This window comes from Lactuca serriola, chromosome 6 (assembly GCF_051521515.1).
Source record: "Lactuca serriola cultivar US96UC23 chromosome 6, Lser_US96UC23_V15, whole genome shotgun sequence".
NCBI classification, from domain to species: domain Eukaryota; kingdom Viridiplantae; phylum Streptophyta; class Magnoliopsida; order Asterales; family Asteraceae; genus Lactuca; species Lactuca serriola.
Window position 1 is genome coordinate 51,045,691 of NC_136413.1, and position 72,089 is coordinate 51,117,779.

Sequence of the window (72,089 nt, forward strand, 5' to 3'; positions counted from 1 at the left end):
ATATATATATATATATATATATATATATATATATATATATATACATACATACAGAGAGAGAGATATATATGTTCAAATGTTTCCAACACATATTGTGTCCCTAAATGCACCAATAAGAATTCAAGAAATAATTAATAATTAAATAAATCATTAAAGGGTATTTTGGACATTTTGTACTTTTAATTAAGGAAATCATTTAATTGAAATCATACAATTATGGAAATAAAGTAAATATATTTGACCTAGTCCTTCTCATTCATTTCCTGCCATCATTTTCGTCTGCTGTCATCGTTCTAAACCATTTCAATCAGCCTTCATCTTCCAGATTTTCGTTTCAGTTTGAACACCGATGGATGTTTGATTAGGGATAGCTTCAACATGAATCTTGAAGAGGAAGGGGTTCGATTTGAAGACATGGGTATAACCGAATAATGTAAAACCAATTAAACACCAATCAAGGTGAGGTTTTATTCTTATCTCCTTCGTAGGCGACATTCTATTCACTACATTAGTTGAACAATTTGATTTTCAATTGCTTTTCAAGTTTCGATTAATTCTCAGGTTCAATTTTTCTTGCATTTTTAGCTTGTACTCAATAATTAACTTGAACATGTTAGGCTTGATGTAATTTCCCTAATAAAGTTAACCCGATTCCAAATCTTTTATAATAAAATTTCTTGTCAACTTATTTATGTTGCTGATCTTGTATATTGTAGGTGTACCTTCAGAATTTGGTCTTCAAAATTCTGCCTTTAAAGTGTTTGTGAAAAGTCCTCAACGAATGAGAGTGATAATGCACACTTTTATACCTTTTGTGAAAGGAGCAGAGAAAACTTGAAGTAAACCCACGATTGCATCCGACAGTGGGAAGATGTTGACATATCTTTTTCTGATACACATGTAAGTCTTTGTTATTATTTAATTATTCTTTTTCTATATAGAATGTTGTGAATGGAGTAGCATATGATTGATTTGTATGATATTTGTGAATAGCCTGTTAATAAAAAAGCCATGTAGGGGTGTTTTTCTTTCTCCATTGGAGAATAAGGCTGTAATATGTTTTTGAAGTCTGTAAATATAGCTTGCTGAAGGCTTGTTTTCATGTTAGTATGAATGTCATTCAGTTTGGATTTAGAATGTAAAAAACAATAAACAGGTGTAAAATAGCGATTCAGATAGAATATTCAAAACCATTCTGCAAGAATAGTTTATTCTGTAAGAATATTTATTGTTGTATTCTGATAGAATTGTAGTTAATTGTTTATATGTTTAATGTGCAGTTGTTACAAGTGTATCGCTACAAAATATTTTGCAATAAAATTGTGATAGAAATGGCTTGAAGAATGGCTTCAAGACTTGATGGAAAAGGCTTGAAGAATGAATTAAAGAATGATCACACTCATACAATGTAATTATGAATGTTGTTATTTTTTAGGAATTACACTTGTTATTTTTTCAGAATGTTGTTATTATTCAATGAATCAAAATCATAGAATGTAATTATTTGGTATATTATTAGTTCAAGAATTGATTTTGTGTATTCTTTCAGAATGTATTTAGTAGTTTATGATTGACATTCTGTCATTCTAACAGAATAAATTCGAAAATATATTTACTAGTTCATGGTTGGCATTCTATCAATCTGACAGAATAAAATCAAAAAATATATTTACTAGTTTATGGTTGACATTCTATCATTCTAACAGAATAAAATCGGATTTTTAAATTTGAATTAATTTAAAATATTCAAATTTTTTAAAATAAAAGATTTAATTATCCCTAAAATCCGAAAATTTCCTTTTTTAATATAGGTTAATTGACTAAAATGACCTTATGCTGAAATTAGTGTGATTATATGGTATATATTATCTTATTCTAATATCATATACCCTCAGATCATGACCTTTGATTCTATTCCATACAGTGGTCCAGATCTGTGCATTCTGGCACACAATAGTTAGTAGAAACAATATAACCTAACCTTATATATATATATATATATATATATATATATATATATATATATATATATATATAGAGAGAGAGAGAGAGAGAGAGAGAGTTTGAATATACGCCCTTAAGAAAATATTTTATGATGCTTAGCTTGGATTTTTAAAATTTATTCAATTATATATTTGTAGATAAAGAGAATGTTTAATAGACAAGCATTTGGGTGCATCTAATTTTAGATTTTAACAAGAAACTCGATTTAAATAATAAAAAAAAGTTTAATTTGTTGTACGAGCAATAAATTTTTAGTTTAAACACAAACCACCAAATTTTAAAACTATTTCATGTATTTTCTAAGAAAATGTTATTGAGTTATTTTAATTAATTTTCAAAATTAGTCTTTAAAAATATATTTGTATATTTATCTTTTTTAAACAATTATCATATAATTTTATATATTTCTAAGGGTTCAATTAATTTTTATTCAATATTCATGTGTTTTTAACCATATAAGTGGTTTTGAAAAAAATATTTACCCAATTGATATACTTTAAAACATATTTACTATAATGAGTTTTTTTGATAATTCAGTAAAAAAAGAAAAAACCATCATGCCCTAACTCATTCTTTCAGAACATCGTTTTTACCCGCAGGAAGAGACGCCCACTTCGTTCAGACCTTCTTCTCCGGCCAGACCTTCTTCTCCGGCGACTCCGACGACTCCACTGCAGCCGACGACTCGAAGGAAGTCGGAGGTTGCGACTTCACAGGTAAGAAGCACTCTTCAATTAGTTCAATTTTTTGAACTTTAATCTTCCTTCACAGGTTCGATAATCAGTTAAAGAAACGATTCTATTGCACCTTAATGTTCAATTTCTATACTTTTTTCGATTTCCATCACATGTTCGATTATTTGAACCTTAATCTTCAATAGCCGATTGTTTCTCTGTTTTGTTGTTGTTACTGAAACTTTTGATTCCAAATGTAATAGCTTCCACCATAGTTACGATTTATTGTCTACATTTGTGAGTATTTGAGATTTTTTGTGAATGCAATTAGATTCCATTCCATCATAGTGAACAAAATTTCAGTGAATGAAATTAGATTTGCTTGAATTAAATTAGATTTGCTTGAAAATTTGAGTTTTTGTTTATGTTCTGATTGTTTGTTATGTAATATTTTTTGGTAGATGGATGTTAATGTCATATCAGACATTGTTCAAAATGAGAATTTCTATACAATCTCTCAGGTTGTCGTGGCGAGCAATGCAATAACAAATTATAATGAAGCTGATGCAAATGAAGCGTTTGAAGAAGATGGCATAGGAGAAGAAGATGATGAAGACGCTTTTGACAACAACTTTCATGCTCCTTCAACTTTTACTATTATAGAAGAAACGAATATAACCACCGACAACAATTGGATTATGTACAATTAGCGAGCAAAAATGATTTTACACAAGAGTTAGGGAAAGATTCTTTCAAGGACAAAGAAGAACTTATTAGAGCTATCTAGCTTTATAGTATTAGGACACATAAACAGTTTGAGGTTGTTGAGACACGTCCTACTCTATGGACCATAAGATGCAAGTTACATTTACAATCCGGTTGCAAATGGCAAGTTCGTGCAATCAAACGAAAGCAAAGTGGATATTTTGAAATTACAAAGTACACGGGTCCACATACTTGTTTACACAAAAATATTTCGCAAGACCATCCAAATCTAGGTGGAAGCTTAATAGCCCACGAAACCAAACATCTTATTAAAGAACAACCTTCAATTAGTATTCCTGCTTTAAGAGCCAAAATAGTCGATAAATTAGGTTATATTCCTTCATAGAAAAAGGTTTGGACCGGAAAACAGAAAGCAATTGAACAAGTGTATGGCAATTGGGAAGAATCTTATTCTGCTTTACCCAAATTTCTATGCGCAGTTCAAAAGTTCAATCTGGGGACTATAGTCGAGTGGTTAGTTTCGAGCTCAAACAATAAAGAACCCATGGAATTTAGACGTGTTTTTTGGGCTTTTGCCCCTTCTATTAAGGGGTTTGTACATTGTCGGCCGGTGATTAGCATTGATGGCACACATTTGTATGGTAAGTACAAGGGAACGATGATAATTACAATGGGAGTTGATGGTAATAATCAGATTTTGCCACTAGCATTTGCAATTGTAGAAAATGAATCATATGATAGTTGGAATTGGTTTCTTTCTTATATCAAGATTCATGTGGTAAAAAATGTGAAGGTATTTGTTTAATTTCTGATCGTCATCTTGGAATCCTAAAGGCAGTCAATCAACATGGATCACCATGGTTAGAGCCACATGGTTTTCATAGGTATTGCTTATAACCCACATTATGTTTATTTTATTTAACCTTTATAACTCACATTATTGTTGTTTATTTCATAGGTATTGTTTACGTCATTTTATCAACAACTTTTATGAGAAGTTTCGTAATTCAGAATTGAAAGGTCTAGCTTATCGTGCCGGGAGTCAATATCAAGTTCGAAAATTCAACTTGACCATGGAAGAAATTGGGAAGCTAAATCCACAAGCTAGACAATGGCTAGAGAGTCATCCACTTGATAGATGGACATTTGCACATGATGGTGGGAGGAGATATGGGTTGCTCACAACAAATTTGTCGGAAATTTTTAATAGTGTACTTAAAGGTGCCCGTTTTTTACCAATCGCGGCTTGTGTCCAACTTACTTTTTATAAATTGGTGCATTACTTTGAGGTGAGACGCCCTTTAGGAAATAGTTCACGGGCTAATGGAGATGCATATACCCCTCATGTTCTTCTTAAACAAGTAGCTTTGATGTCAAAAGCAAGTGCATATTCCTTGAGATCTTTTAATCGAGAGAAAGGTATATTTGAGTTGATAACTCAAAGAGGAAGAAATGTGCAAGTAGTTAATTTGGAGCAAAAAACTTGCACATGCTGTAAGTGGGAAGTGTTTAAATATCTTTGTTCTCATGTCTTGAGTGCATGTGCCACACTTTCCTTGAATAGTTGGCAATATGTTGATAAATGTTACTCAATTGAAAAATATTGTGATACTTGGGCTTCTGAATTTTCCCAACTTCCTCATGAAGCGTATTGGCCACAATCTTTGTTTAAAGAATTGCTTCCAAATTTTGAGCTCTTACGGAATAAAAAAGGTCGTCCCGGCTCAACAAGACTTCGAATTGGAATGGACATGAAAGAAGGAAGAACAACGAACCTTTGTGGAATTTGTAAGCAAAGTGGTCACAATCGAAAAAAATGTCCATCTAAGTCAAGGTAAATTAAGACATTCAATATTTTTTCATTCGTATAACTTTATATCTTATTTTTTTTATATCTTATTATTATTATTATTATTATTATTATTATTATTATTATTTTTCAGATAGTGGTTATCGAATCACAGGTATTTGGAATGCTTCTTATTTTCTTTTGTCTTTTGTAACAAACGATTGTTGGGTTTGTATTTAAAATATTTTAGTGTTAGATGATGTTTGTGGGTTTAAATTCAAAAAGTTGTTGGTTGATCTAAATTTTAAAAGTTGTTTCTTGATTTTTAATTTTATATAAGAAGATTTGTTAGTTATAGTGATTTGTAAAAAACAATTAATAAACATTAAAAGTAAAGAAAAGTAAAAAGAATAAAAATAAAATTGTATTAAATAAATAAATAATTAGCTACAGTGAAGTATAAAATACATATAAAGTGGCTTTAATTTGTGGTGCATGCCCTCGTAGGAAAGAAGGAAAAGAAAAGGATCACATGTTTTAAAAAATAAAATAAAATAATAAATAATCCTATGGTAAATATGTTTAAAGTATACCTATTAGATAAAAACTCCAATATTCATATAACAAATATAGTGGTGGCAAAAATTGATACCACACGACACGAAAATTAAATGGATAAGGTTAGGGTTGAGAATTTCAACTGGAATATGACTCGAAAATGACCCGTTTATTTATATGCACGTTTTTTGAATTATTTAAATAATCTAAACAGATAAAAAACCAAAACCATAAGCAAAAGAAAACTTGCGAATTGAATTGTTTTGTAATGTTGAAATGACTTAGTCGTTTAGATCAAGACTTCATTTCAGTTTTTCCATTTCTCCCAAACTACCTAGTCTCTTTCACCACTCTTACATCCTTATGACCTTGTCATCCGCCTCCCAAACTCCCACTCTTTTAGTTTTGTCATCTGAACTTGCTATGACTTCATCTATTATACCTCCAAACTATTAGTTTTTTCTTTACGTCTACCCAACTCTTACTCTTTAAGCATGCTCAATTTTTTAACTTCACATTACACGACATATTTCAAGGTATAGCCCTAACTCGAAAACCGATACGAACTCGACACGAAAATAAACGGGTTGACGCAACACGCCACGTTAATTAAATGGGTCGGGTTAGGATCATGCACTTTCAACCCGTTTAGTGTTTCGACACAACACGAACCCGACACGATTTTCACCTATAAACAAATTGTCACCTCTAAACAAATAGCCTCTATATGCCAACTTTCCACTTTTAACTAGAAGCCATCAGACTTCAGCCATCAACTACATCACTATTTACCAAACGCACAAAAAAACAATTGCTACTACACGCAAAAAATTGAAATATTTTTTTTGGATACAGATACAATTTACTCCATAAAAACATAAAATTGAAGAATTAAATAGATGATTTTAACATCATAGATTTTAAGCCGTTAAAAACATTTTTAAATTGAACTCCAGAATACAATCTATAAAAGATAAGATTAAAGCGATTATGTTTTTTTGCCCAAGGCTTCAAACGTTTGTTTAATTATCTTAGTGTAAGTCGGATTGGTAGTGCTGTAAGCTCCATCCACCACAAGATTAATCCCACTGACAAACTTCGAAGCATCGCTCCCCAAATAAACCGCCGCCTCCGCTATATCCTCAGCGGTCGGTACCACCTCTTTCAAGACTGACGCAGCACACAAAATATCATCCACCGCCGCCTTCTCCAACCCCATTGCATTCGTTAGCAGCGGCGTCGACACAGACCCAGGTGAAATGCAGTTCACTCGAATCCCGTATTGTCCCAATTCCACACACAAATTCTTCATCAATCCCACCACCGCGTGTTTCGACACAGTATAAGAATGTGGTGACTCGCCGGAAACAACTGAAGCTGAACTCGAAGTAAACAGAATCACTCCACGTTTTGCCGGGATCATAACCCTAGCAGCATGTTTAGCTCCCAAGAATGATCCAAACGTGTTGACCTCAAAAACCCGTTTGAAGTTTTCGCTATCAGATTCTAAGATCTTGAAATCCAAGTTCCCTGGTATTCCGGCATTGTTAAACATGATGTCAAGCTTCCCGAACTTAGAAACCGCAGTGTCCACGGCATTCTTTACGTCAGATTCTTGTGTGACGTCACAATGAACGTAGATAACATTGTCGCCTGATTCAGACACTAGATCGTTACAAAGAGCAACTCCCAGGTCATCTTGGAGGTCGGCGATCACAACTTTTGCGCCGTACTTAGTGAATAGCCTCACCGTGCTTTCACCGATGCCGCTAGCACCTCCGGTAACTATGGCTACTTTGCCTTCTAATCTGTATCATAACAAGTGTAATGTTAGAATTCAAGTTGATAATAGGTTAAACGTAGAAGAGACACGAATAAAATGCTATTCTAGCTCATAATTTAGACGCGCAGGAGAGCGTCGCGATACCTGTTGGGCAAAGAGTCCATTGTGGCGTTTGTGTGTTACAAATGAATGGGAGAAGGTAAAACTTATAGACCACAAGATTCAACTTGCACAGACAATTAATTGTCTTTACTTTTATTTTACTTTTTTTTTTTTTTTTTTTTTCCCTTACAACACATTTAGGGATTTTTATACAATAAAGCCCAATCATGTATATCTCGGTCCTTAGCTTATATATCTTGGCCACTCAACAATTGTATCTTTACTATATATATTTCGATAATGAGAAAGGGTTGGATTACATGAAAATATTGACTATTTATGATATGAAAGCAATATATTATTTCCTTATAGATAATTATAATTTTTTTTTTCTCACCTTTGAAACCTTAGCGGACGCCGTCGACCTCCACATTCTTTTCGGGATATCTTCCTCTTCTTTGATCCTATTCTTCTGAATCTTGATATTAAACATTTAAATTTTGATGCATGACGTGAACTATTTGAAACATGTATAATGGTTTTCGATGTCTCAAAACATCTTGAAGAACCAAACAAAAAACTCTTGTTTTTTTGTTGGTAATTTAAGTGTTATCAATATATTTTAGTGTAGTTGTTATTAATATTGAGATATGTTGAACTCTATTTACTCACCGAGACAGAAGGTGCAGGATGCACACTTAGATTAATAAATGTGAACTCGGGAATACGGAGGTACGGGTCCGTGCCTCAGCGGGGTCTAGCGACAACGTTCCTATAGGTGCAAGTGGTAACATCATTATGATGTAATAATCTATAGTATGAAAGAGTCTGAACATACATTTTCCTGAAACAAATAAGTGGTGACATCATTGTGATGTAATAATCGGTTATGTCTTAAAACTTTATTTCCAACCACCATTTTAGCGCCAAAATGCATATAACCACCATTAACTAGTTTCTTCCCTTTATAAGAACATTATGAATCTTCCAGGAAAAGGGTTGGTTTTTCTCATAATCAAATTTGATCATCAGATTAATCTCTATCTCTCAAAAAACGCAAAACATCAAGGTATTTCTGTGTTTCGGATTTGAAGTGGCATGACTTCTAAATTGTGTCTCTTGGATTATCGTAAGCCAGATTTCCTGATACCCTAGACATAAGGTCGAAATCATAAATTTTAGAAAGTGATTGCAATCATGATCCTAAAAGTTATCCAATTATGAATTTCAAAATTGAATTTAGGTGTTATATTCTTAAACTAAAAAAATCTAACATTTAAATTTTGTAATTCTGTGAAGAATATCGATGGCAGAATCTGTTAGGGACATGAGTTACAAATTCCAGAAACTAGAGAAATTTGAGGTCAATGATTTTCGTTGTTTGCAAAAGAAGCATTTCATTCTCACCACTCTGAAGACTGTTCACATTTTAAGCACTCCTACACCATAACTAATGGAGGTTGAAACCCTTGAACATACTAGAAGAAGACGCAAGAGGGAAGGTGATGATTATATATGTTGTAGGAATATTCTGAATGATATGTCTGACTCTCTCTTTGATCTCAATCAAAATCATGAGTTTACAAAGGATCTGAATCCAAATACATGGTAGATTCAAATAAATGATAGATTATGATTCTAGTAAGAAGTTCCTTGTGATTATTTTCAATAATAACAAAATCGTGGATTCAAGGCCTTTAATCAAAAATAGAATCGACTCATGAGGATTTTGGGCTAATTTGAATAACACAAGATGCAAATGGATGAATCCATTTATGCCACAAGTGTCATTGGTAAATTGCCCCCATCCTGGAAAGATTTTAAGCACACTTTGTAACACAAAAAGGAAGATGTTTCTCTAGAACAACTTGGTAGTCAGTTGAGAATTAAAGAGTGTCTTTGGGCTTAAGAAAGTGATAAAGGAAAGAAAAAGAGGTTCTTAGATCTTCTGTGAACATGAAGGAAGATGACGAACATGATAAAAATAACCAATGAAAAGGAAGAAAAAGGATGACCATCACAAAGGTTCAAGCAAGAAAGCAAAAGTTGTATGTTGGAAGAAGAACAAGAATGGTACAAGCACATCTAGACAAGGATCTTAGGATTAAGGTCCAAAACCTCAAGGTTAGAATTTTATTTCTGAAAATACTACTACTATTATATATCATGTAATACTTATTCATAAATAATTCTATGTATAGGATGACGATCATGCATGGTGGATAGACTCAGGGGCGATGACTCATGTATGTAAAGATCGCTCTTGGTTTAACGATTATGAAGTCGTAAATGATGAATCAGTGACATACATGGGAGACCATAATAAATCACATGCTATTGGTCGTGGTTATGTGTCTTTATGTTTTAGTTCTCGAAAAAGTCTTCTTCTTAAGAATATTATACATGTTCCTAAGATTAAGAAGAACTTGGTTTATGATGGTGTAATTAATAAGTGTAGTTATAAACTATCTGTGAACCTGATAAGTATATCTTACCAAAATGTGGTACATTTGTTGCGTTTCGATATTATTGGATATATATATATATATATATATATATATATATATATATATATATATATATATATATATATATATATATATATAGCTTGTTCTTGTTTTGATGATTCTTGTTTATGACATGCTTGTTTAGGACATGTACATTATAAAAGAATGATTAAATGTCTAAAAATAGATTAAGACCACCTTTTGACATCCACATAAAGAAAAGTAAAATTTATATGCTAACTAAGATTACTAGACAACCTTTTCGTAATGTTAAAAAGAATTTTGTTACGCTTGAATTAATTCATAGTGATCAATGTGATTTCCATTTAACTCCATCATTAGGAAATATGAAATACATAGTTACTTTTATAAATGATTATTTGATATGGCAAAACAAGTGATCCCTTGGCAATCCGAAAGTTCAATCCGATCTATCAACCAATTTCGATGTGATGCAGAAGTGAACGTTTCCGAGATTGATAAGATGTCCGAAGTTGTTTTACATCTGATGTAATAGAATGGTACGTGTCAATGGACAAGTACTATTTTGTTTGTATGTTAGTTGTTTGTTAGCAAAGTACAACCGACAAGATCAACAGCAACAGTTGTGTCAGGCTATTGATCTCCAATCCATGCGCCTTTTTGTATTTGTATTTAGTTCCTCCTTTTGCTATATAAGGAGTATCAACCTTGAACCAATGTTTCAGTTAGCACTTCACTCTTATCAATCAAGAAATGTTCATTCAATCATTTTTTCTAATTTTCTTTTTGTTCTTGTTCATTGTTCATACTTTATTTTACTTGTCTTGAGCACTTTGTAGAGTTATCTTCTTCAAGGCTTGACTAGTTTTTCTAGACTTTACTAGAACCGTTATTAACAACCATTGTCGTTATTTAATTTAAGGTTTGGGTTTTCAAAGCTTGTCCATGTGATCCTTGTTCTATCAATTCATATCAGAGCCTAAGTGGTTGTCATTTGAATCTATAAGAACAGATTTATAGTTGGTTGAAGATTGCATTGGTATCTCAATCATTTATGTGTTCAAGATAAAAGTTCTTCTATATACCACTTCAGCTCTTATATCTAACAACAATGGCAACTTATAATCCATCTCAATAAATGTATTCGATGTAAATTGCAAATAACATGGGTTTCCCTTCGAGAGCCCCTTGTCGAAGAGTTTAATCATTGAAAAGTTAGAATGAAGAGAATTTTGGTTGGCAAAGAAAACATAAAAGAAATATAGAGACCTATGAAAGAAGGTCCTCAAGTCCTGGTTAGGAAAATGGTTAGAGATGCTATTGCTACTGTCATGATTCAAGAAGAGCTCAGAACTGAACCTCTAACATCTAATAACATCAAGAAACTCAATTTTGATCAAATCACGTTTTTTGAAATGGTGTTCGATCTTCCACAATCTTTCTTTGAGTACATTAAGTTGTGCAAATCTGCAAAGGAGATATGGAACACACTTCAACATTCGTTTGAAGGCTCGAAAACATGAAGGACAAACGTTTAACTTCTGTGGTGAACGACTTTGATACTTTCACTACCACTCCTGGTGAATCTTTTGCCTCTGAATCAAATCGGTATCGAATCATGGTGAAAAGCATGACCGCACATGGTGTTGTCTGAACTCTTCTTGAGTACAATCTTAAGTTCATCAACAGTCTCGGACAAGGATGGGGTAATGTAAACTCTTATCTTTAGAGTAATGGATATTTGAAAAAACTAAAGCTAGATCAATTGTTCGACGAAATTCAAGGTCATGAGTCCAATGTTGCTCAAACCTTGAGAGAACTCTATAGAGGTCCTCTTGCTCTCCTCAGTTCGGTCAACCAACTTCTTCTGCACCCTTCTATCTCAGATCCATTCAGAGTTGTCCCACCTGTCTTAATTTCCCATTTGAAGAAAACTTTGATCCAAAAGCTATAGATGTCGAACTTCGATTCCAATAAGAGTTTGCTCTACTATCAATGAAGTATACGAGACCATGGAACAACAATCAAAAACCTCATCCGAATAGATTTCAATCTCCTTGCAAAACAATCCTCATCCTTATCCCAAACCTACTGAAAACCCACCATCTTATCGACCAAAACTTCCGAAGAAAACTTGAGAATCTCAAGAAATTCCTACCTCATTCAAACCAAGCATAGTTTTTCACAAGTGTTGTCTTGGAAACCAATATGAAATAGACTGCTTGGCTGAAATTCCTCAGAAACCTAAGGTGAAGGACTCTACTTACTATGCTCTTCGTACATAAGAGCTGACAAATAGGCAAAATGCGTTTGTTAATATAGTTTCTCGGAATGTAGATAGGTATTAGTCATCGAGTCATGAGAATGATGGAAACTATGGGAGAATATGTGTCTTATGGCAACACAATTTGTTAAATGTGATGAAGGGTACTGTTTATTTAGTTTTGAAAATGAAGATGAGGATGCTGAGCCCGACTATTGCTACATGGCAACAAACGACCCACCGGGAAGAAGCATCATCCAATAGGTAAAACCTATTATTACTAAAAATAATTTTGATTTGTCTGTTTATGAACCTTATCTAACTCAAATTGCGTTAGATATGACAGTTATTCTCAATGCCTATGAGTCTGCCATAGATGTGAGTGAGAAGCTGGATAGTGAATTAACCGGACTTAGAATACATTTTGAAGATCACAAGCTTAATATATAGTCCTTCAAAATGTGAACTTGTAATAGTTAACTATGAATTTATTATCTTAAATGACAAATGTTTCATTTAAGTTAGTGAAAGAAATCTTTTGGTTAATGATAATATGTGTCTTAATGATAAGATTGATAGTTTGCAAAATTCGATTGATATGATTGAATTGAATGGAAGAACGACTCATAATTTATGGAATCCTTGTAACAAAGAATCTGGTCTCGGAAGTGAGTTTCTAAAGCCTATTTCTAGTCCCCTGAAGGAACATCAAAATCTGAATTTTATGGGAGACATTTCGAACCACAAGTATTCAGATTCTCCTATCCTACCATTATCTTCCCTTCAAGAGACTTCGGAAGGATATTAATTCTTGATTCCTAAGTTCAAACCAATAATTGTGACATGTCCTTATTCCATACAACTTCTGCTTCTAATATCCTTGGACCTGAATCAATCTTTGAAAATTCCACGTGGCGTAGGGGGGCACTATGTTTATCTTCCGAATACTAGTCCTCCAAACAATTGTTTTAATGAGGAAATTATTCCCGAGACATCAGTACAAGACTCGGACAGACCTAATGAAAATGCTAACTCATTTTTGGTGTCCCTTGATAGTGATGTTGATGAAGAAATTTGACGACTCTTCATCCGATTCCTCTGTTGCGAATTCAAGAGTTGTTTCAAAGTCTACCATAGTCCCAATTAAGCTTTGTTTGAGCAATCTATTTGTCTAACAGTCTTCTAAGTTATCATCTAACACTAAGAAGAAGCTATGGTTGAATAAAAAGGATATTGTTCATGCGAAGATAGTGGTGAGAAAAGCTCTTGAAAAAGAAACTAGGTCTAGAAAATGCTCTAAGTTCCTTGAAAAATCCAATCAGAAAGTGTCTTAAAAGGTTGTCAGTCCAGCTACTAGGAAACACAATATGTTTTTGCATGTTAGAATTCTTAAGAGACCATCTATTTCTATTATCTCAGATACTCATGATACTTTAGTGAAAAGTTGAGTAAAATCTATTAATGTTGAGACTTCACCTAAGAAAAGTATTTATCCTTAGAAAGTATCTTCTCTAGTGTTTATTGCTACCTCGGGTGGCAAAAATTTAAGAAAAAGCAATTTCCAAAATCGAATGTGCCTACAAGAACATTGAATAAGGGAAATGATACTCGAAATGCTTTTGTAAGGAATCCTTCAAAAGGTTCAATTCCGAAGTTTGAATGGAATGTTAAAGGGAAAGCCATATTCAATGAATTTCGGAAAACATTTCTTCCAGAACCATCTCACAAAACTATCCTTCCGAAGAATGATGTGTCTAAGCAACCAAAAGTGGAGTATGACTTCTGTATTAACGAAAATATTTTGATTTTCTGCATATTCATAAAAGAATCTTGGAAATAGCATTCTGAGATCCTAGTTGTTTAGAGATCAAAAGCCAAGTCTAAAGCCTATGCTAAAGTCGCTCACTCTAACTTGGAGCCTAAAAACCCCAAAACTCAATGATTTTGCTGGCTTTTTTGATCTTTAGAATAAGATACAATATGGTATATTGATAGTGCTTGAACCATGCACATGACTAGGAAGAAAGACTTTTTGTATGATTTGTGTAACATCCTAATGTCAAGAATATATCAATTTCAACACTATGTTTGAATAATATCGTATTTTAGCCCTTCGGATTGAAGAAGGATTGTAAAAGGGCCCATAGTAACAATACAATAATTTTACCCATGTCTGGTAGGCTGAGCGAATGTTTTGTACGTTAGGAATACTTGGGCGCGCCCTAGTACGCTGGGTGTACACCTCGTACGTGGGGCGTACGTGAAGAAATGGCAAACCCTAACTTTTAAGGTTTTCTCCATATTTAAACCTCATTATAGCCTTATATCTCATTTCTTATTCAGATTCCCTCTATGAGAAACGACCCCATGCAAACCCTAAGAGAAAGAGGGCATTTTGGAGCCCTTTGGAGTGTTTAGAAGTGTTCTTGAAGAAGAAGAGAGTGGTGAGAAGAGCTTGGAGTTTAGGAAGCATCTTGATTTATTCCTTATTGATAGCAACCTCCAGAAGGTAAAAGGTTCACATCTTGATAACTCCATCTTGTAGATCTAGACATTTGTTCCTTTAATACACTTTTTGTCCCAAAAATGGTGATTCTTGAGCATGATATGTTCTTGACCCCTTAAGCCGTCCTATCAGACCTTAGGAGGGGTCTTAAGTCATAAAAATGTGGTCTTGATGGTTAGTTTTGCTTTGTGCATGCTATAGAAGGTCTTAATGTACTAAGATGTTGAGTTATTGTGTTTTAAGCACTTAATGGATGTTGGGATTATAGTGTTGCATCATTGGGCTTTAGTTTAAGTCTTTATGTAAACGGTTGGGCCTGTCCACCATATTTAATAGGGTTAGAGTATTTAAGATTCTCACATGCATCGTATTTTAGTTAACTCTTATCTTTTACTTTGTAACCCTAATCACGCCTCTACAGTAGCAATTCTTCATAGAGTTCTTCTGAGGCGTGACTGTTAATCATTTAACACCTTTGAATCATCGTTGTGTTTTTACTTTACTTGTTATGAATCTCATCGATATTTAAGGAATTTATTACTAACAAGTGGTATCAGAGCAGGAGACTGTGTAATCTATAGGCATCCCTTATGTTTGTTGAGTTATTAGGGTTTCTGTTAACATATGATCTTGTTTATTTGTCTTCATTGTGTTTGATGGCTTATAGTGATCTTTATATTACTCTATAATCTATTTTAGATTACACATCTGATTCATAACAGGCATTAAAGAAAATATCATCATGCGACACGACGATTCTCACATCAACTCCTTGAATATCTTAAGCAACATTGCATCAACTACAAGGATCACAATTCTTTTCCCTCATGAACATGAAGTTTGGGCGCTTCAATTTGAAGATTATGTCCTCGGTTGAGGCGATAATGGTTATCTAATATGGGAAGCCATTACTCTTAGTCCAATCGTTCATCTGATACTGCGAAACCTATTTGGGAAAGGATCAAGGAACTTTACTCCACTAACACAGATCTTGAGCATTCTAGACAAACACTTCTGCTTTCGGAGTTTGGTGCCTTCGCGTAGAAGCCAGAAGAAAATCTGAGCCAGACATTCAATCGCTACAATCATCTTCTTAGCATGATGATGAAACATGGTATTGGATGAGAGTTGATCCATCAAAAGGTTACTTTTATGAATGGGCTTAGATCTGAGTGGACGACGGTTGTCTCTACAGTCAAAGCGCACGAGCAGTTTAAAAGTTACTTTTTAGCCAAGCTAGTTGGAATTCTTAAGGAACATGAAAGTGAGGTGTCGAAAGAAGCGAAAGTTGTTTCTGGTATGGGGTCTCTAGCTCTTGTCGTGAAAGGCAAGAGTGTTGCAGAGGAAGAGTCTGAGTCTGATCATTCTAAGTGTGATCTTACGAACAAGGAGTTTGCTTTAATGGTCTCAAATCCCAATAGGTTTGCTAGGAAGAAATTCTCATCAAACAAAACCGAAACTGGCAGGGTAGAAACATCTCTGAAAGGTTGAAAGAGGAGAACAAAAGCGCTTCTCAAAAGGAGGAAGAAAAGAAGGAGAATAAGCTTGTGGGTGATTCTGGCTATGACTGCAACTATTGTCATGGAAAAAATCATTTGGCCAAGGAATGCATGCTAAGAAGGTTAAATGAGAAGAAGAAACAAGAAGATGATGAGGCCTACTACATGAAAAAGTTAGAGGAAATCAAAAGGAAGAAAACTACTGATAACTCTATGCCTGCTTTAATTATTCAGGAAAATGTGGCAGATAATGAATTTGGAGGAGTTGAAATCTGGTCAACTGACTCAGAGGAAAATGAGGTTCGCAATCCCACACATGGAAGGGCATTCATTGCAAAAGAGGAGAGTTCGCGGTTTGCAGGAAGGTGTTTGATGGTGACTAATGATGGGTCACAGACGCAGGAGAATGCTGCTGGGAGTGGAAGAAGGAATGATAGTTGTTTCACTGCAAGACCAGTTCCTAAACAAATCAATGAGTGTGAACAGTTGATCAACAAGGTAAACCTAATTCTTGTATCACTCAACATACCTATGTCTAGATACAAAACTGAATTAAACGACTTAAAATTCACTTTTTCAAACATTAGCGACATTTTAAAAAGAAATCGTTTGACAAATTCTAATCTAATTGATCAAATCAGAAGGATTTCGTCGAAAAGAGATGAGCAGAGAATGTGGATTGAGAAGATAGATTCAAAGTTGTCTAAGTTTAGGGATCAATTAATTTATTTCCAATGAGATAATTTAATGCTTTTGAAACAACATAACATTTTTTGTTTAATTTCTAAAAGGATTTATTTTAACATTACTTAGTTTCACCTTGATTGTGGAATCGGTGAGAAAATTCACAAGATGATCTTACCATTTCTTGAATGAAAGGAAGATGAGATAGACGCTGACTGTTACAAATGCGAATCCATAGTTTCGTCAGAAGAAACTTTTGATGCATACAGAGTTTCACTAGAACGAATTGAATCATACATTAAGTCCAAAGACCACTAAACATGTTAAAACAACTTTTAGATAAAAACAATAAAAAGTAAATCAAATCTGAAACTATACAAAAATTCGACTCATTGAGTGCCAAATTGAGTTAAAGAAAATAAGATAAATACTAAAGGCACATCTGAATTCGATGAGGACAGTGACATGAGCGAAATTTCTGTAGAGGATGAGGTTGATTACTCAGAGTTTGTTAAAAACGAACCTGAACCTGGAAAATATTTGAGTTCCGAAAATTCGGTTGAATTTGCACGTATTTCTAAAAATAAACCAAAAACATTGAAAGCAAAAGCAACCGTTTTTCCCAAAGTACAAACTACCCCTAATCAAGTGTTCTCCACTAAAGGACTGGGCAAAAGTCAAACTGTAGAACTAACGTCCATCGTCAACGAAGACAACAAAGAGGGTTGCGATGATTATTTTTGGTCCGCTCTAATAGATAATGCAGACGAAATGAAGGGTCTGTCTAAAAGAACCTCATGGAGAGTGAAGGGAAGATATGTGGCAGAACCACTGAACAATCGTTCCAGCTATGAGGAAGGAAGTCCAAGTGGAACAAAGGAAGATTCAAGCGAACCCCAAAAGGACGAATCTCATGCAAGAAAAGCGAAACCCGACGTAAATATTCACAAGTCCTCTAAACAACTTGCATAGAAAAAACGTCTAAGAAATCAGAGATATCAGAGTAATCTCAATAAAAGGAAGCAATTTTTGCAATCCCAAAATTCCAACTATGTTTGCAGAGAAAAATCTTCCAATGCGAAAGCTCGTTCACATGCGAATCCTAACTAATGTTCGAACTACCATTCCTGCAATCAACATAAACCAAAAAGGAACTCTATTGAAAAATCTTTTCTCTCAATGAAGCCCATTGAGAAATCAAAATCTCATCATTTTCAACCCACGAAAGCTTCACCCAAAGATGTCAAGGGAAAGGGAAAGTTGGTCTCGAATTCTAAAGCTCAAACCAATAAATCAACTACTCACCCTAAGAAAGTTAGGAAAGAATTCATTAAGAATCAAATAAAAAACAAAGAAAAACAATCCGATTCAAAAGAAGCGCAAATGAAAGATAATAAAGTAAAATTTTTCACCATAACTAAGAAAGATGAAACCACTTTAATAAACGAAATTATATGGTTGATCTTTCTATCACTTATCCATTTTCTGTAAAAGGCTCACAAGGACCCAATAAGCTTTTGGTTCCTAAATCTGCTTGACTTTTATAGGTAATTCATGACGAGCAGTTCGACTCTAAGTGATATATCGACAGTGGCTGCTCACGTCACATGAGTGGGAGGAAGGAGGTACTGTGACAGTTTCGAGCTCTCAAAGATGGTGGAAATGTAAACTTTGGAAACAATTCCTTTGGAACGATCAAAGGCTACGAGATGATAATGAACGGAGATTTTTTGATTTGTAAGGTGGCATATGTGGAAGGATTACAACACAACCTAATTAGCATTTTCACAATTGGTTAGGGACGAGATTGAAAGTATCCTTTGACGATGGAGGATTTGAGATAATAGAAAAGAAAACGAAAACGGCTCTCTTAAAGTCGCAGCGAAAAGGAGAAATGTATCCTTTGAATTTGAACCCGATACGAGGGAAGCCTGCCATATGCTTGCTTAGGAAAGCTCACTCTGATGAAAGCTGGCTATGGCATAGAAGACTTTCACATCTCAATTTCAAAGACATCAACAAGCTTGTACTTGGTGATCATGTGCGAGGGCTTCCTCTCTTGAAATATGATAAGGATCATTTGTGTCCAGCCACCGAAACGGGGATGAAAATCAGGGAAAGTCATCCAACCATAGTGAACATGAAAATCATTGAACCATTGCAACTTCTACATATCGAACTTTATGGACCTTCTGCAATTGAAAGTGTTGGTGGTAGTAAGTACATTCTCATCATAGTTGATGATTTTCACGTTTCACTTGAGTGTATTTTCTTAAATAGAAATTTGAAGCTACTCCGAAACTCAAGGAATTCATAAAGCAAATTGAGCTTCAACTGTGAAAGCTGGTTCGCAATGTTTGCAACGACAATGGCTTGGAATTCAAAAACCAAGCATTTGAAGAATTTCTAGCTGAAAAGGGAGTTTCGCATAATTTCTATTCTCCCTATACTCAACAACAGAATGGTGTAGTTGAAAGGCAAAACCATTCTTTGTGTGAAGCTGCGAGAACCATGCTATCCTTCACATGTCTGCCTCTCTATTTCTTGGCAGATGCAATTGCGACTGCTTGCATCACCCAAAATAGATCCATTTTGAATAAGCGATTCTCTATTACTCCCTATGAAATCATAAATAATCGTAAACCTAATGTCAAGTTTTTCCATGTATTTGGTTCAAGTTGTTTCATTTTCCACTCCAAGGAACAACGAAACAAATTCGATGCGAAAGCTGATGAGGGTATATTTTTGGGATATTTGCTGACCTCTAAGGCATATATGGTTCTTAACAAACGTTCAAAGAAGATAGAAGAAACCTAACATGTTACATTCAATGACAACTACTTGAAGAGGATTTAGTCGAAAGAGAATCAATTGGACGAAATCTTTCCTAAGCGAAGTCTAGCCGTTGTTTCGATCTCAAATCTGTATGACGAATTCATGCTAATATTTGATGATCCAGAGAAGACCATCACATCTAAATCAAAAGAAATTCACAATAAAGTAGAGGAATTGAAGAAGATAATCGATGACGCTGCGAAAGACATGCACAAACAGTCATCAACTGTGAAAGTACCTCAAGACACGAGTGCTACAGTGCCGAGGGAGAATTCAGGTTCCAACTCATCTTTTCAGGGGGAGCCTTTTACACCTCAAGAAACAAACATTCCATCGTAGGGGGTGCGTTTTGCTTCTTCTTTTTCTTCTGAACCTCTCACTAATGCAAACGACTGACCTCCGACAATGACTCACGAACCTTCATTCACAGGGGATTCTTTACTTCCTGAAGAAGAGGTGTTCTCGCCATTCGAGGGGGAGAATAAAAATTCGAATGACGATGCAGACGTTCAATCAGAATTCGAAGAAGTAAATGATGAATTGGACCCCTCTTTTGATCCAAACTATCCTCCACTTGCTAAATGGACCAGAGATCACCCAAAAAATCAAGTCATTGGTGAATATTCTGCAGGCGTTTTTATGAGATCTCAGATAAAAGCGAAATGAACTGCATTACTCTCAAAAGTGGAATTATGTATGTTCAATTCATTTGTTTCCAAGATTGAACCCAAAACCGTCAACGTTGCTCTGGATCACTCTGATTGGGTGCAAGCGATGCAAGACGAGCTCAATGAGTTCGAACGAAACAAATTTTGGAGGTTAATTCCAACTCCACTTGAAGCATTAGTTGTTGGTTTGAAATGGGTTTTTCGCAATATGCTAGATAAAGAAGGGAATGTGATCAGAAATAAAGCGAGACTTGTTGTCAATGGGTATTGCTATGAAGAAGGAATTGACTACGAAGAAACCTTCGCACCTGTTGCAAGGTGGGAATCTATTTGCATCTTCTTGGCATATGCAGCATATAAGAACTTAGAAGTATTTCAAATGGATGTCAAATGTGCATTGTTGCACGACGTACTTGAAGAGACTGTATATGTGGAGCAACCACTTGGGTTTGTTAATGAGAAGTATCTCAATCAGTGCTACATCTTGGACAAGGCAGTTTATGGACTGAAGCAAGCTCCACAAGCCTGGTATGAAACTCTTACTCGCTTCTTAAAAATGTACAAATTTAATCAATGTTCGTTTGACCCAACCTTCTTTCATAAGAAAGATGGTGACCACTTAATGATTGTCCAAATTTATGTTGATGATATCATCTTCGGATTGACTAATCCTAGCCTAACAGCTGAATTCCGAACGTTGATGGAAACTAAATTTGAGATGAGCTTCATCGGTCCAATTAACTTTTTCCATGGGCTTAACACTAGACAGAGTCAGGAAGGTATTTTCATTAATTAGGAAGCTTACACGGAGAATCTACTTGCCAAGTTTGGGATGATGGGAGACTCAAGAATGAAGGTTCTAATGGCATTCACAACGAAACTTACTCCTTATTTGGATAAACTGGCTGCAGACATGACCCTTTATCATCAAATGATAGGCTTCCTAATGTATCTAACTACGAGTCGTCCATATATTATGTTCTCTGTTTGCTATTGTGCTAGGTTCCAAGCTAATCCTCGAGAGCCTCATATGACGGCAGTCAAGAACATTTTCATATATCTAAAGCGAACATCCTCTCTTGTAATATGGTACCCATCGCAGTCGTGGTTCTTCATACAAGCTTTCTCGGATGATGATCTTAGAGGATGTGGGCTAGATAGGAAAAGTACAACTAGAGGATGCTAATTTCTCAATGGCAAACTTATCAGTTGGCAATCTAAGAAGCAAACATGTGTATCCCTATCAACAGCTGAAGCAGATTACATAGCTGCTGCTTCGTGCACATCCCAAGTCATTTGGATTCAAAGCCAGCTTCGTGATTATGGCTTAAGTTTGAAAAGAATCCCTTTATATTGTGACTCTGAAAATGCTATTTTCATTTGTTATAACCCAGTGCAACACTCAAAGACAAAAGATATAGCACTGAGGTATCACTTCATTAAAGATCATGTAGAAAGCTTGGGAGCTGTCCGGATAGGCTGTAAGCCCTATGAGGTGGTCCAGTCACGCCGAAAGCTTGGGAGCGGTCCCGATAAGCTGTAGGACCTGTGAGGCAGTCCAGTCAGGTTGAAGTCTCAGTTATGTATGTTTTTGTTTGTTATGTTTATGTGGTGGTACTTTGGGGGAAACTCACTAAGCGTTGGCTTACAGTTTTAGTTTTGTTTCAGGTACATCTGACGACCATGGCAAGGCGAACACATCCTTGGTTTTTATGTTGATGGATCTTGGGAGACTACGAATAAAATAATATTTTGAAAACAATGATTTTGTAAACACTTTTTAAGTAATGGGTTGTCTTGAAAAGTTTAAAATTCGTTATGATTTTTGAGATGCTACAAGTTGGTATCAAAGCCTTCATTTGAGTGAATTAGAGGAACATCCGTGTGAATCCAGTCTCAAACTAAGGAACTGCTAAAGTTTTAAAAATGATTTTCAAAACTGTTTTAAAAAATAATCAAGAAAGGATGCGATCTGTACAAGCAGCCTGAGCCAGTAAGCATGCCCCAAGTTACCCGTACCGTTATCTGATATTGTGTTTATGTTAGAACAACATGCTAGTCGTAGGATAAGGATCTTCAGGAATTAATTTAAAGATTTGCCTGGTTTATGATGCCTTATTTCATATAGAGTTTTCTTGCTGATTGTCCTATGACTCCTTTGGGTGTGAACTAACTATTAATTGAGTACATTAAGTCATATGTCGGATGGGTTAAATAGTGTTAGGTTAAAGGATTTGGTCCTACTGCGGAGCTCTAGTCTAACTCGAAACATTTTATGGTTGAATCTTTTAATCTAAGATTATTTAAGTTATGTTGCATGTGATTGTATTCATGCAGTAATTAACTATCACCAATGGGGGTCATTTAAGCAGTTGATGGTAGGCTCAAATGTGGATCCTAGGATAGCCTAGGGAGCATGTAGTACTCATCGCACACCTTTAGCAATTGTTAGGAGTATCATTATGGAAAAGTAGGTCTGTGAGCAGTTGGCCATATGAGGTGTGTTTAGCCTCTCTATAGGGTGTGAGGATAGATTGTCCGCGTATCCTGGTTGTTATAGGTTTTGGGTGGTTGTGATGATCCTTAAGACAAATACAGGTAGGTGTGGAAGGTAGTATAGGCCCGTACTACTTAAAGCACAAGACCCATGTGCATTGCAAGGAAGTCACAAACCCCAAGGGATAGTACCATCATGTAGTTATAGCAATATCAGTTGTGGTAATTCTAATGTTCTTGATTCTTTTTATTATGCAGTTCACGAAGGGATCAGGTTCGGGATCTGGAGCTGATGGTCAGGATAGCCCAGGATTGACTATTGATCAGATTCAGGAAATGGTTACCATTGAGGTTTCACAGATATAGCAAGAATAATTGTATGGTATCATGGATCAAATCACGAGCAGGTTAATTGCCATGTTGGAGGAACAAACTGCAGCCTTGCAGGCTGCGAGAGGTACTGTTAAGATGACTATTGGGGAGATATTGATAAAGGGAGATAACTAGAAAAGAGGATGAGGACTCTTTCAGCAAGGGACGAGGAGACTAAGGATGCTAACTTGGGTACTGGAAGCCAAAGGAGCTATTATATATGTGGGAAGTGTGCGGGAACCCACAGGTTTGCTTGTCACAAGTTTAAATGCTATAAGTGTGGAAAGAGGGCATGTTTTTCGTGACTGCAAGTAGGATCAGATGTGTTTCCACTGTCACAAGATAGGTCATCTAAAACTTGACTATCCTTTATGGGTAGCAGAGGGAATGCAAGCCTAGATGTCCGCCGTCCTGTGTCAGGTTGATACTACCATATTTATGCATGTTTTTAGGCAATATTTATTGATATTTTTATACATATTTTGGTTATTTGCATTGAATAATGATACTTATAAGCTTTAATTGTACTGTGCAGCCAAATAGAAGCATTTTTGGAGAAAAGGACTAAAATCGACAAAGATTGGAACTTTGGAGGCTTCGAGAGTAAGAGAGAAGAAAACCCACGTAATCATCTACATTCACGTCATGATACATATCTATTCACGTCGTGAGTACGAATATTCCAGAAGATGGGATACGCGTAGAGGAGTCCTTGCCCAACACGGATAATTACTATATTCACATCGTGAGACATATCTGTTCACGACGTGAGCGCGGAAAATCAGAAAACTATATATTGGCTTATTCCATATGACTTAAAGGACTTTTGGCTTACATGGAGGGTTTCTGGAGTCGAAGATCAGAAGAAGAAAAGGTCTGGAATTAGGTTGCATACCAAAGAAAAAGGAAGAGTTCATACTCAACTTATTAGTTTGGTACATTTAAACATGATTAAGACTATGGTTTGTTTGTGTTTGTTTGCTAGGATGTCCAGCTAAATCTAGCTGCTTCTGTTAGCTAGATGAAGCTGGAACTCATGGTTTTAATACTTTAGCTTTGATTTACTTGTTGGTTATGACTTGTGTTTGATTGATTGAACCTAGCATGCTTGATTTAATATTTGATTGCTTTAAATTCTTGTTCTGTGTAGTTAGTGAATATGAATCTACATGAATTTGAATACCTAGTAATTTAGTGAACATTAGATTATTAGAGGTAAGATAGAACCAATCTTAGATAAGTAATTGAACTATTGAATTAGGTTGTGCTAGAGAACTCATATTATGACCATAAGTGTGTTTTTCAAATCAATATTACATGGCTCCAATTCTATTTAATAATTGATTATGTGTTAACAATTGTGTGACCATACATAGATCTACATGAATTAATTAATGTTAGTAAATTTAGAACTGAATTGTTAATACTATCTTAATTGGTAACCAACAGTAATTGTCATAACTAATTTATAAACCATTGAGGGAAAGTGGATTTGAACTAACAGAAGTGTTTTGTTTATTGATTGAATTTGTTTTAAAGAATTAAGTTCCTCGAAACTTGCAAAATTAGATAAAACCCTTTCCTTTATTAGAAATCAGGTAAATTTAATAGTAGGTAGATTAATTAGTTAAAACCGTTCCCTGTGATCGACACCCGACTTACCCAAACTATTATATAATTTGACTAGGTACACAGCCTAGGTGCATTTTAGTTAGTTAAGTAGTTAGGTTACAAATTGAGAATTAGGTGTAGCTATTTGCACACATCAAGTTTTTGGCGTAGTTGTTGGGGAACGACTTATTTTATTGTTGATTTATTTGCTATCGGTTAATCGATCGTTTTTGTGGGATAAAACCTCCAAAAAGTTAATTTTTCAGCTTAAACTTTTGTTTCAGTATTAGACTCACGACGTGAGCCTTAAGCTCACGACATGAGTTTAATAGTTTTTCGTTTTTTTGTTAAATTTTCTATGACAACACAAGGTGGTACTCTTTACCACGTTGTGGTGACCAGTCAGTAGGCAATTTTTTGTTCAATTTTACGTTTTTATTTTTTTTATTGCAGTAGTTCATGACCAGAGGTTCCAACACACCTTTGGTGCCACCACTTGAAGATCCATAGTCATCCCTCCACAAGAAGACGAATAAGAACACATGAGTGAACCAAACACCAAAGAAATTGCCTTTTAAAGATCTAAAGTATGTTTTTCGAAAGAAGTTAGGAAAGAAAGTGGGAGAATCTAGCACATCATCAATGGTTGAAAGCTTTCATCAAAAATCTAACCCACAAGAATCCGAGTACGAATCTGACCCAAAATTCGAAATACATAGAAGTGAATCCGAAGAAGCGAATTAGAGATGATGTGGATATGTCTATGGGAGCTTATAAGAAGCGAATTAGAGATGATGCTGGTCCTGGCCTAGTACAACCTGTAATTCCTGCAACTGTCACATTTTAGCTGAAGGGACACATCCTTACTGCACTTAAGGAGGTACCATTTTCTGGAAAGGATGATAAGGATGCTTACAAGCATTTGGATGAAGTTAATGACATAGCAGAATATTTCAATGTCCCAAATGTTCCAAGGGAGACAGTCTTGCTAAGGATGCTACCAGTCACTTTTAAAGGAGCTGCAAAAGACTGGCCGAAGGCACTTCCACTTGGTGCAATCACTACTTGGGACCAAATGTGTGAGCAGTTTCTAGAACAATTTTTCCCACCATCGAAGACATCTAAACTCAAAAAGGCAATAGCCACTTTAAACAACAATCGGGTGAGTCACTTTATGAGTCATGGGAGCGCTACAAAAGATTATTAAGAAATTGTCCTCAAAACGACCTCAACATACAGCAAGAAGTCTTAATATTTTATGATGGTGTTAATTTCATGACAAGGCAGCTCCTTGATTCTCAAGGACCCCTAAGTAAGAAAAATATGGGGGAAGTCAAAGAGTTGGTTGAAGAATTTTCAAAGCATTCTCGTGAGTACCACTATCCAAGGCTGGATGGAGTTAAAGGAAGCGGGGGTAGACAATCTGCAAACATGGCTGCTGTAATAGCCATGCTTGATACTCTAGACAAGAGAATGACAAAGATCGACCAGACAATACATACTATAAGGGTTGGATGGGAAAGGTGTAATGGTCCACACTTGACCAAAGACTGCCACTTAGATGATAACGGGAACAGAAGAGCTCAAGTTTGCTAGTCAAGTGGGGATAAATATGATGAAGACTGGAGGAAACCAAAGAGGGAGTGGCTGCCATATGATGAATACAAGAAGCAAAAGGAAGAAAAATATAGGCAGACAGGTCGAGGCTTCTACCAAAAAGAGCAACCACCAGCTGAGAAGAAATTTGACTTGGAAAACATGCTAGTTCGTTTTATGGAAGCTTCTGAGAAAAAGCATGATGATATTGAAGCAGTATTGAAGGATAAAATAAAGATGATGAAAGATCCACAAACTATGATGATTTACCAGCAAGCCCTATTAAGAAATCATCAAGCATCAATCAACAATCTCGAAGCTTAACTTGGTCAACTAACAACTTTGGTGAACGAAAAATTATCTTCACAATTCCCCGATAAGAAGACAATCCCATGTTATGATGATTGAGACTGAAGAAGAGGCCATTTCTGAGTTCTTAGAAGCATTAGAGGAGGAGCCAAAACTAGCTAAACCAAAACCAAAGAAGTCAAAAATCGAAAATAATTATTGTTGAAACACCGAACTCACGACGCGAGCCCGCTATGCTCACGACGTGGGACCGGTCTGAACATAAAACTTCTGAAAGTGTTTCGGCTTACCGTCCGCCTTTATCGTTTCCGTCTTGAGCTAATATTAGTCCACTAGAAAGGGAACATTTGGAGTTTATAAAGCAAGTAAAGGGTATTCCAATAAATACTCCTTTTATTGAGTCATTATCAAAAATTCCCGAGTATGCGAAGTTCCTACAAGATTTGATAGACGCTCGTCAACAATTGAAGGAAAATTCCAAGGTTAATTTATGTGAGCAAAGTTCAAAAGTATTGTTGGGAAAGTTTCCTAAGAAGATGGGAGATCCTGGACGCCTCACACTTCCATGTGAGTTTGGAAATAATATGAAGACTTATGCTTTAGCCGATTCTGGGGCTAGCATAAATTTGATGCCTTATTCATTTCCTCAGAAGCTGAATATTCAGAAGTTGAAGGCTACAAAAATGACTATTCACATGACAAACCGTTCAATGACACAACCCCGGGGCATTGTGGAAGATATTCTAGTGAAAATTGGGAAATTCGTTTTTCCAATTCATTTTGTGGTTTTAGATATGAAAGAAGATCCCGATGTTCCGATTATTCTTGGTCTCCCTTTACGAAATATATCTTGTGGCTTGGTTGATATTCATGAGTCCAAGCTCACTTTGAGAGTTGGATATAAAAATGAAACTTTTGGAATAGAAGATGGTTTCCTAGGTAATGATGTTCGAGGTGAGGTTTTCATTATTTATGAAGAAGATGAGCTTGGAGATTGGAGAAGTTAATGGACGAATAGTTCAAAACAATTCAAAAATTTAATCGAACAAAACCAAGAGCATCCACCCCATTTTAGTTGAGGTATTTGCCTATACAAAACCAACTTCTTGGGTAACCATGGAAAGCGATGATTTATCAAGTGACGAAGACGAGGTTACTTGTAACAACGTAAATTTCCAAAACAATTTTTGATTTTTAAAACATTCTTTTATTCACAAGATAATATCAAAACATAATGTATCCAATGCCATCATGATAAAACATATCCCAGAATCTCAAAACATAAAACTCCACAAGTGTGTACAGATCATGTCGACGCCTTCCCGTGATCCTCGCTAGTACCTAAAACACATAACACAACAACTGTAAGCCTAAATGCTTAGTGAGTTCCCCAAAATACCACATACAACACATACGACACTCAAGGACATAACTCTATGGCGCCTTCTGGTCCAAGTGTCTCAGGGGACTTCCGTCCCGAAATCCCGGTACACCTTCCGGTCCTACCCGTATCGACCTTCCGATCCGTAACCTCCTGACCTTCCGGTCCATACCAACTTGACCTTCTGGCCCTTATCGTTCTTAACATACATAACACACACACACACACACACACACACATATATATATATATATATATATATATATATATATATCATATAACAACATACAACACATACATCTCATAGCATATAAAACCTTCCGGTCACATATAGGTACCACTCTAGGTACAATATAGTTAGAAGACTCACCTCGTATGAAATCAGATAAACGCTATACCACATACAACACATACGCCACTCTAGGGCATAACTCTGTAGGACCTTCCGGTCCAAGTGTCTCAGGCAACTTCCGTCCCGAAATCTTGGTACACCTTCCGGTCCTACCCGTATCGACCTTCCGATCCGTAACCTCCTGACCTTCTGGTCCATACCAACTTGACCTTCCGGCCCTTATCATTCATAACATACATAACACACACACACAAACACACACACATATATATATATATATATATATATATATATATATATATATATATATATATATATATATATCATATAACAGCATACAACACACACATCTCATAGCATATAAGACCTTCCGATCACACATAGGTACTACTCTAGGTACAGTATAGTGAGAAGACTCACCTCATACGAAATCAGATAAACTCTTGTGCTCGACGTCCCGACCTAACCTCTTCATATCAACCGAATAACATTCCTGATCAATACCCTTTCAACGTCTCATTCTAATGATGGTTAGAAGACCATTCTACCCCTCCCAGAACTCTCTTGGATCAGCTTGACCAAAACCTTAAGGTCAACTGAAGTCAATGGTCAAATTTGACCCGACTCGTCGAGTGCACATGGGCGACTCGGCGAGTACATGCGGGTCCTCTGAATCCTTCTAGCCTCACTTGGCATGTCAAGTCATCCCTCCACTCGACAGGTTCCTCCTGTCACGAATCGCGGGGCAACCCCGACTCGACTCGTCGAGTCTAATTATGAACTTGGCGAGTTGCATCCATGGCAACACTCAAATGACCTTCTGAGGTCAGATCTGCTTCTCTAACCTATAGATCTGACCTTTCCATACTCACTAATCACGTAAAAGGTGAAAGCTTTACACTCATGCAACACATATATGGCTCCTTTTGAGGAAATAGCCTCAAAAATGGAAACCTAAGTTCATTCCTTCCATAACACTCCCTAAAGCAAGATGGATAAGGCTCTCTGGTACTCTATGGGTCCAGATCTGAAGTCTAACACATAATGGGACCATAAACTCATCAATTCAAGCCATAAAAAAGGTATAGAAAACCCTAGACTCATAGATCTTAACCAAAACAGCATGAGATTTCGATTTGCTACCTCAATATTGCAGATCTAAGCTTGGAAACCATGGATTCGCAACCCTCTTAACCTCCTCTAGATGGAAACACCTTCTTCTTTGCAAAATAACACCAAAAAGGATTTAAAAGGCTAGCTCTCACACACAACTCGCCCAAGCTCTCTAGGGTTTCTCTCACTGGACTGGTAGCCACAAATGAGGGCTATAAGGTCCTTTAAATAGGGCTCAGGCCCGCAGATTTAGGGTTTCTGACCTTAGCGCGGACTCGTCGAGTCACCCTACGAACTCGTCGAGTCCATTCATTAATCCATTCTACGAGTCGCGATCCTACTCGATGAGTCTAGGCATTGACTCGTCGAGTCCTTCTATCTAAAACAAAATAAATGAATAACATAGAATACCTAGGAATCCAGATGTTAAAATTCTCCCCCACTAGAATCAGACTTCGTCTTCAAAGTCTCGCTCTGCGAACAACTCTGGATGCCGCTACCGCATCTCCAACTCCGGCTCCCAAGTCAGCTCAGACCCGTTCCGATGTTACCACTGGACCAGAACTAGGGGCACCTCCTTGTTCCTCAGAATCTTGATCTTACGATCCACAACCGCGACTGGCCTCTCAACGTAATTCAGGCTCGCATCCACCTGAATATCCTCCAAAGTTACCACCGCCGACTCGTCGGCTATACACTTCCTCAACTGAGACACGTGGAAGGTATCATGAATCTGTCTCAACTCTGTAGGTAGCTCCAAATGATATGCTACCCTGCCCACCCTCCCGATCACCCTGAACGGACCAATGTACTGGGGCCCCAACTTGCCCCTCTTCCTGAATTGGAACACTCCCTTCAAAGGAGACACCTTCAGGAGTACGAAGTCTCCCACCTGAAACTCAATCTTGGATCGTCGCGTATCCGCATAACTCTTCTGGCGAATCTGCGCTGTCAAAAATCTCTGCCTGACCTGCTGTATCTGTTCAGTCGTCTGAGCACTATCTCAGTGCTACCCATCACACGCTGCCCTACCTCTCCCCAGCAAATGGGAGTCCGACATCTCCTGCCATACAAAAACTCGAAGGGAGGCTTACCAATACTCGAACGGTGGCTGTTGTTATAAGAGAACTCAGCCAACGGCAAATACATGTCGCAACTTACCCTGATGTCAAACACACATGCTCGGAGCATGTCCTTGAGCATCTAAATCGTCCGCTCACTCTGTTTGTCCGTCTGTAGGTGGTAAGCGGTACTGAAATGCAACCTCGTACCCAAATCCTCATGGAACTTCTTCCAGAACCTGGAAGTGAAACATACATCTCGATCTGACACAATCGGTATCGGTACTCCACAACGCAATACCACCTCTCTCACATACAACTCTGCCAACCTCTCAGCAGAAGAGCTCTCACTGATAGCAAGAAAGTGAGCGCTCTTCGTCAGTCGGTCAACAATCACACAAATTGCATCGACAACCCTCGCGGTCCTCGACAATTTGGTAATAAAATCCATGGAAATCTGTTCCCACTTCCACTGGGGAACCTCAAGTGGCTGCAACTTGCCATGCGGACGCTGGTGCTCAGCCTTAACCCTACGACAGGTCAAGCACCTCTCAACAAACCATGCAACATCCCTTTTCATACAGGGCCACCAATAGTCTCTCTTAATATCCAAATACATCTTAGTGGCCCCCAGGATGGATCGAGAACCTCGATCTGTGCGCCTCCTCCATCAGAATGGTACGTGCCCCGCCTGCATACAACACACAAAACCGACCTTGAAAGATCATCAGCCTTAGGTTATCGGTAACGTACTCAGACACCTGCCCGATCACCCGCTCCCTCTTGCAGTTCTCTGGTATCACGGCCTCTGCCTGGGCCTCCCGAATGGTGTTCAATATCGGAGTCATCACTGTCAACCTAATACAAATATCTCGAATCGGGGCACACTCTGGCCTACGGCTTAAAGCATCAGGTACAACATTTGCTATGCCCGGGTGATACAGGATCTCAGAATTGTAATCCTTTACCACATCCAACCATCTCCTCTGGCACATATTCGGGTTAGGATGATCCATCAAATACTTCAAACTCTTGTGGTCCGTGTATATGGTACACCGAACCCCATACAGATAGTGATGCCAGATCTCGAGGGAAAACACCACTGCCCCCAACTCCAAATTGTGGGTGGGATACCTCGTCTCATGAGGTTTTAATTGCCTCGGTGCATACGCTATCACATGCCCTCTCTGCATAAGCACCGCACCCAACCCTGATATCGATACGTCGCAGTACACCACAAAATCCTCCATTCCCTATGGTAGGGATAACACCGGGGCTTCGCATAATCTCTGGCGAAGAGTCTCAAACGAGGTCTGCTGCTCCGGACCCTATGAAAAAGCAACGCCCTTCCAGGCCAACCTGTTGAGAGGCACGACAATCTTGGAGAAATCCTTGATAAATATACGATAGTAGCTGACCAACCCCAGAAAACTCCTGATCTCGATGGGGGATCTCGACACCACCCAACTCATCACAGCCTCAATCTTGGCTGGATCGACCAAAATCCCATTCTGGTTAACGAGATTCCCCAAGAACTAGACCTCCCGTAACCAGAACTCACACTTGGAGAATTTGGCATAGAGCCTCTTCGATCTCAAAACTTCAAGAATCTCTCTCAGATGCTCCTCATGCTGCTCTCTAGATCTCGAATATACCAGAATATCGTCAATGAATACAATTACCGACCGATCCAACATCGGTCTGCACACCCTGTTCATGAGATCCATGAACGCTGCTGGTGCGTTGGTGAGCCCAAAAGGCATCACCACGAACTCGTAATGCCCATAACAAGTCCTGAACGCCGTCTTCTGAATATCCTCATCACGCACCCTCATCTGATGATATCCAGGCCTCAAATCAGTCTTGGAGAACGAAGATGCTCCTTGCAACTGATCGAACAGATCATCAATCCTCGGTAGCGGATAACAGTTCTTGACCGTCAACTTGTTCAACTCCCGGTAATCAATCCATATCCGGTGTGAGCCACCCTTTTTCTTGACAAAAAGGATTGGCGCTCCCCAAGGTGAGCTACTCGACCTGATAAATCCTTTCCCCAACAGCTCCAGAAGCTGTGAGGATAACTCATGCGTCTCTGGTGGTGCAAGGCGATGGGGCACCTTGGTGATAGGCGCCGCTCGCGAAACCAAATCGATGTGAAACTCCACTTGCCTCTCGGGAGGCACACCTGGCAACTTCTCAGGGAAAACATCCGGGAACTCACGCACTATCAACACATCACTAACCAAATCCGGCCCCTCTGCGGCCATTCGTGAATCCATCACATAAGCCACAAACCCGCTACAGCCCTGCGGTAAGCTCCGCCTCGCTCTGGCAGCCGAACAGAATGCTGACCCAGAACGGGTACCCTCACTATACACCGTAAGTACTCCCGCACAAGGGTGTCGTATCATCACCAACTGTCGCTCGCAGTCTATAACAGCCCCAAATCGGCTCAACCAATCCATGCCCACTATGACACACACGTCCCCCATTGTAATCGGGATCAGATCTATCAGGAACTCAACACCGAAGATCTCGAGTACACATCCTTGAATCACATCCGTAGCATACACCACTCGCTCGTTAGCTATGGAAACTCATAGAGGTCGAATCAACGCTTCCTGCTGGATACTGATGTGCTGACTAAACGCTAAAGACACAAATGACCGAATCGCACCTGAGTCGAATAACACCAAAGCAGGTACAGAACTCACTTACGGATATCATAATAGAAGCACAATATCTCAAATTCAGCATAAATAAATGAAAGAATACAAACCAGCCACGATATCGGGTGCTGCGCAGACCTCCTCCGCTGTCAACAGGAACGCTCTCCCGCGAGACTTCGGTGCCTCGGCCTTCACCGGCCGAACCTCAGTAGCTCGCATGGCAGCAGGGGAAGATCCCTATGGTGCTCCCTATGTTGTCCCCCGTAGTTGTGGACACTCGGCCTTCCGGTGTCCGGTTTGGTTGCAATTAGAGCAAACCATGAACCCCTTGGGGCAATCCTTGGCTATGTGCCCCTCCTTGCCACATTTGTAGCAAGCACTTGATCGACAAACCCCATCATGTCCCTTGCCACACTTCCCACAAGTGCGGCCCTTCTGGCCTCCATATCTCGAATCGGCGGGCTTTTCCCGCTTGGCTGTCAGCTGAGACTGTGCCGGCCGCCGATCCTTCTCCTGAGACTCGGCCTCCTCCCGGGCCTGAGTCTCCAGCTCAGTCTACCTCTTCCGAGCATTTTCCTGGAGCTCAGCAAATGTCCGGTATGACGTGTTTGCCACGAACTCCCTCATATCCCTCCTCAAAATGCTTAAGTACAGACTCATGCGTGCCTGCTCAGTTGACACGTCCTCAGGGCAAAACAATGCCCTCTCATGGATCACCCGTATGATCACAGTCACTGACTCCGTCCCCTGCTTGAGGGATAAAAACTCCTATGCTAAACGTTCCCTCTCCACAAGGGGAACATACTCATATCGAAACATCATGGTGAACCTCTCCCAGGTCACCACAGTTAGCTCTGCCGTAGTGAAGCCTGCCATCACAAACTTCCACCAGTCCATCGCTCCCAAGCGAAGCTGGTTCAGTGCAAACCGATCCCTCAAATGCTCCGGACACGAACATGTGTAGAAGCATCCCTCGATATCAGAAATCCATCTCATCGCAGCAATCGGATCCTGCGTCCCATCGAACTCCGGTGGCTTCATGTTGCTGAACTCCCGGAACAACATCGGGTCACCCCCCCTGAGGTCTAACAGCAGCAACAGCTGCAGTAGCTGCAGCAGCCGCAACCTCAGTAACTGTTGTGTACCGCTCATCAAAGGTCTCAATCAATGTGGTCTTGATAGACCCAAACATCTCCGGAATCTCGGCTCGGATCGCCGCAGCCACCTCATCGTGGATCATCTGACGAAGCTCCCCGTCACTCACGCCGCTCGTCTCAAGCCTGTGACGTGTCCCAATCATGATGTCTTTGAAATACAACATAAAATATCAGAGAATCGTTCGAGCATACTCGCACTCGATAACTCAACCCTACTTGTTCTCTAGTCCCCTAAGGATTTTTACTTGGACTGCGCACTGATCCGGTGTCTTTAGTAGTACGGGCCCTATACTACCGTCCACACCGCATAAGTATTCACCCCAAGTCCCCCTCCTAGGATCCCAGATTACAAGTACTCTACATCTCGCTAGCATAGGCTACCCTTCGGTAGACCTCACATAAGCTCCTCATTGATACCTACTCACTCTCTAGCATCCCATAGCAGCAGAAATCTTACTAGGCTAAGTAATCACAAATCAGGCCACTCTAGTCCTAACATGAATACCTAGCCAACTCTAGCATGCATAACATATCATAACATATCTCATTACACATAATGTAAGGGTATTTTGGGAAATCACCGTTCGGGCGCTGGCTGATCGTACACACTACTTCCTTCTTATTTTCTCAAATTCTTTTACTTTTTAGAAAAACTGTTATTTTAGGAAGACTTTCTCAAATCCTCAGTTTGAGTTCAAATACACCCGAAGGTGCATCCGAATCCCTCAAACCAAGGCTCTGATACCAACTTGTAACGACGTTAATTTCCAAAACAATTTTTCATTTTTAAAACATACTTTTATTTACAAGATAATATCAAAACATAATGTATCCAATGCCATCATGACAAAACATATCCCAGAATCTCAAAACATAAAAATCCATAAGTGTGCACAGATCATGTCGGCGCCTTCTCGCGGTCCTTGCTAGTACCTGAAACACATAACACAACCACTGTAAGCCTAAATGCTTAGTGAGTTCCCCAAAATACCACATACAACACATACACCACTCAAGGCCATAACTCTGTGGGACCTTCCGGTCCAAGTGTCTCAGGGGTCTTCCGTCCCAAAATCCTAGTAGACCTTCCAGTCCTACCCGTATCGACCTTTTGGTCCCTAACCTCCTGACCTTCCGGTCCATACCAACTTGACCTTTCAGCCCTTATCATTCGTAATATACATAACACACACACACACACACATATATACATATATATATATATATATATATATATATATATCATATAACAACATACAACACATACGTCTGATAGCATATAAGACCTTCTGGTCACACATAGGTACCACTCTAGGTACAATATAGTGAGAAGACTCACCTCATACGAAATCGGATAAACTGTCATGCTCAACATCCCGACCTAGCCTCCTATCAACTGAATAACATTCCTGATCAATACCCTCTCAACGTCTCATCTCTAATGATGGGTAGAAGACCATTCTACCCATCCCAGAACTCTCTTGGATCAACTTGACCAAAACCCTAAGGTCAAATGAAGTCAACGGTCAAAATTTGACCCGACTCGTCGAGTGCACATGGGCGACTCGGCGAGTCCATGCGGGTCCTCTGAATCCTCTAGCCTCACTTGGCACGTCGAGTCATCCCTCCACTTGAAAGGTTCCTCTTCTCACGAATTGCGGGGCAATCCCGACTCGACTCGTCGAGTCCACTTTTGAACTTGGCGAGTTGCATCCATGGAAACACTCAAATGACCTTCTGAGGTCAGATCTACTTCTCTAACCTATAGATCTGACCTTTCCATACTCACTAATCACGTAAAGGTGAAACCTTTACACTCATGCAACACATATATGGCTCCTTTTGAGGAAATAGCCTCAAAAATGGCAACCTAAGTTCATTCGTTCCATAAAACTCCATAAAGCATGATGGATAAGGCTCTCTGGACCTCTATTGGTCCAGATCTGAAGTCTAACACATAAAGGAACCATAAACTCATCAATTCAAGCCATAAAAAGGGTATAGAAAACCCTAGATTCATAGATCTTAACCAAAACAACAGGAGAGTTCGTTTTGCTACCTCAATACTGCAGACCTAGGCTAGGAAAGCACAAATTAGCAACCCTCTTGACCTCCTCCAGCTGGAAACACCTTCTTCTTTGCAAAATAACACCAAAAGGATTAAAAAGGCTATCTCTCACACACAACTCGCCCAAGCTCACTAGGGTTTCTTTCTCTGGATTGGTAGCCGCAAATGAGGGCTATAAGGTCCCTTAAATAGGGTTCAGGCCCACAGATTTAGGGTTTCTGACCTCAACGCGGACTCGTCGAGTCACCCTGTCGACTCGTCGAGTCCATTCATTAATCCAGTCAGCGAGTCGCGATCCTACTCGACAAGTCTAGGCGTCGAATCGTCGAGTCCTTCTCTCTAAAATAAAATAAATGAATAACAAAGAATACCTGGGAATCCAGATGTTACATTACTTCTAAGGAGACGAGTCCAGTTGTGAGAGAAGAGAAGATTCCTATGGAGCTTAAAAACAATGAAGAAGAATTGGAAAATAAGGGGACCAAACGCAAGCTCAACGTAGACGAGAAAAAAGATAAGAAGGAAAACTCAAAAAAGGCATACATTAGACGAGTTCAAGCTTACAAAATGTGATGGAAGGAGCAAAAGGTTCAATTGGTGATGGACTGTCACACCCCCAAACCAGACGGCGGAAACGTCCGGGGGTGGAGGACTTCATTTGTAGTATCACAACACATGCATCATAGTAATCAAAGTACAAACAACCATTGTATTTAAAAGTGTAATATTTACATGTGTTCAATCATTGTATATTGAAACCAAAACAGTTATACAAAGGAAGAAGAGAAGACTCCTAATGGCTTCATCTTCTCAAAAAGCTCGGGGAGTACCTGTTATTATTTCCCTGATAATACAAGTAATTTGAAAAGAGAGTATCAACAATAAGTTGAGTGAGTACATAAGTCTTTATGTTTTGAATGGGTGTATTTGTATTTTGAATATGAAAACACTTCTACAAAATCCCATATTTTCTGTGGTATGTGAAAAGTAGTTTTATTCCTATAAAACCGTCTTATTTGTAAACCATTGTATTTGTAAAACTTGTATTTGAGAGTGTGCCTGGCTTCACCAACTGTTATTGAAAACTATAGTATAGCATTGTACTTTGCATTTTGTAAACTGGTACTTTGAAGATATACTTACGTTTAGTTGTTTATACACTAACGTGTTGTTAATATCTTTTTAATGAGTTATTATAACCATACTAAGACATGAACGCCTGAAACAAACGCCTGATGAGCGCTTAAACTGTTGATAACAATTGCCACTCATTGGCATGTATGCCTGACTGTAGCTAGCAGCCTGAGTGCGGGGTTGTCAATCCCGATATAGATCTACACACAACTTGTTTCGATCCCCGGACTGGAGATTCTGGTTATAATGTCAGGGCTTTACCTTGGTTGTCTAGACTGAATCTAAACAACCTGAATTGAATGTCTGATAAAAAGCATATAAACGTTACATGTATATTAGTTATGAAAACCCAATCATTCTGAGATAAATGATTGACATTATGTTCTTGACTTAGTATCCCGAACATGTATTTGATAAGTGTAAACCCTTGATTTGTTTTGAGTTAAAACCCTTGTTGCATGTAAAACAATGTATTCATATGAATTATTGCTCTATGTATCATAAACTATACCCATTATAATTTATATGTACTTTATGAATTGGTAAATAACTATTTTTGCATGTAATCCTTTGCTCAACATGTTACAAATGGTGATTAAACTGATGAAATAACTTTTAATTTTATATACATATACAATTTTATAAATAAGTAAAATTTGAACGACCTTCGGACAAATAACTGGTACTATAAGTCCACATCCAAACAAGGAAAAGGACCTAGAATGAATTATTAGTCCTAAGCCTTTTAAATCTTATTTATATTAAATTATATATACAAATATGTATATTTGGGAAAAATATAAGTTTATAAAAGAGTTCAAAATTTGAAGTATTTTCGATGCTTTAAAATCATTTTATCGTGATTTGAAATCATTTATTTATAACACAAAGTTGTTGTGTTATACTTGTATTCCCCCCCTTAAAACAGTAAAAATTATGAAAATACGGGGGTATGAACTCACTTGGTAGGTGGTAATTCGGATAGGGTTTCGTTTCACGAAAAGGAGTTTATTTGTCGAGAAACCGGCTCAAATCGGGCAGAGTTTTGACAGGAGAGAGGATGAATTCTCGAGAATTTCGGGGCTTCACGGCTTACTTCGGGCTCAAGTCTTGATACCGGGGCTTTAAGGGTTGTATATAAGCTTAAGGGTGTGGAAAAAGTGAAAGAGAGTAAAATTTGGGGTGAAAAGTGTAAAAAATCCAGAAACCCTCGCATGCCTTATATACGCCGAAGCCTCGGATCCGAAGCTTGTGCGAGGCTATGCGAGGCTGACATTCTGCGAAGGGAAGCAGCTTCGGTTCGGAGGTGGTAGGCTCGGATTGGTCTAGCCCTCGGTCCAATGCAAAGAAGCCACGTGCGAAGGGGTGACACGCGAGACTTCGGTCCACTCAGCAGCCGACACGTGGAGGCTCGCATGCGAGGGGTGAGGTGGCGCTACTGTTCATGCGAATTTTCCCGGGTATTTCTGTTTTTCTTTATTTTTTTGCCAAAACTGGTAAAATTCATAACTTTTGCATACGAACTCCGTTTTTGACGTTCTTTATATGCACGCGTAGCTAAAATTATACTCTACGACTTTTGTTTTGACTTCGTCGGCTAATTTTGAATTTATTTTTAATATTATTATTTTAAACAGACCGGGACGTGAATCCGTTATAAATTCATAACTTCTTCATACGACGTCCGTTTTTGTCTGTCTTTTTACCGTTGTACTACTAATGACGAGACCTTCAATTCTCGTTTAGGTCATGTCGGCTAAAAACCACTCGATCTTTATTTCGAGTTTTTAGCTGTACACTGCTATACTGAAACTTCGAAAAATCATAACTTCCTCATACGAAGTCAGATTTTGGCGTTCTTTTTATGAAAGTTCTCGGTTTAACATAAACTATAACTTTCATTTATATTGTTAAGGCTAGAAAGCCTTTTATCAAAAATTCAGTTTTTACACTGAACAATGTTTTGCCGGTTTTGTCGCGGATTTTCGATTGGTCATAACTTCTTCGTTATAACTCGGATTTTAGTGTTCCTTATATTTTTGGAAACCTTGTTACAATCTCTATCACTTGGTTCAACCCAATTGAGATTATTTAATAATTTATTTTTGAGGGTCAATTATGTAAATATACATAGTATGCCAAAATTTCTCTTTATTTAATTAAAAAGAAGAACAATTTGACCTACACTATTACATAAGTTTGAAATAATGGTTTGTTACATTATCCCCCGTTAGAGAGAATTTCGTCCCGAAATTTACTTATAGATAGACTAGGGAAAAAGATGTGGGTATTTTTGTTGCATTTGATACTCCCGCTCCCAAGTGAATTCAGGTCCCCGTCTTGCATTCCAGTGAACCTTCACTATCGGGATGCGGCTTTGTTTGGTTTTCTTAACTTCCCTGTCTAGTATCTCTACGGGTTCTTCCACAAAATTGAGGCTCTCGTTTAACTCGATTTCCTCGAGTGGTATCACAAGAGTCTCGTCGGAAAGACACTTTTTCAAGTTCGAAACGTGGAAGGTAGAATGAATGTTACTTAGTTCTTCGGGTAATCGAAGTTTGTAAGCTACAGGGCCGATTCGGGAAAGAATCTCGAATGGTCCTATATACCTTGGGTTCAGTTTGTTACGCTTTCCAAAGCGTATCATGCCTTTCCAGGGTGAGACCTTTAGCAAAACTCGGTCGCCAACCTGGAATTCCAAGGGTTTTCTCCTTTTGTCTGCGTAGCTTTTCTGTCTATCTCTGGAAGCTTTAAGTCGTTCCCGAATTTGTACGATCTTTTCGGTAGTTTCTCGAATAATTTCTGGACCAGTGAGAGCACTGTTAGGAGTTTGACCTCTAGCTAGCTGCGTGTCACCCACTTCAGCCCAACACAGAGGGGATCTGCACTTGCGACCATAGAGGGCTTCGAATGGAGCAGCTTTTATGCTAGTGTGATAACTGTTGTTATAAGAGAAGTCAGCAAGGGGTAAATGAATATCCCATGCTTTTCCAAAGTCTATCACGCAAGCTCGTAACATATCTTCTAACGTTTGAATCGTCCTTTCACTTTGTCCATCAGTTTGCGGATGGTAGGCTGTGGTCATGTCTAGCCTAGTTCCCAAAGCGTTTTGTAAAGATTGCCAAAAACGAGAGGTGAATCTACTATCTCGGTCTGAAATAATAGATATTGGTACACCATGTAATCTAACAATCTCCTTGAGGTACGTTCTGGTTAGCTTTTCCATCTTGTCGGTCTCCTTGATTGGTAAGAAGTGTGCGGATTTGGTTAATCTATCGACGATTACCCAAATAGTATCATAACCACTTGATGTCTTGGGTAACTTGGTTATGAAATACATTGTAATCCGCTCCCACTTCCATTCAGGGATTTCAGGTTGTTGTAATAAGCCTGAAGGTTTCTGGTACTCTACCTTAATTTTGGCGCAAGTAAGGCACTTGCCCACAAAGGTAGCGATTTCGGCCTTCATGTTAGGCCACCAATATAACTTCTTAAGGTCCAGATACATCTTGTTTGAACCTGGGTGGATGGAGTATCGGGTTTTGTGTGCTTCATTCATAACCACATCTCTGTAACCACCAAACTTTGGTGTCCAGATCCGGTTCATGAAATAATAGACTCCATCATCCCTGACTTCGAAGTTCTTATCCATTCCTCTTAGAGTTTCACCTGCTACGTTTTTGGGTTTCAAGGCTTCAAGTTGAGCTTCCTTGATCTACGTGGACAGATGCGAATGGATTGTCATGGTCAACGACTTTACTCGGCGTCCCGAGTATTCTTTTCTACTAAGGGCATCAGCTACTACGTTTGCTTTACCAGGGTGATAACGAATTTCACACTCGTAATCGTTCAGTAGCTCCACCCATCGTTGTTGTCTCATATTCAGTTCTTTCTGGTCGAAGATGTGTTGGAGACTTTTATGGTCCGTGAATATTGTGCATTTCGTGCCATATAAGTAATGTCTCCAAATCTTCAGAGAAAACACCACTGCTCCTAGTTCAAGGTCATGTGTTGTATAGTTGACTTCATGTGTCTTTAGCTGTCTTGAGGCGTAGGATATAACCTTTCCTCTTTGCATAAGAACACATCCAAGCCCTTGATTAGAAGCATCACAGTACACTACGAAATCCTCTATCCCTTCAGGGAGAGACAGGATTGGTGCACTACACAAGGCTTGCTTTAGCATTTGGAACGCTGTTTCTTGTTTTTCTCCCCAACTAAAGGTTACACCCTTTTGGGTCAGAGTAGTAAGAGGCTTAGCTATTCGAGAGAAATTTTGAATGAATCTGTGATAATAGCCAGCAAGACCTAAGAATTGACGGATTTCTGTAGGTGTTTTGGGTGCTGACCAGTTTTCAATTGCCTTTATTTTGGAAGGGTCGACATGCATTCCTTCTGAACTAACCACGTGACCTAGGAAATCTACCTTCCTGATCCAAAATTCACACTTTGAAAACTTCGCATAGAGCTTCTCCGACCTAAGTGTTTGTAATATTTGATGAAGATGCTGGCCATGTTCCTCTTTGCTCTTTGAGTAGATAAGGATATCGTCAATGAAGACTATAACGAATTTGTCCAAGAATGGACGACACACTCTGTTCATTAGGTCCATGAACACTGCAGGTGCATTCGTCAATCCGAATGGCATCACTATCAACTCGTAATGACCATAACGAGTTCTGAACGCGGTTTTGGGAACGTCTTCCTCCAAAATTCGTAACTGGTGATACCCGGATCTTAAGTCTATCTTCGAGAAGTAGTTCGCCCCTTGAAGTTGGTCGAACAGATCGTCAATGCGAGGCAGAGGGTATCGATTCTTAATGGTAAGTTTATTCATCTCGCGGTAGTCTATACACATGCGGAATGATCCATCCTTCTTTACGAACAAAACCGGTGCTCCCCAAGGTGAGAAGCTCGGTCTTATGAAACCTTTACTTAGGAGTTCGTTAAGTTGGCTGGATAATTCCTGCATTTCAGAAGGTGCAAGACGATAGGGGGATTTGGCTACAGGGGTAGCTCCAGGGATTAAGTCGATTCGGAATTCGACTTGTCGTTCGGGAGGCACTCCTGGAAGATCATCAGGAAATACATCGGGAAAGTTGCAGACTTCAGGAATGCTTGAGATGTCTTTCACTTCTTGCTTTTTATCTACCACATGAGCTAGGAATGCACAATACTCCTTGCGAAGGTATTTCTGTGCCTTGATGCTTGAAATGATCTGAAGGTTTGTTCCGGGTTTGTCACCATAGATAATAAGAGTTTCGTTAGTTGGTAAGTTTAAACGAATAGCTCTTTCATAGCATAGGATGTCGGCATGGTTGGGGCATAACCAATCCATACCTATTATGATGTCAAAACTTTTGATAGAGACCGGCATAAGGTCTATTGGGAAAGACAAGTCATTTAACATAAGGGTACATCCTATGTATATATCATTGGTGGATTCGGATTTCCCGTTAGCCATTTCTACTGTGAAGGTTTTATTTAGTGGTTGGGAGTTCTGATTTAGTAGATGTTTAAAGTTATGGCTCACGAAGCTCCTCTCGGCACCACAATCAAAAAGAATGCATGCATAAGTATTGTTGAGAAGGAACGTACCCGTGACCACAGTAGGGTCTGCCACCGCTTCTTCGTGACCTAGTGCTAGAATTCTCCCAACCCCACCGGCATTTCCAGCTTTTGGACAATCTTTCTTGAAATGCCCCACATCACCGCATTGGTAGCATGCTCGACTTACTCTAGCGGCAGGTACTTGGTTAAGGGGTTGAGGCGGTGTTCTACAGAATCGGGCAGTATGCCCTTTCCTGTTGCAGTTACGGCACTGCATTTCAGGGCAATTTCCGGTGTGGTGAAAATTGCACTTGTTGCATTTGGGGAGGCTACCGGCATAGGGCTTAGTTGGTGCTGAGTAGTTAGGGGCAACAGCAGGTGTAGTAGTAGGTATGGTAGCAGGCACAGTAGTAGCATGGACTGCCACTATTTGTTGCTTCTTTGAAGGTTCCAGAGGAGATTTTCTCTTCCTTTTGTTCCAACCCTTGTTGTTGTTGTTGTTGTTGTTGTTGTTCTCCCTAGGTTGTTCTGGGGCGGTAACCACAGAGTTTTGACGGTTTCTGTGGTCAATAAGTGACTGTGCCAGTTCCTTGGCACTGTCAAAAGTGACAGGTTTTGATGCAATGACACTTGCTTGTATGTGGGGCGACAGTCCCCAAATATACCTTTCAATCTTTTTGCTATCTGGAGCAACCATATCCGGACACAGAATCGCCAAGTCACAGAATCGATTCGTGTAAGTCGTTATGTCGGCACCGGCCATAGTAATACTCCAGAGTTCTTGTTCCAGTTTCTGGATTTCCCCTTGCGGGCAGTATTCACGCATCAGCATGGTTTTTAGGTTCTCCCAGCTTATAGTATTAGCCACCACCAAAGTTAGTGACTTAACATGGCCATTCCACCATGTTAGGGCCCTATCTAAGAAAGTAAAGGCAGCAAATTTAACTTTGCTACCCTCTGGACAGGAGCAGATTTCAAAGACTGCTTCTATCTTCTCAATCCACTGCCTTAAAACCATCACTCCTCCAGTTCCATTAAAGGTCCTAGGTTTGGCATTCGAGAAGTCTTTATAAGTGCACTCCCTCGAGCGCTCATGACCCTCGACAAGATTAGAAGGACGTGGATCAGCTCCCGACCCACTAGTACCGCCAGCATTGATATGACATAAGGCAGCCGCTACAGCTGCCGTGACTGCCGCTTGGAACATGGCAGCATCGAATTGAGGGGGTGGTGGTGGAGGTGGTGTCGGTGCTTCCGTTTCATTGTTACGTCTAGGATTCCTACGAGGAGGCATCTTTTTCTATAAAACTCAATAGATAAAAAGATAGTGAGATATCAAGAATGAATATGAATTTGATATCTCTGAACTTAAACACTTAATTCAACAAGAATCTTGTAAAGAATTGAAAATAGATGTCCACTGCAAGTATAACTTGCAATAGGATAATATAAATTGGAGTGGTTATTTTTCAAAGAATATCTAAATACATGTCGATTGTGTTGATATCTGTGTAATCTGTATATGTGACCTTCAAGTAGGTCCATAATACTATGAAAGTATCGACATTAAACCGACCTACCGAAAATAAAAATTTTCGCGGCCGTATTGAAAAGTATGAAAAACAACACTGGAACATATCCTTAATCCCAAAACTTTGGAATGAAATGTTTGTGAAAATTTTAATAGCTCTTGTTGAAGTAAGGTGCTTATTATTTTATTGATGCTTAATTTTGTACATGTCCTGAAAGTAGTCTATACATTCAGTATATTAAATTAGAAAAGTAGTGTAAACACTACTTGCGACGGTTCCTACGACGGTTACTGGGTTCCGCTTCGTCTTGTGATTTCCAGCGCCTTTCCTGGGCAGCTTGATGCTCCCTCAGTCCTCTGATCTCTGATTCGGCAGCATTAAGTTGCCTTTGAAGGGCTTCAGTATGGTGTTGGGTATCATCTTGCATCTCGTCAAGACGAAGGATATCGGCAGCGTTAGCCTGTGCAGCCGCATTCACTTCTAGGATACGATTGATTGACATCCTTGATTGATCGAATTGTCGGGCAATTCGATTCACTATAATTGGAAAAGCTCTGTCAGCTGCTCCTCCTTCTGAGACGTTATAGAAACCCTGTTGCATTCCGTAGGGAGGGCGTTGGCCGTCTTGTCGACTCCAATGGTTTATGTATTGGCCCCACTCGGGTATAGGTATTGCTTCCTCTTGTCTCGGGGGACGTATCCCCGGGTTGCAGACTTGTGGCTCTGTATCGGTACCGCTTGACTCGCTATCCTCAAATGGTTCTTCATCTGAGTCTTCTTCTGGATCTTCCACTATCCATTCCTGATTGCCATGATTTGGAAAATAAGGGTCCCCTGGTGGATGATGTCCTGCCATTGTGTCTGTACGAGAATAAGGTTATGAGAAATGCTTGAAAAGAAAACTAAAGCATATCGATGTTTATAATATTCTTATAGTATTTTATGTTCTGTTCTTAGAGTTTCTTTGGTAGTTGGTAAGTTTTAGATACGTCACAACACTACTATCACTCCCAAACACATGTTGGTCATGTCTGAAATCAATATAGTTGATTAGGCTATATTAATTCTAGACATGATTACATAACTGCCCGGGTTTAACTATAACGTTCAACATCCAAATACTTTTAAGTTCTTATGACTATGTACTTGTAGGGATGAGGGTTAGTATACTTCTTGTAAAAATACTTAAAATTCTTAAAAGTATACTTGTAGTCAGAGCTCTTAGCCCCAATGTATTTATAGTTTGTATATCTTTTATGGATTGATATACTGAGTTCACTATAAACAATGCTCTGATACCAATCTGTCACACCCCCAAACCAGACGGCGGAAACGTCCGGGGGTGGAGGAATTCATTTGTAGTATCACAACACATGCATCATAGTAATCAAAGTACAAACAACCATTGTATTTAAAAGTGTAATATTTACATGTGTTCCATCATTGTATATTGAAACCAAAACAGTTATACAAAGGAAGAAGATAAGACTCCTAATGGCTTCATCTTCTCAAAAAGCTCGGGGAGTACTTGTTATTATTTCCCTGATAATACAAATAATTTGAAAAGAGAGTATCAACAATAAGTTGAGTGGGTACATAAGTCTTTATGTTTTGAATGGGTGTATTTGTATTTTGAATATGAAAACACTTCTAGAAAATCCCATATTTTCTGTGGTATGTGAAAAGTAGTTTTATTCCTATAAAACCGTCTTATTTGTAAACCATTGTATTTGTAAAACTTGTATTTGAGAGTGTGCCTGGCTTCACCAGCTGTTATTGAAAACTATAGTATAACATTGTACTTTGCATTTTGTAAACTGGTACTTTGAAGATATACTTACGTTTAGTTGTTTATACACTAACGTGTTGTTAATATCTTTTTAATGAGTTATTATAACCATACTAAGACATGAACGCCTGAAACAAACGCCTGATGAGCGCTTAAACTGTTGATAACAATTGCCACTCATTGGCATGTATGCCTGACTGTAGCTAGCAGCCTGAGTGCGGGGTTGTCAATACCGGGGCTTTAAGGGTTGTATATAAGCTTAAGGGTGTGGAAAAAGTGAAAGAGAGTAAAATTTGGGGTGAAAAGTGTAAAAAATCCAGAAACCCTCGCATGCCTTATATACGCCGAAGCCTCGGATCCGAAGCTTGTGCGAGGCTATGCGAGGCTGACATTCTGCGAAGGGAAGCAGCTTCGGTTCGGAGGTGGTAGGCTCGGATTGGTCTAGCCCTCGGTCCAATGCAAAGAAGCCACGTGCGAAGGGGTGACACGCGAGACTTCGGTCCACTCAGCAGCCGACACGTGGAGGCTCGCATGCGAGGGGTGAGGTGGCGCTACTGTTCATGCGAATTTTCCCGGGTATTTCTGTTTTTCTTTATTTTTTTGCCAAAACTGGTAAAATTCATAACTTTTGCATACGAACTCCGTTTTTGACGTTCTTTATATGCACGCGTAGCTAAAATTATACTCTACGACTTTTGTTTTGACTTCGTCGGCTAATTTTGAATTTATTTTTAATATTATTATTTTAAACAGACCGGGACGTGAATCCGTTATAAATTCATAACTTCTTCATACGACGTCCGTTTTTGTCTGTCTTTTTACCGTTGTACTACTAATGACGAGACCTTCAATTCTCGTTTAGGTCATGTCGGCTAAAAACCACTCGATCTTTATTTCGAGTTTTTAGCTGTACACTGCTATACTGAAACTTCGAAAAATCATAACTTCCTCATACGAAGTCAGATTTTGGCGTTCTTTTTATGAAAGTTCTCGGTTTAACATAAACTATAACTTCCATTTAGATTGTTAAGGCTAGAAAGCCTTTTATCAAAAATTCAGTTTTTACACTGAACAATGTTTTGCCGGTTTTGTCGCGGATTTTCGATTGGTCATAACTTCTTCGTTATAACTCGGATTTTAGTGTTCCTTATATTTTTGGAAACCTTGTTACAATCTCTATCACTTGGTTCAACCCAATTGAGATTATTTAATAATTTATTTTTGAGGGTCAATTATGTAAATATACATAGTATGCCAAAATTTCTCTTTATTTAATTAAAAAGAAGAACAATTTGACCTACACTATTACATAAGTTTGAAATAACGGTTTGTTACATGGACTCTTCGGACAACTCAACGTAAGGAGGCATGGAGTCCGGCTCACGGCTCCATAAAAAAGAAGCGCTTCTCGGGAGGCAACCCGAGCCCGGTTTGAATTTTCTTTTCCTTTTAGTTTTTGAATTCTTGTTTTTCGGAAAATCAATCGTCTCATCATCTAAGTAATTTTATGAATAGTAAAAAAACAGTAAGTGTAGGGTCCCTGAATTAAGTGGTAATTAATTAAGATTTATTGTTAATAAAAGATTGGATTTATTAAGTGAATATTTTATTTGATAGAATTCACGGGGTGAGTGCGTATGCCTCATGACGTGAGTCCAGGAGGACTTATGGACCACTTTTGTGTTAGACCAATAAGTATATAAGTGAACTTGATGATTAATTGGATGACCCTACTGCATAGCCCAAGACGCCTCAGGACGTGAGTAATTAAAAATTCACGACGTGAATTGTGAATTACACGGGACCACAGATAAAGGACCATAACCCACTTTGACCTAATCACTTCTCCATTCCCATGAAGTGAGGCTGTTTCTCCTGGTACTCTTTTACATGCAAGGGGTGGAACAATCTGTTTTCTATCTGGAACGGGTTTATAAAGAACTATGTGTGGAATGTTTCTCTACTGTGTCATTTCATGAGAATGTCCAAGATCCCACTTATCCGCAAGCCTTGGTTTTCTGTTTAGGTGGAAAATACCAGGAGTGTAGCTTGGTTAAGTTCTCATGGAGAATGGGTTTGTATAAGGCCGACGAGGCCATGACTCCCGAGTTTGTTATGTTTTTGTGAGAGGCTGCCCGTGACTATGAGGGAGAAGCATCGGGGCTTGAATTTTGGAGCAATATCGCGTCGGGAGTGTTCAATTCCGGTGTGTCACTGGAAAGTAGTATCAAGTCACCCATTCAACGTCTTATTCACCGGCTCATTACTTTTTCCATCCACCACAAGCGCCATGGAGAAAAAGTTACAAAGTTGAATTTGTTTTTCTTATGGGCTATTCTGAAACCGGGGGTGTGTTGCAACATTCCCTACTTTTTGGCCCACTACTTGGCAGAGTATGCAGTGAGTTCCAGACCAGGGAGCCTAATATGTGGAGGACATTTGATCCCCCATTTGGCCCAGTCCTACGCTGTGATAATTCTCGAAATCACAAGGTCCTTGACTTGCATGGAGGGAACTGAGTTTTCCTTGGGTTATTTGGAGACAATGAGGGTGGTGAGGAACTATAGGACATATTAGGGGATAGTGCACTCTGATGGTGATGGTGAAGAACAACCAAGTGTGCAACCCGATCAACAACCGCAGCTGAGACCTAACCGACGAAATGTGCGAGCACGTGGAGAAACGGGAAGAGCTCAAAGATTCGAAGGCGGTATACCCACCGACCCATTCCAAAGTCGGGTGGGTACATATTTGGACAACCTTTGTGGGGGAGTTACTTATAATACCCAACTTGTCGAGGTTATTTATTCCCACATAGGTGTGATTCAACCACCCACCGTGCTACCACATTGCCCGTATATCCCGACTTGGGAAGAACTTTGGATGCCGAGGGGAGATGGGGTTGGAACGAGCGAAGCACATGAGGACGATTGATCATTTTGTTAATTTATTTTTAGTTTTCAGTTTAGTTTGGTTTGGTTTTATTTTGTTTTGAAATTTGGTTGGATTGTAAAACTATCTAATTTATTATGTTACTTTTTACTTCCTTTGGTTATTATTTTTCAGATGTACTCGAGGAGTCAGTGGAGTGGAATGTCGAGAAATTAGTTCGTTCATGTTTAGCCGAGAGAGTGTTAGAATCAAGATTCGTGACCCACAATTAGAAATAAGTGTGGGATGAGTCAAGAGAGAGGATAGAATTAGAGAAGAGTCATAAAATGATTCATTTGAGGGGTCTTAATTCATTAAGGCATTTGGTTGAAGTCAAGAGTTGAAGGCATAATTACTTTCTGTTTGCCCCGTGCTCACATCGTGAATCCTTAATGTTCACACCGTGAGTTAAGTTTTAATGGTTCCTAGAATCCATGTTTTAGCGACCTTACGATGTGAGTATTATTACACTCATGTCGTGAATTTGATATTTCTATATAATGAAGACCATTGACACATATTATTTCTTGGGTCACCAATATTCTTCTTGGGATTAATATGAAGACAATTATGGCTCATTTCCTCAATCATCCAATGTGGCGTGTGCTTTCCCACATTGTTCTTTTTGTTTTGGAAATTTGCACCGCATTTGTTGAAGACTTAGGCTTGATTCCATATTTTTGCCGGCACATTACATATCTCGCGTGATCAAGATCCAAATTCCTATTTAGAAGAGTCTGTATTCAAGATGCACAATTTTTCCACACATTTGTTGTCCGATCATGCCACTTCTATCCCAGGGGAGCATGTTCCTTTTTCTCCCTTTTATTACTTTTATGCATAAAATGAGGGCATTGTATGTAATAAGTGTGGGGCAGGGGGTTGAAAAAGTAAATTACTAGAATTAGGTAAATTTTAAATTTTTAATAGGTTTGAAATAATAATCTAATAATTAACTTAAATTGCTAGTATTATATGGGGTGATCCGACGAGAACTCAAATGTTTAGTTGAGCCAATATACATTATACTGAATTTTTGGCCCCCTTTATTCTAGAGAAATCATGGGACAAAAACACAACCTCGCTTAGTTTGAGGATCGCAATATGTTTAGCATCGTGTACTAGAAATGTATCCAGGAAAGCTTATGTAGTCATTGCATTTAGGCTAATACCTTAACCAATAAAGGTTGAATTTAAGCGTCACTTGCTTAAGCATGGAGGTTTCGAGAGAAAAAAGTTAGTTATATATAAAAAAGAGAGAAATTTCCAAAAAGTTGAAGAATTTTAGAGCTATCAAGTATCAAAAATTCTGAAGAAATTAAAAATTTTAAGATACCACACAAAAAGGTGGTGCATTCAAAGAAATTAAAGATCAAATATTCAAGAAGTGAAGAATTACAAGATCTCCATTCTAGTATCAAAAGTTGTAATTTTCTAGATTATGTATGCTTGGGTTGCTTGATTAAAAATACCTTGAGGTTAGGAAGTTTTCTGTGGATGGATTCGGAGGGATACATAAAATGAGCGTTGCACAAAAGAAGTGGGCGAGTGTTTATGAGGATTGTGAGTATTTAGAATTAGGGGAGGGGGTCCTTAGGAAAATTTTAGACACAAATGCATGCATTGCGGTCAAAGCATAATGGCTGAGTTTGAATTGAATTACTCTATGTGATGTTAGTGATAGGAGTTTGAGATTAAATAATTAGATTTGCTTGAGGGCAAGCAAAGAATAAGTGTGGGTATTTGATTTTGCCATATTTATGCATGTTTTAGGCAATATTTACTGATATTTTTATACATATTTTTGTTATTTGCATTGAATAATGATACTTATAAGCTTTAATTGTACTTTGCGTCCAAATAGAAGAATTTTTGGAGAAAAGGACTGAAATCGACAAAGATTGGAAGTTTGGAACTTTGGAGGCTTTGAGAGTAAAAGAGACGAAAACCCTGATGGGTTTGAGCCATAAGAACATTCCTATGTGCACATACAAACCCTAATGCTTGGATCTAGGTTTCTCTAATTGAACATGCAACGTATCCGAGACTTTGATTGATAGATCTCATGAAAACATTCGTATTAAAACTCATGAAATCAGATCTGAAAGATTACCTTGAATTGCATGCTTGAATCTTCTTGTCCTTGGAGCTTAGAGTCACAATTGTCACTCCTCTAATGGCTTACAAACACCAACTTAGCAAGATGATGATTAGAGAGAGAGAGGGGAGGGTAAGAAAAGTCGCCCAGGGTTTCTTCAAAAGCAAGAGTGCCGATTTTCTTAGCCTTAAGGGTCTATTTATACTAGTGAGCCTCCTAGGGTTTCACCCTTAAACCTTAATTGGATAACTTAGGCCCTAAGCAATCCAATATCCTTAATGATAAGCCTTGGACGATTTCTAGGCCCTTCTAAACCCTAAAACCGTCCACTCCCTTATACATAAGGAATCATAGCCCAAAGTACAACTATCATACAATTGACAGTTTATGCCCTTTTATTTAATTAATCTTTTTAAGTCACCAAATTAATTCCTAATTAATTTATGATTTATATTAATCAAATAACAATATTATTATTCCTTATATTATTCCCATAATATATAATATTTCCTCTCTCATTATAAATCATCCTGTCAAGTTGCTATGGTGAAGGCAACCCAAAAGGACCATGCACAATCGGGTCAAATACTTACCAAATATAGTTGCATCCTTAGACACTATTCCAACAGTCTCCCATGTGGATAAGTCTAGTAACTATATACACAAGCATAATCCGATTAGCAATCGTAGCTCTCAAAGACGCTGTCAAACTGTGATCTTATCAGTCCTGTCCTTTAGATAAGGGATCGTACAGTCTTCTGTTTAGATATCATGCGGACAATTCTATGGAACCATTTGTCCAACAGTTGGTTTCTCGATCTCAGATTTATTTGACATAGAACTTAATCGAACACATCAATTTAGTTCTGACCGGGCCCGACATATAAGTCAAATCAAATCATCGAGCGGCCGAGATATCGCTTTTACCCTCTTAGGACAAAAGTAACAGATAAACTTCGACTTATATGCATTTACTTATTCATTAATCAACTATACACAACAATGCGTTTTATAACATCAAGTTACTGATGCGGTTTCGCATTATCAATGTACAACCAATTAACAAATAACAAACCATATATCTAGGTTTTAAGACGATACGATATTATCGTCTTGCGATCAACCTTTCGTCACATTCCATAAGGTGATTCCAGCAAGCACGAGTTTGTTCCAATGCTCAAAACTAGTTCATAAGCACTCATGAACGTTGCAACAAATCTTTGCTATGTCTAATACCATTTAGACAATCTACACACCAATTCATGACAATCTTCATTCATACCTACTTCCAACATATGAACGATTGTGGACAATTTGAATAATTCAATTATTCTTAATAAACTCAATTATTTTGGAAGTCAAAACATGCAAAGTGAAACAATAGCTAAACAACTAACATAAGACAGTAACATTACTCATAAATAATACTCCTTTATTTAATCATCAAATGTTAATTACATTTATCTATTACACGTTTCTAATACTATCTAATCTAAACTAATATCATCCTTTATCCCAATACTCCTAGCATGCTGCAAGTGCTTAACCCTGCTCAGTCCCTTCGTAAGCGGATCTACTGGGTTATCCTCTGATGATATCCTCTTAACCACGAGTTGTCCTTCTTCTACTCGATGTCTAATAAAGTGATATTTTTTGTCGATATGTCGAGATCTACCATGATCCCTCGGTTCCTTGGTCAAGGCAACCGCTCCTTCATTATCACAGAAAATTTCCATAGGCTCCTTTATGGCAGGTACAACTCCAAGATCACCAATGAAGTTCTTCAACCATATTGCCTCCTTCGACGCGTCGCTCGCTGCAATGTACTCTGATTCGCACGTTGAATCAGCTACGGTTTCCTGCTTGGAACTTTTCCAAGTTACTGCTCCTCCATTTAGGGTAAAGACCCAGTCCGACTGCGAACGGATGTTGTCCCTGTCGGTCTGAAAGCTGGCATCACTATACCCTCGCACCTTCAAGTCATCACTCCCTCCGAGGACTAAAAACCATTCCTTGGTCCTTCGAATGTACTTAAGGATATTCTTGACCGCAATCCAATGGGCTCTGCCAGGGTTCCCTTGATATCTACTAACCATGCTCAAAGCAAAGGCTACATCAGGGCGAGTACAAGTCATAGCATACATGATTGAGCCAACTGCGGAAGCGTATAGTACTCAGCTCATTTATGCTATTTCAGCTTCGGTACTCGGACTTTGAGTCTTACTCAACTTGGAATTACTTTGTATCGGTAATTCTCCCTTCTTCGAAATTTCCATACTAAAACGCTTTAGCACTTTATCCAGGTAAGTGTTCTGACTAAGTCCTATTAGTCTCTTACTTCGTTCTCTCACTATCCTTATACCCGAAATATAGGAAGCCTCTCCGAGGTCCTTCATAGCGAAGCACTTCCCGAGCCAGGACTTAACCTCCTGCAGTGTCGGGACGTCGTTTCCTATGAGTAGTATGTCATCGACATACAGAACGAGGAAGCTTAATATACTCCCACTGGCTTGGACATATACACATGATTCATCTTCGCTTCGTACAAATCCAAACTCTTTGACTTTCTCATCGAAGCAAAGATTCCATCTGCGAGACGCTTGCTTAAGTCCATAAATGGACTTCTCAAGCTTACACACTCTATTTGGATGCTTTGGATCAACAAAACCCTCTGGCTGAGCCATGCAAACATCCTCAGCCAACTTCCCATTAAGGAAAGTAGTCTTGACATCCATTTGCCAAATTTCATAATCATGAAATGCGGCAATTGCTAGCATCACTCTAATGGAATTTATCTTCGCAACTGGTGAGAAGGTCTCATCATAGTCAACTCCGGGAGTTTGAGTAAAGCCCTTCGCAACCAATCGCGCCTTATATGTGTGTACATTCCCATCCACGTCGGTCTTCTTCTTGAAGATCCATTTGCACCCAACGGTCTTACATCCGGGCACATTATCAACCAAATTCCAAACTTTGTTGTCATACATGGATTGGATCTCGCTGTCCATAGCCTCCTTCCATTTTGCAGACTCCGGGCCTGCCATGGCTTCCTTATAGCTATTAGGTTCATCTAGATTTATTAGTGTACCATCACTAATATACGTGTCCCCTTCGGTAGTAATATGAAAACCATAAAACTGGGGTTGAACTCTAACTCTTTCGGAACGTCTAAGAGGTAAGGACTCGTCAATGGGTTCAAGCGAAATTTCCTCCTCGGGTTGAGCGCCAGAAGTAGAGGTTCCTTCATCAATCGATTCTTGAATCTCTTCAAGCTCGATTTGCCTCCCACTGTCTCCTTGGCTTATGAGTTCTCACTCTCGGAAAACCCCTCTCCTCGTGGCGAAGACAACATTGTCATTTGGTCTCTAGAAGAGATACCCAAAGGATTTCTGCGAGTAGACGATGAAAATACATCCCTCACTACGAGGTTCGAGCTTGTCGTGAGTATCTCCTCTTACGAAAGCCTCGCAACCCCAAAGCTTGATATGTGCTAACGAGGGAGCTTTCCCTGTCCACATCCCGTGAGGTGTTTTGGCAACCTTTGTGACAACCCGAAATTTCCATTCGGTCAAACCCTAAAGGTCAACCACTTCGTACCATAAGTCAGTGTCATTATTTCTTATTTTTAAGGAATATAAATTTCGTTTGATTTTTTTAGTATTATTTTTAAACGAACGGGTGAAAGAAAGTGTCGTCTCGGGTTTTGATTTTTGAAAACCGCAAACACTTCGCGTAATAGAAAAACCGACAAAACTTTTATATTTTGGGTTGAAAAAGCACCCAAAACCGTAAACTCATACCTATGTATGAGTTTACTCCCCAAGTAACTAGTCATTTATGTTTACTCCCTAAAAAGTCAAAAGAGTAAACTCCAAGTTTTCTCTCAAGTATCATCCAAGATTTAATTCCAAATCTTCAATCTTGTAAGTGTTTTAACCCTTTCAAGTTAGTAAAACACTTAATCTAGTGTTTGTGCATCTATTCATCTATTCATTTCCGGTTTTTGTTTAGATTTTCCAAAACACCAAGAACACCAAGAACACACACTAAGTGTTCTTGGCCTTTTAGCACAAATCAAGCCTTCCAATAGTAAGTGCTTCTATCCTTGAGTGATTTTAAGCTAGTACTACATTTAAACATCAATAAAATATGTCAAGAACACAAGATTGAATGTGTTCACGGTCCAAGAATGTTCTTGGGCCGTAAACACCATAAAGGGCACCAAAGTGTGCCTAAGTCCTTATCTAAGCCCTAGTTTGATGTTTAAACCATCTTTGACATGTTTAAACCCTTCCTCATTGAGTTTAAACCTAGAAAAACATCAAAGACCATAAAATATAGGGGTTTACGGTTTGGGGGATCTCCCAAAACCGTAAACACCCTAAAGTGAGTTTAAGTTGGTCATTTTCCTTCCTTAGGCTTAGAAACTAGCTCATACACTTACCTAATTGTGTTAGGGACTTGAAAACATGGCTTTACACTCTTCAATATGGGTTTATGGTTTATGAACCCAAGGGAAAATGCCATGAGCCCGTAAACTCCTCAAATGAGGTGTTTTGATGCCCTAGTCCATTCCAAAGGCCAAACCACTTAGTAGAATTGCTCCAAGAGGCTTGTTAAACCACCAAACAACACCTAGTCATTAGGACTAGAGTTTAGGACCGTAAACTCTAGAGTTTACTACCGTAAACTCTTGGTGTCATGACCATCAAAACCGTAAACTCCAAGGGAGTTTACCCTTGGACCCCAAACACACTAGCCTTTCCCTACAACACTTAGATGCAACCCTTGAGACTTATAACACTTGTATAAAGTGTTTAACATGTCCTAGGGTGTCTTAGCTTTGGTTATTAGTTGTTTAAAGACTAATTGTGTATATACATATATTCTTATATATTATTAGGATCTTTGTGCGTGTCTAAGTCTTCACTTGACACCAAGAACTTATCCGACACTTCCTTCTGATCCACTTACCACAGGTGTGACAACCCGATATTTCAACTCTTTGTAATGGCCTAATAAGTCAAGTATTGTAACCACTTTTAAGTTAAAGAAATTAACTTTGATAATAAAATGTCCAAAAAGTTTCTATTTAACTACCTACTATGTTTAATATCATTAAACCGGGATCGTACGTAAAAAGAATGCCCAAATCCGGCTTCGTATATTGAAGTTAAGATTTTTCCAAGTTCGGCTTAGCAGCAGACAACTAAAAACTCGAATCGGAGATCGAGCGACTTTTGGCCGGAATGACCTAAACGAGAATCGAAGGTCTCGACAATGGTATTTCAGCGGTGAAAAGTCTGGCAAAAACCGACGTCAGATAAAGAAATTATGAATTTTTAAAGAAATTCCTTAATCACGTCATTTTATAAATAAATAATAAAAATAATTTCGGAATTTGCCAACGGAGTCTAAACGAAAGTTGTAGAGCGTAGTCTCACCTACGCGTGGATATAAAGTCCATCGAAAACGGAGTTCGTATGAAGAATATATGATTTTTTGAAGTTTATTAAATAAATTATATATAAATTTAATTCAAAAATCCGGTAATATCCAAAGGAGGAGTCAGCGTCCTCATCCGAGTTACGCGCCGAGTAACCTCGTACGCCCCGCGTACGCGAGGGCCTTGGTCTCGGTCCGTCCACGTCGCCCCTATGCGAAGCTACTCCCTTTCCGTCCCATCCGAAGCCGAGGCAGTCGAGGACTCGGTCATGCATGACGTACGAGTACGCGCTGCGTACGAGCGTACGCCCCGCGCACCGAGGTGGTTCAGCCCTCTATAAATAGAAATGCGAGGGTTCCGGAAAAATCACCCCATTTCTCTAATTTTCTCACGATCTTGCCTCGTTTTCCGTGCCCGCACTACCCCGAAGCTCTGGTATTTTTGCTCAAGTCCTGAGGGTCGGTTTTACTCCCGAGATTCCCGAGAATCCCGAGAAAAATCCGTTTCCCAAGACGAAACTCTGCCCGGTTTTCCATCTCGCTATCTTCAAACTTTCAAGTGAGTTCATAACCCCTAATTAACTTTTTTTTTTAATATTCTAAATGCTTTTATATGCTTTCTAAGGGGGGGGGGGGGGGGGGGAATTACAAGTAAAACACACGACTACTATCGGGTGTTATATATAAAGATTTTTATACACTTTTATTAAGTAGAATCATATGTGATTTATAAACTTTATAGGGAACTCTCGTATACAAAATATATTACAATAGAATCCTATCTTTAAAAATATAAATTGTTGTAATGCATGTATAAACTAAACATTTTCTTAGATTATATGTATACTTGCCTACCTTAGGCTCTGCAAAAATCTATACAATTATAAAATGTGATTCCTTTTCTAGGCATTTTTCTAAACAAACAAGTCACACTTTTAGAAAACTATAATAGGTATAGTTTTACGAGGATATTGCTAACTTTTACATACTAGAAAAATGATTTTCAAGAAGTCACTTTCATATACAAGAACAAACGAACATTTTAAAACGTAAATCTGTTTTTATACCACGGTTTTGTGGGACATAAACTTCACGTACGTTCGAGTACACATTTCAAGTCCTGTATTATATACCAGAATCCCTTGGAGGGGGAGCATGGTGTTTGTGTATAGATCTATACGGGCTTGACAACTCGCGCCCTGACTGTTAGCTACAGTCCACCATTTGGGGTGACAAACGTCATAACATTCCAACGCCTGAAGAACGTTGTGTATAGGCATTTCGAGTCAATAGTATGGTTATAAAACTCACATGGGTTATTCAAAATGCATTGATTTACAAGGTTTTCAAACACGTTGGTTATTTTACACTTACATACATTTTAGAAACCAACATTGGTCTTGAGAGAAGGCTACGTTTATACTAGTAGAAAATATAGGATTTTCTAAACACAACACTACCAAGGACCAAAACATTTCATTTTATACAAACATTTTCATTTAAATACTTATGAAACTCACCAGCTTAAATGCTGATCTACTCTTTCAAAATTACTTGTATGTCCTAGGGAATCAGTAATTTCAGGTATCATTATGCTTTTGATGAAGGGATGCTGCGGCGCCAGTTTAATCTCATATTTTGACATCATATTGTAATTGGTTTTGAACATGTAACTTTTGAAAAATGTAAACTTTCAATTATATATGTGATGGTTGTATTGCTTTCTTTACTATGTATTCATTTGTTACGTTACCACATGAAGTCATCCGCCCCCGAACGTTTCTGCCGTTCATGTTTGGGGGTGTAACAGATTGGTATCAGAGCAATGTTTATAGTGAACTAAGTATATCGAACCACATAAGATATACAAACTATAAATGCTTAAGGGACTAACACTGTCTGACAAAACATTTTTCTTTTTACGCTTAAGCAGCGTTACGTTTAACTTAAATTGATAGTTCATTTAAGTACAATTACATGCATACAACAAATTATTTTCATGATATCTAACTATACAACAAGTATTTAGACAAGTTGACACTACAATTAAGACTCGATATATGTAATCAGATTTTGGACAAATATAGCGTGATCAACTATATTTGCCCGAGATTGGAGCAACGTATATCGAGGAATGATCGTAGTAAGCAACAAGTCAAAACTTACCAAACCGTTACTAGAATCAAACACAAGAATTTAAATACTATAGGAGTATTTGCTACCTAAAATAGTTTAACTTACATGTTTTGCAAGTTTAAACTTTATTCAAATCTTATAAACCTATTTCTCGTACAGTCAAATGGCTGGATTTCACCACCCCGGCGACCCCTACTTTCCCAACCAAGGCAATGGAGGATGGGTCGAAGATGATCCCGAAGAGGACGAGGGACCCATAGAAGTGGATGATCACTCCGGTACCGACTCAGAACCGGAAGTGATCGATCCACCACCCGATCAACCTCCCGTCTTCGTAAGGAACTTTCAAGGACCGACTCCCGTCTGGGGAAGTCACCTCCATCATTGGAGCCAACAACAAAACTTACGCCCTCCCTACGGCATTTGCCGAGACTTCTATGATGTCCGCGGTGGAGGTTCGGCTGATCGGGTACTCCCAGTAATGGTGGGTAAGCTAGCCAATCAGTCCTATCAGTCCGGAGTTCAAGCTAGCCGACTCCGGGATGTCAACGTGGAAGTGCAGGTTCACACTTCTGACATCTGTAGGCTGGACAAGATACAAGACAATGCGCAACTCCAAACCGAGGCATTCCAAGCGCAAATGATTGCAACCCTCGCTGAACTGAGGGAACAACAAGCCGCTTTTGATAGGCGTCTAATGGAGTCGAAGCAATTAGATGCAGAGTCAAGCTCCAAGCGCAACCTACGTCGCAAGTAGTGCTTGTCAAAGACTCAAATTTTGTTATAGATTAGGACCTCGGCTAAAAGTCTTTAAATTTCTCGAACTTTGTAATCGGAGACCCTTATAGGGGTCAAATTTTCATGATCGTTGTATCAACTTTTATATTAATATAGGTGACACTATTATTACTACGTTGAGTATTTCGTTCAAACCTTGAAAAGTCTTTGAGAAACCAAATAGTTGTTTCATATTTTCAGTCTTACAAATAACTGTCATTCTTCTATTTTAAGACTCATACTAGCATCTGTTGTTGAACTATAGCAATTTAGTTCATAAGAAACATTAATTCTCTATTCTATGGAATTCTTATCTTTACCTTTTCAACCTATAGTTGAAGGATGCCTCCGCGTAGGAATCCAAGGCGAAGTAACGGTGGGGAAGCACCTGTACCACCACCACCTCCACCACCTCAATTTGATGCTATTATGTTCCAAGCAGCAGTCACCGCAGCGGTAGCAGCTGCCATGTCACAGATCAATAACTCGAGTACTAATGGCGCGGGATCTGGAACACACCCATCCAACCATGGCGAGAGTCATGGACCACCACGAGAATGCACCTATAAGAACTTTACTAACGCCAAGCCCCAGATGTTTTATGGATCTGGTGGTGTGTTAGCCCTGAGACAGTGGATTGAAAGGACAGAGTCAGTCTTTGAAATCTGCTCCTGTCCCGAGCACAGCAAAGTCAAATTTGCAACTTTCACCCTTATTGATAGAGCTTTAACTTGGTGGAATGGCCACATTAAAGTACTTACCCTGATAGTGGCAAACTCCATAAGCTGGGAGAGCCTAAAAGCCATGATGATGAGAGAATACTGCCCACGAGGAGAGATTCAAAAGCTCGAACACGAACTATGGACTCTCGGAATGGTTGGTACCGACATCGCAACTTATACCAACAGATTCTGCGATCTGGCAATCCTTTGCCCATATATGATTGCTCCTGAGAGCAAGAAAATAGAAAGATACATCTGGGTACTGACGCCCCAAATACGATCAAGCGTGTTAGCTTCCAAACCTGACACCTTTGAAAGTGCTAAGGAACTGGCACAATCTCTGATTGACTACGGAGGTCATCAGAACTCAACCGTTTCTACACCAAAACCGCAGAAAGGAAACAACAACAACAACAAAAACAACAAGAGAGTATGGAATAAAGGGAAGGGTGGGTCTTCCCAAGAATCCGCAAAGAAACAACTGGTTTCAGTGAATGCTGCCACTGTACCTACTACAGTCCCTACAAATCCCTACCCCACAAAGCCTTGTGTGGGTAACCTTCCAAAGTGCACCAAATGCACTTACCACCACCACGGACCTTGTCGAGAAATGCAGTGCGCCAACTGCAACAAAAAGGGACACACAGCCCGTTTCTGCAAGGACCCCGCAAAACCGATCACTCAAGTTCCCAGTGCGGGTGTAGGCCAGACTTGCTACGGTTGTGGCGAGGTGGGCCACTACAAGAGGAACTGCCCTAAGGCAGCAGGCACCGGCGGTGTGGGACGAGTTTTGGCGATAGGCCACGACGAAGCTGTAGCTGACCCAACTGTAGTTGCTGGTACGTTCCTTCTCGATAATTCATATGCATGCATATTATTCGATAGTGGAGCGGAGAGAAGCTTCGTGAGTCAAAACTTTATTCATTTACTTAAACCTAAACCTAGCAAGTTAGAAAAATCATTCACTGTAGAGATGGCCAACGGAAAAACCGAAAACACTAACTGCATATACATGGGCTGTACGTTAACTTTAGACGGCCATTCTTTTCCAATCAATCTCATCCCGGTCAAAATCAAAAGTTTCGATGTCATATTCGGCATGGATTGGTTGAGTCTTCTTCACGCCGACATCATGTGCTTTGACAAAGCAGTCCGTCTTAATCTCCCTAACAATGAAACATTAGTTATCTACGGCGACAAATCAAGTACAAACCTTCGCATCATTTCGTGCATCCAAGCTCGAAAGTGCTTGCGGAAGGATTATCGAGCATTCCTAGCGCACATCATTGATTCAAGTCAAGAACTGAAGGACATCAAGAACATTTCAGTAGTACGCGACTTTCCCGATATCTTTCCAGAAGAACTACCAGGATTACCACCACAACGCCAAGTCGAATTCAGAATCGACTTAGTTCCAGGGGCTACCCCAGTAGCGAAGTCACCTTATCGTCTCGCACCAGCAGAGATGCAGGAACTTTCCAGTCAACTTAATGAACTCCTTCAAAAAGGATTCATAAGACCAAGTTTCTCACCTTGGGGAGCACCGGTCCTGTTTGTAAAGAAGAAGGACGGATCGTTCCGTATGTGCATCGACTACAGAGAGCTGAACAAACTTACTGTCAAGAACCGTTATCCTCTACCCCGTATTGACGACCTATTCGATTAACTTCAAGGATCAAACTACTTCTCAAAGATAGATCTACGATCCGAATATCACCAATTACGACTTCTAGAGGGGGATATACCAAAGACAGCTTTCCGAACTCGTTATGGACACTACGAATTTGTAGTGATGCCGTTCGGATTAACCAATACACCAACAGTATTTATGGACCTAATGAATAGGGTATGCCGTCCTTACTTGGATCAGTTCGTCATCGTCTTTATCGATGATATACTTGTCTACTCCCGAAGTGAGGAAGAGCATAGTCAGCACCTACGAAAGGTCCTAGAAACACTGCGAACGGAGAAACTCTACGCGAAGTTCTCTAAATGCGAATTTTGGATTCGAAGAGTCGAATTTTTAGGCCACGTTGTTAGCGAGAAAGGTATACACGTGGACCCCTCCAAAATTAAGGCCATTGAGAACTGGTCGGCACCAAAGACACCTACAGAAATTCGTCAATTTCTAGGTCTCGCTGGCTACTATCGCAGATTCATAAATAACTTCTCTAGCATTGCGAAACCTCTTACTACATTAACCCAGAAAGGTGTGGCCTTTGGCTGGGAAGCGAAACAAGAGAAGGCATTCCAAACGCTAAAACAGGCCTTGTGCACCGCACCGATACTATACCTCCCCGAAGGGATAGAAGACTTTGTAGTGTATTGCGATTCGTCAAATCAAGGACTTGGTTGTGTTCTTATGCAGAGAGGTAAGGTTATTGCTTGTGCCTCCCGAAAGCTTACGACACACGAAGTGAACTATACGACACACGATCTTGAGTTAGGAGCAGTGGTATTTGCTCTGAAGATCTGGAGACACTACTTATACGGAACAAAGAGTACTATTTTCACCGATCACAAGAGCCTTGAACACATTTTCAATCAGAAGGAACTCAACATGCGACAACGAAGATGGGTTGAGTTACTAAATGACTACGAATGCGAAATTCGTTATCATCCTAGCAAGGCCAACGTGGTAGCTGACGCCCTCAGTCGAAAGGAATACACTGGTCGAAGGGTCAAATCTCTGACTATGACTATCCATTCCCACTTATCCACACAAATTAAGGTGGCACAAATGGAAGCTTTGCAACCTGAAAATGTGGCGGGTGAATCCCTGCGAGGAATGGAAAAGAATCTAGAAGTCAAGGGTGGCGGAGCCTACTATCTCATGGACCGAATCTGGAGCCCGAAACATGGTGGTTTCAGAAACGTAGTCATGACCGAAGCACACAAATCAATATATTCCGTTCACCCAGGTTCAGATAAAATGTATCTGGATCTTAAGAAACTGTACTGGTGGCCTAACATGAAAGCAGAAATTGCTACCTTCGTAAGTAAATGCCTTACTTGCGCTAAGGTTAAGGTCGAGTATCAGAAACCGTCAGGATTACTACAACAACCGGAGATACCAGAATGGAAATGGGAGCGGATTACTATGGACTTCATAACCAAGTTACCCAAGACGACGAGTGGACTCGATACCATATGGGTCATTGTCGACAGATTGACCAAATCCGCGCATTTCCTACCCATCAAGGAGACTGACAAAATGGAAAAGCTTATAAGGACTTACTGAAGGGAAGTAGTGTGACTGCATGGTGTTCCGATATCTATTATCTCCGATAGAGATAGTAGATTCACTTCAAGATTCTGGCAGTCACTACAAAGTTCCCTGGGGACTAGGCTAGACATGAGTACAGCCTACCACCCACAAACAGACGGGCAAAGTGAGAGAACGATACAAACTTTGAAGATATGCTAAGAGCCTGTGTGATTGACTTTGGAAAGGCATGGGATATCCATTTACCCCTTGTCGAATTTTCATACAACAATAGTTATCATACAAGCATAAAGGCTGCTACGTTTGAAGCCCTCTATGGTCGAAAGTGCAGATCCCCTCTGTGCTGGACTGAAGTTGGCGATACCTAGTTAGCTAGAGGAAGAGTTCCTGAAAGCACTCTCACCGGTTCGGAAATCATACGAGAAACGACAGAGAAGATCGTTCAGATTCGTGAACGATTGAAAGCCTCTAGAGACCGACAGAAAAGCTACGCTGACCAAAGGAGGAAACCTTTGGAATTCCAGGTAGGAGACCACGTTTTATTAAAGGTCTCACCATGGAAGGGTTTAATACGCTTTGGAAAGCGTGGGAAATTAAATCCAAGATACATAGGGCCTTTCGAGATTATTGCCAGAATCGGCCCTGTGGCTTACAAGCTTAACCTACCGCGTGAACTTAGTAACATACATCCAACCTTCCACGTCTCAAACTTGAAAAAGTGTCTGTCCGATGAGACTCTTGTTATTCCATTCGACGAGATCGAGATCAATGAGAGCCTCAACTTTGTGGAAGAACCGGTAGAAACCATGGACCGAAAGGTCAAGCAAACAAAACAAAGTCGCATACCCATCGTGAAGGTTCGCTGGAACGCCAAGCGGGGACCTAAATTCACATGGGAACGCGAAGATCAGATGAAACAAAAGTACCCTCATCTCTTTCATGTTCACTAGTATCTTTACTACTTTAAATTTCAGGATGAAATTCCCTCTAACGGGGGGATGATGTGACAACCCGATATTTCAACTCTTTGTAATGGCCTAATAAGTCAAGTATTGTAACCACTTTTAAGTTAAAGAAATTAACTTTGATAATAAAATGTCCAAAAAGTTTCTATTTAACTACCTACTATGTTTAATATCATTAAACCGGGATCGTACGTAAAAAGAATGCCCAAATCCGGCTTCGTATATTGAAGTTAAGATTTTTCCAAGTTCGGCTTAGCAGCAGACAGCTAAAAACTCGAATCAGAGATCGAGCGACTTTTGGCCGGAATGACCTAAACGAGAATCGAAGGTCTCGACAATGGTATTTCAGCGGTGAAAAGTCTGGCAAAAACTGACGTTAGATAAAGAAATTATGAATTTTTAAAGAAATTCCTTAATCACGTCATTTTATAAATAAATAATAAAAATAATTTCGGAATTTGCCAACGGAGTCTAAACGAAAGTTGTAGAGCGTAGTCTCACCTATGCGTGGATATAAAGACCATCAAAAACGGAGTTCGTATGAAGAAGATATGATTTTTTGAAGTTTATTAAATAAATTATATATAAATTTAATTCAAAAATCCGGTAATATCCGAAGGAGGAGTCAACGTCCTCATCCGAGTTACGCGCCGCGTAACCTCGTACGCCCCGCGTACGCGAGGGCCTTGGTCTCGGTCCGTCCACGTCGCCCCTATGCGAAGCTACTCCCTTTCCGTCCCATCCGAAGCCGAGGACTCGGTAATGCATGACGTATGAGTACGCGCTACGTACGAGCGTATGCCCCGCGTACCGAGGCGGTTCAGCCCTCTATAAATAGAAATGCGAGGGTTCCGGAAAAATCACCCCATTTCTCTCATTTCTCTCACGATCTTGCCTCGTTTTCCGTGCCCGCACTACCCCGAAGCTCTGGTCTTTTTGCTCAAGTCCCGAGGGTCGATTTTACTCCCGAGATTCCCGAGAATCCCGAGAAAAATCCATTTCCCAAGACGAAACTCTGCCCGGTTTTCCATCTCGCTATCTTCAAACTTTCAAGTGAGTTCATACCCCCTAATTAACTTTTTTTTTTAATATTCTAAATGCTTTTATATGCTTTCTAAGGGGGGGGGGGGGGGGGGGGAATACAAGTAAAACACACGACTACTATCGGGTGTTATATATAAAGATTTTTATACACTTTTATTAAGTAGAATCATATGTGATTTATAAACTTTATAGGGAACTCTCGTATACAAAATATATTACAATAGAATCCTATCTTTAAAAATATAAATTGTTGTAATGCATGTATAAACTAAACATTTTCTTAGATTATATGTATACTTGCCTACCTTAGGCTCTGCAAAAATCTATACAATTATAAAATGTGATTCCTTTTCTAGGCATTTTTCTAAACAAACAAGTCACACTTTTAGAAAACTATAATAGGTATAGTTTTACGAGGATATTGCTAACTTTTACATACTAGAAAAATGATTTTCAAGAAGTCACTTTCATATACAAGAACAAACGAACATTTTAAAATGTAAATCTGTTTTTATACCACGGTTTTGTGGGACATAAACTTCACGTACGTTCGAGTACACATTTCAAGTCCTGTATTATATACCAGAATCCCTTGGAGGGGGAGCATGGTGTTTGTGTATAGATCTATACGGGCTTGACAACTCGCGCCCTGACTGTTAGCTACAGTCCACCATTTGGGGTGACAAACGTCATAACATTCCAACGCCTGAAGAACGTTGTGTATAGGCATTCCGAGTCAATAGTATGGTTATAAAACTCACATGGGGTATTCAAAATGCATTGATTTACAAGGTTTTCAAACACATTGGTTATTTTACACTTACATACATTTTAGAAACCAACATTGGTCTTGAGAGAAGGCTACTTTTATACTAGTAGAAAATATAGGATTTTCTAAACACAACACAACCAAGGACCAAAACATTTCATTTTATACAAACATTGTCATTTAAATACTTATGAAACTCACCAGCTTAAATGCTGATCTACTCTTTCAAAATTACTTGTATGTCCCAGGGAATCAGTAATTTCAGGTATCATTATGCTTTTGATGAAGGGATGCTGCGGCGCCAGTTTAATCTCATATTTTGACATCATATTGTAATTGGTTTTGAACATGTAACTTTTGAAAAATGTAAACTTTCAATTATATATGTGATGGTTGTATTGCTTTCTTTACTATGTATTCATTTCTTACGTTACCACATGAAGTCATCCGCCCCCGAACGTTTCTGCCGTTCATGTTTGGGGGTGTGACAGATTGGTATCAGAGCAATGCTTATAGTGAACTAAGTATATCGAACCACATAAGATATACAAACTATAAATGCTTAAGGGACTAACACTGTCTGACAAAACATTTTTCTTTTTACGCTTAAGCAGCGTTACGTTTAACTTAAATTGATAGTTCATTTAAGTACAATTACATGCATACAACAAATTATTTTCATGATATCTAACTATACAAAAAGTATTTAGACAAGTTGACACTACAATTAAGACTCGATATATGTAATCAGATTTTGGACAAATATAGCGTGATCAACTATATTTGCCCGAGATTGGACCAACGTATATCGAGGAATGATCGTAGTAAGCAACAAGTCAAAACTTACCAAACCGTTACTAGAATCAAACACAAGAATTTAAATACTATAGGAGTATTTGCTACCTAAACTAGTTTAACTTACATGTTTTGCAAGTTTCAACTTTATTCAAATCTTATAAACCTATTTCTCGTACAGTCAAATGGCTGGATTTCACCACCCCAACGACCCCTACTTTCCCAACCAAGGCAATGGAGGATGGGTCGAAGATGATCTCGAGGAGGACGAGGAACCCATAGAAGTGGATGATCACTCCGGTACCGACTCAGAACCGGAAGTGATCGATCCACCACCCGATCAACCTCCCGTCTTCGTAAGGAACTTTCAAGGACCGACTCCCGTCTGGGGAAGTCACCTCCATCATTGGAGCCAACAACAAAACTTACGCCCTCCCTACGGCATGTGCCGAGACTTCTATGATGTCCGCGGTGGAGGTTCGGCTAATGGTGGGTAAACTACCATACGGGTAGTTTAGGAAGATACTAGAACAATACTAGAACGCGATACCATACAATGAGTCAGTTCATTCATGAGTCAATACTTGTTAGAACATTACAGTACATTACTATACTTGCTAGATAGATATCACGTACACTACAGCTAGAACATTACTGTACATTACTATACTTGCTAGATAGAGAGCACGTACACTACAGCTAGAACATTACAGTACATTACTCTACTTGCTAGATAGAGAGCACGTACACTACAGCTAGAACATTACAGTACATTACTATACTTGCTAGATATAGGGAGAACACACATTACAGCTAGCACACGTAGAACTCTTCCGTACATTACATATACATTACTACGTTGACATAATCGTGATCCACGGTATCAGAGCATGCCTTAAATGTCATGGCCCGAGTTGTAGCCAGAATTCTCTTAGAGGGAGAGAGTGAGTTTGCGTATAGATCTATACTGGATTGACTATCCTACACCTTTTTACGACCATACTTATGTCGTTGTTACCAGTCAATGGCATGGTGCAATTAATCACATGATGCCTTAATATAAATCCGGTTTAAGGTAGTTAGTACAACAATAGTTCTTATAGCACTACACTACAGCACTACATAAATTTTCCCTTTACATATATTTAGTGATATTTTCACTTAAGCATTAAATGTAAAAACTATATTTTGTTTAATGATAGTTACACTTGGAAAATTACACACTTTTACAAGAAGCGTACATTCAGAGCAGTTAGGTCTTGGTAGAAGATTACATTCCGAGCAGTTAGGTCTTGGTAGAAGACACCTTCATATGATAGTAGGAATCATAGGGATTTCTAGGGTTTTTCAAACATTTATAGTTGTTTTACAAACATTTTCATACTTACAGTTCATATACACTTTCAATAAACCCTCACCCCTTTCACATGTGCTAGTGAAGGCTGACTTGGTCATCTTTCCAAGTAATCAAGATTTGCATGTGTCATCTTCCTTAAGGTCGAATGACTCCAACACTCCATCCTTTTGGAGTTGGGCTATGCGCTTCTTGTTGACATGTCTAAGATGACAATGCCACAAGGACGCTCTATCCATACAATTGGAAGAATCCATGCACAAAACATCATTTCCTAGGTTATCTACAATCATAACAGTTTCATAAATTCCATTACATGGCATTGCTTCAAAATATAAGACACCATTTAGATAAGCATAAATTGAACCATTCTCATTATTAAAAGATAATCTAAATCCTTGTCTAAAAAAACCATGAAATGAAATGATGTTTCTTGCTATTTCTGGTGAGTAGCAACAATTATTCAAATCTAAACATAATCCATTACTAAGCACTAGAGAATACACTCCAATCTTGGTCATAGGCGACGATCTTTTGTTCCCTATGATTAGATTTATTCTCCCACGCTCCACATCCCTATTTCTTCTTAGTCCCTGCAATTCATAACAAATGTGGTAACCACACCCGGTATCTAGGACCCAAGAAATAGCATGAGATGATGTAACAACTCAAATTTTTTTCAAACAACTTTTTTTTTTTTTAAAAAACATAATTGTTTCTATTTTAAACAAGGCATAAATAGTTTAATTATTCTGTCAAGTACAATTATTCAAAATCCCAAGATCATAAAGACAATCTTCAGTGTGTATCGATCATGCCGACGCCTTCCCACGGTCCTCGCTAGTACCTGAAATACATGCACAACAACTGTAAGCATAAATGCTTAGTGAGTTCCCCAATATACACTTACGCACATACGCCTTTCCAGGCCCTGACCTTTCGGTCCTCATTACAACGCCTTCCGGCCCATAACATAATCGCCTTCCGGCCCATAACATATTGCCTTTCGGCCCACATAACATACATAGCACATATAACAAATAACTCACCACATATAGCATACATATCACATAACATATCCGACCTTCCGGTCACACAGTCAAACCCTTCCGGGTACAGTATAGTGAGAAGACTCACCTCGTAGAAGCTGAACGCTAGCAAACCCCGAAATGACTCGTGCACAACCGACGAGCTACAACCTCCCTATAGCATTACATATCTCATTAATACTTATATCTTCTAAGTGTGACTATCCCTAAGAAGTCAGACTTAGGTCAACTCTGGTCAACGGTCAACTGTCAACTCGACCGGACTCGGCGAGTACCATGACGACTCGGCGAGTCTGGACGTCTTCCAACTTTCTGAGATTCCTTATCTACTCGTCGAGTACCCTCCTCGACCCGACGAGTTACTCCTGGAAGAATCGCGGGGCCACCCCGACTCCACTCGCCGAGTCTGAAGAACAACTCGGCGAGTCCCAGTAAATCTTCAAGCTACTCGCCGAGTCTGAAGAACAACTCGGCGAGTCCATGCCATGCAGACGAGTAACTGCTTCCTGAGATAGGTCTCGTCCCGAATGACACATGCATGGGACCTTCTGGACCTCTAAAGGTCCTACTACAAGATTATAGTCGTTGGGTAACAGGGCACTACTTCATCTAATCACTAAATGGGTTCTATAAACCCTAATTTCATAAATACATCAATATAGCAGAGCATACACGAATTCTTACCTGGATGATGTATTCTCTGTATTCCCAATCCTCAGAATGTGACCCCCTGCTGCTCCTTTAGCCAATCCTTTCTCTTCCTTGCACAACCACTCTTCTATAACCAATAATGGCCTAAGATCCTTGCTCCAGCTGCACCCAATCGATCTAGGGTTCTTCTCAGAAGGCTAAAACGAACAATGACGGCCAATGAGTCCCTTTTATACGTCCCAAACCTGAACGGTTAGGGTTTCCGCTAAACAGCGTCGACTCGCCGAGTCCATACCTGGACTCGTCGAGTCCAGTCGCGATCCCGCGACCAAGTCTGCGATCCTACTCGGCGAGTCTAGGCTCCAACTCGCCGAGTCCCCTCTTAAACCACCCAAAAACGTAATTTAATAATACCTGAGATTTCGGGCTGTTACAACTCTCCCCCGCTAGGATTAGACTTCGCCCTCGAAGTCTCATTCTGAAAATAGTTCCGGATGCTGCTCCCGCATCTCACGTTCCGGCTCCCACGTCATTTCCGATCCCTTACGGTGTTGCCATTGAACCAACACCAGAGGTACCTCCTTGTTCCTCAGAACCTTGATCTTCCGATCCCTGATAGCCACTGGTCTCTCCGCGTAATTCAGGCTCGCATCCACCTGAATATCCTCCAATGGAACAACTGCCGACTCATCGGCTATGCACTTCCTCAGCTGCGACACATGAAAAGTGTCATGGATCTGACCCAACTCTGCTGGCAATTCCAACCGATAGGCTACCCGGCCTATCCTTGCAATCACACGAAATGGCCCAATATATCGGGGCCCCAATTTGCCCCTCTTCCTGAATCGAATCACTCCTTTCCAAGGAGAGACCTTCAGGAGAACGAAGTCGCCGACCTGAAACTCAAGCTCGGATCGGCGCCTGTCTGCATAACTCTTTTGTCGGCTCTGGGCGGTCAATAACCTTTGTCTCACTTGCTGAATCTGCTCTGTCGTCTGTAGCACGATCTCCGTGCTGCCCATCACTCTTTGTCCCACCTCTCCCCAACAAATGGGCGTCCGACACTTCCTACCATACAACAGCTCGAAAGGTGGCATACCAATGCTCGAATGGTGGCTGTTGTTGTAGGAAAACTCTGCCAATGGCAAATACGCATCCCAACTACCCCCGAAGTCTAACACACACGCCCGGAGCATGTCCTCCAGCGTTTGAATTGTCCGCTCGCTCTGACCGTCTGTCTGGGGATGGTATGCGGTACTAAAATGCAATTTAGTACCCAGCTCCTCATGGAATTTCTTCGAGAACCTGGAAGTGAAGCGCACATCGCGGTCTGACACAATCGAGATCGGCACCCCGT

At 39.2% G+C, this 72,089-nt stretch overlaps 3 protein-coding genes and 1 non-coding gene across 4 annotated transcripts; 2 read left to right on the forward strand and 2 right to left on the reverse strand.

Annotated features, from left to right (window-relative positions):
* Positions 1 to 3,948: 3,948 nt before the first annotated feature.
* Positions 3,949 to 5,351, forward strand: LOC145059747 (uncharacterized). The gene is made up of 4 exons (XM_079007541.1): positions 3,949 to 4,087; positions 4,198 to 4,264; positions 4,363 to 5,238; positions 5,348 to 5,351. The coding sequence occupies exons 1-4, from the start codon at positions 3,949 to 3,951 to the stop codon at positions 5,349 to 5,351; spliced, it is 1,086 nt and encodes a 361-aa protein (XP_078863667.1).
* A 1,218-nt stretch (positions 5,352 to 6,569) lies between these two features.
* Positions 6,570 to 7,819, reverse strand: LOC145058983 (short chain aldehyde dehydrogenase 1-like). The gene is made up of 2 exons (XM_079006852.1): positions 7,679 to 7,819; positions 6,570 to 7,559 (listed from the first exon to the last, which is right to left on the reverse strand). The coding sequence occupies exons 1-2, from the start codon at positions 7,696 to 7,698 to the stop codon at positions 6,740 to 6,742; spliced, it is 840 nt and encodes a 279-aa protein (XP_078862978.1). The 5' UTR covers positions 7,699 to 7,819; the 3' UTR covers positions 6,570 to 6,739.
* An 18,363-nt stretch (positions 7,820 to 26,182) lies between these two features.
* Positions 26,183 to 26,288, reverse strand: LOC145060876 (small nucleolar RNA R71). The gene has a single exon (XR_013687058.1). It is a non-coding gene; the product is annotated as a small nucleolar RNA R71 (small nucleolar RNA).
* A 1,260-nt stretch (positions 26,289 to 27,548) lies between these two features.
* On the forward strand, positions 27,549 to 27,971 carry LOC145059748 (uncharacterized). The gene has a single exon (XM_079007542.1). The coding sequence runs from the start codon at positions 27,549 to 27,551 to the stop codon at positions 27,969 to 27,971; it is 423 nt and encodes a 140-aa protein (XP_078863668.1).
* The last annotated feature ends 44,118 nt before the right edge of the window (positions 27,972 to 72,089 follow it).

Excerpts from the sequence above, each read along its gene's own strand:
- LOC145059747 (XM_079007541.1), top strand. The coding sequence starts at position 3,949 with ATGGAATTTAGACGTGTTTTTTGGGCTTTTGCCCCTTCTATTAAGGGG. Across the intron at positions 4,088-4,197 it reads AATTACAATGGGAGTTGATG|GTATTTGTTTAATTTCTGAT; the intron begins GTAATAATCAGA and ends AAAAATGTGAAG. Across the intron at positions 4,265-4,362 it reads AATCAACATGGATCACCATG|GTATTGTTTACGTCATTTTA; the intron begins GTTAGAGCCACA and ends TTTATTTCATAG.
- LOC145058983 (XM_079006852.1), bottom strand. The coding sequence starts at position 7,698 with ATGGACTCTTTGCCCAACAG. Across the intron at positions 7,560-7,678 it reads ATGGACTCTTTGCCCAACAG|ATTAGAAGGCAAAGTAGCCA; the intron begins GTATCGCGACGC and ends GTTATGATACAG.
- LOC145059748 (XM_079007542.1), top strand. The coding sequence starts at position 27,549 with ATGAAGACTTATGCTTTAGCCGATTCTGGGGCTAGCATAAATTTGATG.